At 40.5% G+C, this 72,089-nt stretch overlaps 2 protein-coding genes across 2 annotated transcripts; both read left to right on the top strand.

Moving 5' to 3' along the window:
* Positions 1 to 41,269: 41,269 nt before the first annotated feature.
* On the top strand, positions 41,270 to 47,887 carry LOC146625019 (uncharacterized). Its single transcript, XM_085362597.1, has 6 exons — positions 41,270 to 41,911; positions 42,014 to 42,062; positions 45,025 to 46,050; positions 46,210 to 46,365; positions 47,182 to 47,274; positions 47,547 to 47,887. The coding sequence occupies exons 1-6, from the start codon at positions 41,889 to 41,891 to the stop codon at positions 47,856 to 47,858; spliced, it is 1,659 nt and encodes a 552-aa protein (XP_085218723.1). The 5' UTR covers positions 41,270 to 41,888; the 3' UTR covers positions 47,859 to 47,887.
* Positions 47,888 to 54,752: 6,865 nt separating this feature from the next.
* LOC146625018 (uncharacterized) lies at positions 54,753 to 55,363 on the top strand. Its single transcript, XM_085361891.1, has one exon. It carries the CDS (start codon positions 54,753 to 54,755, stop codon positions 55,359 to 55,361), a length of 609 nt encoding a protein of 202 aa, XP_085218017.1. The 3' UTR covers positions 55,362 to 55,363.
* Positions 55,364 to 72,089: the final 16,726 nt, after the last annotated feature.

Here is a 72,089-nt window from a genome sequence, read left to right as displayed (position 1 = left end):
CTGGGTTTCCATCTGTACCAGGGGGCTGTGGGCCAAGTTTGCAGCTCTCAGGCTGAAGGAGGGGGTGTTGGAGCGTGCCTGGAAGGATCCTGCCACAGGGGAGGAGAGGTGGCAGATTGTAGTGCCAAGGTCGCTGAGGTCAGCTGTGCTGGAAGCCTGCCATGGGAGCACTGGCTCCGGCCACTTTGGGGTCTCCAAAACCCTCCGCCGCCTCCTCCAGGGCTACTACTGGGGTCAGCAGTGGAGGGATGTGGAGGACTTTTGCCGCAGCTGGTGATGCATGTTCCTCGCACAAAGGGCCACAGGACCAGTCCCGGGCTCAGCTTCAGCAGCAACCAGCAGGAGCTCCAATGGAGCGAGTAGCTGTGGACGTCATGGGCCCATTTCCTCGTACAGACAGAGGAAACCGCTATGTCCTTGTGGCCATGGACTATTTTACCAAGTGGCCGGAAGCATATGCCATCCCAGATCAGGAGGCTGAGACTGTCGCTGATGTATTAGTGGAGGGGATGTTCAGCCGCTTTGGAACAGCAGAGACCCTCCACAGTGACCAGGGGTGTAACTTTGAGTCCAAGGTATTTGCTGCCATGTGTGAACGCTTTGGGATTAAGAAGACCCGCACCACCCCACTTCACCCCCAAAGCGATAGACTGGTGGAAAGGTTTAACAGGACGCTGGCCCAACAGCTAGCCATCCTTACCTCAGAACACCAACGGGACTGGGACTACCATCTTCCCCTTATCCTCATGGCCTACAGGTCGGCAGTGCAAGACTCCACCCAATGTACGCCTGCCCTGCTCATGTTAGGGAGAGAGCTGAGAACTCCTGCAGAGTTGGCTTTTGGGAAGCCCCCGGACGCGCCAGAGGCGCCACCAGGCCGGAACTACGCAAGGAAGCTGCAGGACCGGCTGGATTCTGCACATTCCTACGCCCGGGAGCAGCTGGCGAAGGCAGGCCTGCGCCAAAAGAGGAATTATGACATCACCACTAAGGGGAGGCACTTCCGTGCTGGGGAGCTGGTGTGGGTCTACAGCCCAAAGAGAAAGAAAGGACGGTGTCCTAAACTGGATAGCAGCTGGGTGGGGCCCTGCAGCGTCCTGGAGCGAGTGGGGGAAGTTGTTTACAGGGTGCAGTTGCCTCCTAGAGGGAGGAAAGTGGCGCTGCACAGAGACCGGATGGCCCCCTACAGAGGGCAATCCCTCCCCTCCTTCCCTGAGGGATATGTACAGAGCTCCCATGACCCTGCACAGAGGGACCCCCGGCCGGAGCTGCGTTCCCCTCCCTCGGACTCTTCACCTCAAAGCCCCGAAGCTCCGTGTACACCCCAGAGGCTCAGGAGGTCAAGGAGGGAACGTAGGCGACCACCCTGCCTCAGAGACTGTGTTGTTCCCTCGGGGACGAGGAACTTATTGCTGGGGGGGCCGTGTAACGATGGTTAAATGTTATTTTACAGTGACATGTTGGTTATCTCTGCACACTGTTGTTATTTCTTTAAGATACATGTTTGGTTGTGCTGCAGGAAAAAGGGAGTTAATGTGTGCAGGAAGGGGAGGGGGATCCTTGTTGTTGTGTGACTGTGCGGGGCTGAAGTGAGGTGTTGTACGAGAGCACTCTCCCCGGAGTTAACGGCCCGTTTGCCTGTGTTGCCGAATAAACAGACAAACTGAGATCCAACCGCCTAGTTCTTGTGAACGTTACAATACTTTTATTTATTCACTCCACATAAAATGTAATAAATAAATCATATAGAGCTGGGCGATATAAGATTTTTTCATATCACGATATGTTTTTTTCATTTCAGGCGATAACGATATCTATCACGATATAAGCCAAATAACTATATTTGTAAGATTTAAATGTGCCGTTGCTCACAAGTAAAATGTGAAATAATCAGCAGCTTGTTTTTATTTAAATATTTATTTCCCATAATAAGTTCAACAGGGTAGATGTACTTAAGGAACATGAGACTTTTTCAGATAAATAAAGGCAAATATTGCAAACTACACAAAAGGCAGCCGCTAAAGCGTTTAAGTTTCAAAATAGAACAAACGAAACAGACTAAATTGTCAATTCCACTTAGAAACAAAATATTAATTCTAAAAATAAATCTTAGTTTGTTTTACAGAAGAACAGACAAAACTGACTAACTTGTCAATATCAAATAAACTGAGAACTAAAAGGAAATTCTCAATCTCTCCTTGTTGTATAGCTTAGCTTTTCAAACAGTTTTAACAGTTACTTTAGTCTGACAAAAGCCGAATGACGAATTAGCGCTTCCAGTCAGAGACTGAGGCTACGTCCACACGTACACGGGTATTTTTGAAAACGGAGATTTTCCGTTTTCGTTTTAAAAAATAATCCCGTCCACACATAAAGGCAGAAATGAAGGAAAACGCTGCTATGAACATGCCAAAGCAGCAGGTGGCGCTAGATTCCTAACCGTGCAGAAATGTTGGCCAATCAGAAGTCTAGAAGCCTCGGTGGGAAAAAGTAAACAAAGCTGGGGCATAGAAGCAGAACCGAGTCGTATGTGTGGACGGACAGTAACTGTGTGTATATGTAAGCATTTAAACACTGCAGAGAGTAGAATTAACAGTAACAGTATTGTAGAAATTCATTTCACCGAAACAATAACGTGGCGCACAGTGTGACGCATGCACCAGTTTATTGTATTTCCAGACTTGCTTTCGGCACAATTTACAGTGCACGCTACTCTGTTTTTTGTCAGACTTGAAATAGCCGAAATACCTTCACACTACGGAGCTTCTATGGCTCTTCCGTTCGACAATCTCTCCGGCATTGGAACCATCATCTGTTTTCTCTTCGGTCACGCTCGGTTGATTTTTCTAGTCGGCACACTCATTTCCTCCATTACGCGTTGGCTCCATTACCCGCTGGCTGCTTCCCAAACAAACACACGTGCGGCTTGGCACTTGTGCTGTACGTAACAAGTCACGCGACGTGACGCTGCGGCTGTGATTTGTTCGGCTCTGCGCTACTTAATTTGGATTGGCTGACCTTTTTTTTTTTTTTTTTTTTTAAGAGGACAAGAGCGGCGAGGTCTATCGCGATAGCTTAATTTCTCTATCGAGTAAAAGTTATATCGCGATACATATCGTTATCGTTCTATCGCCCAGCTCTAAAATCATATAACACAAAAAACAACTATTCACATTTCAACTTTTAACTATTTAAATTTTCAGCTTTTTCCTTTTAGACATACAGTATTTAAAGTGTAACAACACAAAACACTGCAAACCACAACACAATTAAATATAAACTAAAATATGAAAACAAAAAGAAGATGAACATCCTCTGTCATACAGGGAGTGCAGAATTATTAGGCAAGTTGTATTTTTGAGGAATAATTTTATTATTGAACAACAACCATGTTCTCAATGAACCCAAAAAACTCATTAACATTAAAGCTAAATGTTTTTGGAAGTAGTTTTTAGTTTGTTTTTAGTTTTAGCTATTTTAGGGGGATATCTGTGTGTGCAGGTGACTATTACTGTGCATAATTATTAGGCAACTTAACAAAAAACAAATATATACCCATTTCAATTATTTATTTTTACCAGTGAAACCAATATAACATCTCCACATTCACAAATATACATTTCTGACATTCAAAAACAAAACAAAAACAAATCAGCGACCAATATAGCCACCTTTCTTTGCAAGGACACTCAAAAGCCTACCATCCATGGATTCTGTCAGTGTTTTGATCTGTTCACCATCAACCTTGCGTGCAGCAGCAACCACAGCCTCCCAGACACTGTTCAGAGAGGTGTACTGTTTTCCCTCCTTGTAAATCTCACATTTGATGATGGACCACAGGTTCTCAATGGGGTTCAGATCAGGTGAACAAGGTGGCCATGTCATTAGTTTTTCTTCTTTTATACCCTTTCTTGCCAGCCACGCTGTGGAGTACTTGGACGCGTGTGATGGAGCATTGCCCTGCATGAAAATCATGTTTTTCTTGAAGGATGCAGACTTCTTCCTGTACCACTGCTTGAAGAAGGTGTGTTAAGATATGCATTGTGTGTACTCATGTTGTACAGTGTTTAACTGCATTATGGTTACTGCGGTTTAACAGAGACAGTATTTTAGTTGCCACCACAAGGAGGCACTGTTTCATTGTAAGAGCACGGATGCTGCGTCATCATGCCCCTAAGAAGAAGAAAAAAAAAAAGTATACCACAACGAAAATGGCACCCATGAGAAAAGTTTTGCCGCGTGTTGATGAGGAATAAAGTTCCCAAAATATTAAGGATATTTTTGCCTCCGTCGTCATTTTCCTTCGAGTTGATCGCTGTCGATGCTGCAATACTCAACAAGGTGTCTTCCAGAAACTGGCAGTAGGACTGGGAGTTGAGCTTGACTCCATCCTCAACCCGAAAAGGCCCCACAAGCTCATCTTTGATGATACCAGCCCAAACCAGTACTCCACCTCCACCTTGCTGGCGTCTGAGTCGGACTGGAGCTCTCTGCACTTTACCAATCCAGCCACGGGCCCATCCATCTGGCCCATCATGACTCACTCTCATTTCATCAGTCCATAAAACCTTAGAAAAATCAGTCTTGAGATATTTCTTGGCCCAGTCTTGACGTATCAGCTTGTGTGTCTTGTTCAGTGGTGGTCGTCTTTCAGCCTTTCTTACCTTGGCCATGTCTCTGAGTATTGCACACCTTGTGCTTTTGGGCACTCCAGTGATGTTGCAGCTCTGAAATATGGCCAAAATGGAAAAGTCAAGCAAAACGTCAAGTCCTTCTTTTGGGCTCGATGGGCCCAAAAGAAGGACTTGACGTTTTGCTTGACTTTTCCATTTTGCCAAAGGAAAGGACGTTGCCTAATAATTATGCACACCTGATATAGGGTGTTGATGTCATTAGACCACACCCCTTCTCATTACAGAGATGCACATCACCTAATATGCTTAATTGGTAGTAGGCTTTCGAGCCTATCCGGTTGTTCAGTGATGACGCGACGAATCCTACTTCCGGGTCTAAAGTAGTCTGCGTTTAATATGGCTTTTGTGTTGTTAACATGTTTAATGTTATGTATTTTCTTCTATTTGATCTCAAAAAGCTCCTAAAACAGTCAGTGATCACTGTTGACCTCCCTCGGCTTTTATTACCGCTAATCATTTATTTAAGCTCAGTTTTTAAAACCTTAGGATGTAACTACAGCCCAGCCCATGCAGCAGTATATGAATGACTAACCTCGTATTGTGGATGGATTATCTCAGTTGTTCTCCTGACTGAAGTTTGGTCCTTTTACAGCATCCTGCCATGCGATTACATTTGTTTCTGACCACCGAGAACACTCACGTTAACTTTTATCGAGTGGAAAAAAAGTTAGCTTGTTTATATTATGCTAACATAGCTGTGTCGCTAGCGGTCACGTAGCACATCATTATATACCAGCTAGCCCAACTTCAGTAACCCTACAAACGTCACTGCTGTTTAGTTTTCTGTCTTCATTTATGCTGGAAGTGATAGCAGAGCTGTACGTTTTCATTTGTTTCCAAAACCCCGCAGTCAGGACATGCTATATTGTATTTAGATAGAAGCTAGCGAGCTAACATCCTGCTAACTTCTAACTCCGTTAAATGTCATAAATTCCGTTTTCATGGATGCCTGGATGTTAAACTCAATTGTTACACCTGGTAGAGCAGAACGCTGATCATTTTATTAAAGATGAAAGACTTTAGACAGTTTTTCAACTCTCAGTAATGCCATAGTGATCGTTTGATATATGGACCCGCAGCGGAGTTTAGACCCAGACACTGCTAGTGACGTCAGACTGAACAACCGGATACAGCTTGGAGTAAGACAACATGCATGAAGAGGATGATGTGGACAAAATACTCATTTACCTAATAATTCTGCACTCCCTGTTTAGGCCTGCATGAATAAACTTTCTGAATCCTTTATCATCTGCAACTGAAAATAGTTGTGGATGATTACTATACCTTTCTAATGTGACGTTGTTGTCCCTGGCTCTTTTTCTCTGTCTCTCTCTCCCGCTCTGTTCCTGTGTTACTGAGTGTAACTACCGCCCCTCCCCCTTCTTCCCAGCACAAAGCACAAGGCTCAGTACTGAGTGAAGCGGAAAAAAAAGTGCAAGAGAGATTGTGAGAGAAAGAAAAAAAAAAAAAAACCCACGGCTCGCAATAAGGAGCCGGCTCGCGTCGTTCACATCAAAGATCTGGCTCTAAGAGCCATTTCCTTCACGACCGACACATCACTACTATAATTCATTCTTGTAAGGTTTCTGGATTCTCCTTTCACAGTACTTAAACTGTGTGATGCCTTTCACACATCAACTCAACAGCCTACTGATGGGTTTTGACATGCAGGTAGAGACGCTTTCAGTTAGTACACAAACAAAATGTCAGAATGCAAAGAGAAATCAGAAAAATGACAGCAGGGGACTGAGGTTCCAGCTAGATTTTTCTTCAGTGAATAAAAACTTTTTTATAAATAACAAAAAAGCTGTCTGTGCTGACATTTTAATTACATATTCAGCAACCAAGGAGACCTTTTGTTGAAGTAGTTGGTTTATTTCTTTATACAAGGTCTGTTTTGATTGCCTCTTCATTCTGTTTTATTCTTCTATGAACAGTCTTCAGTATCTAAAGCCTATCTAAGACCCACTTTACATAACTACTTCATGCATCCTACACAGATCAGACAACTCTGAAATTCTAAAAAAAAGTGTGAAGTAATTCAAGAGGACCCTGACTGTTCAAATCAACTTGGAAAGTGGTTTAAGGTGCAGTTGTGTAACCTCTTAACGTCCTCCAAGTCACTGGCAACCCATCTAGGGTCAGGTTTATGATTAGGTTCAGAATTTGGATTCTTTTTTTTTTTTATCACTTTTTATACATTTTTCATCTGTTTGGAACAGACAGAAAAATAACCTCTAGTAGTTTCTTCATTATTTCTGTTCAGCATGTTGCTTAAAAACTTGACCTGTTGGTTGCTGAACTGTGTAAATCTTCTCTCTGTTACATAGCACATATTCTCAGTATTCGCAAGTGTAACTATGTCAGTGTTCTGTAGAAACACTGACAGCACTTCAGTCTTGAGTCGTTACAGATCATCTCCTGCACCGCTCATTTATTCATCATGCACAGCAGTTGCTTACATCGATTACCTGCTTTGCTTTAGAGCCTTTGTTTGCATGTCAGTCAGTTAAAGTTACAAGCTCATTTAGCTTTTCTCAATTTGATCAAGCCATTCCCATGCTCAATCATCCAGGTAAGTAAATCCGATAAGGTTCATTATGTTCATCTGGACGTAGCGTTTCAATGGGAGAAAATTCTTCTGTCTCAGCTGACTGCAGGTTTCTCCAAACTTATAAACAGTACCTTTGCACAATCACTGAAACCAGCCCACTGTATGAGCAATAGAGTGTGGGCTCTGTTTCTTGATCACTAATATGCAAACTGTCATGACCATTGATCAACAACTACTGATCAAATACCATGATTACTATTCACAGATTTGGGGAATGGCTGCAATCACTCTTTGATCAGTGGTTGTTGGTCATTGGTTATGACAATTTGTGTACTCTGTGCAAAAAATTTGTTTCCATGCAAAATCACCATCTGATTTATAAAACGTGCATATTGGCCCATTTTGTTCTTACCGCCATGCATCATAAGTTAGTCAATCAGAATCATTTGGAACCAAAAGCCTACATAATATCTGCATACTGTCTTTTCCCAGTTTCTATCTCGTGATAAAGAGACAGCAATCTGCATCCTCCCACTGAGGTGGCTGTAGTTCAGGTAGTAGAGCAGGTCACCTACTATCCTTGGGCAAGATACACCCTAAAAAAATTTTCAGGGGCTTAGTAAATATCATTATAATTCTAAGTTAGATGACCTTGATTAAATCTTTGAAAATCACAAACGTGTTATCTTGAGTTGAAAATACTGAAAAGAATGCTTAAATTTTCTACACCAGTTTTTGAGTTGAACTGAGCTCTTTTGTTCAAGTTTATTTAAAAGAAAAAATTCTGTACTTGAAACACAGGGTGCATTATTTAAATCTACTCAATATATCTCATAGAAAGTACTCAAAATAACTGAGACACTGGTATTCATATTTATCATTGTCTTTAACTTTAATTATTAATGGTTCAAAATCAATATAATTTTGTCCCCCAATACTAACTTAAAACTTTGAGTAAGACTAATGACCTTTGGCATGTACCGCGCGCGAGGAGCATGGCCTCATGGGAGATTTTCTGCACGTTGAACGAGACAGACACACATCCACTGCAGACTTGGTAACGTTTTCAGGTAAGTGATCAATTCTTACATTAGCTGTCTTTATCCACACCGTTCTTTTATAACATGTTCTGAAGAAAGCGTTTGTCATGGTGGCTCACTTTTCGCAGCGTGTTTGTGCATGTTAATTTAAGTTTTCAACCCACTTCAGTTTGCCTACCAGCCTGGCATTGGAGCGGATGATGCCGTCATTCACCTCCTACATCGTTCCCTCGCTCACCTGGAGACCGCTGGAAGCACTGTGAGAATCATGTTCTTTGATTTCTCCAGTGCCTTCAACACCATTCTTCCCTCGGTTCTAAAGGACAAGCTGGTGAACTCTGGAGTGGACCATCACCTCACTACCTGGATCCTGGACTACCTCACCGACCGACCACAGTATGTGAGGACTCAGGGCTGTGTGTCGGACAGGGTCGTCTGCAGTACGGGGGCCCCACAGGGAACGGTTCTGGCTCCGTTCCTCTTCACCATCTACACTGCAGACTTCTCCCACAATTCCACCCAGTGCTTCCTGCAGAAGTTCTCTGATGACTCTGCAATAGTCGGCCTCATCACTGATGGGGACGACAAGGAGTACAGAGGTCTGACCCAAGACTTTGTGGACTGGTGCCAGCTGAACTACCTCCAGATCAACGCCAGTAAAACCAAGGAACTGGTGGTAGACTTCCGCAGGCACAAGCATTCTCCACTGCAACCACTGAACATCCAAGGTATCGACATTGAGGCTGTGGACAGCTACAGGTACCTTGGTGTTCATCTGAACAATAGACTGGACTGGACTCATAACTCAGACGCCCTCTACAGGAAAGGGCAGAGCAGGCTGTACCTGCTGCGGAGACTCAGGTCGTTTGGAGTGGAGGGCCCACTCCTGAAGAAATTCTATGACTCTGTTGTGGCTTCTGCTATCTTTTATGGTGTGGTCTGCTGGGGCGGCAGCATCTCTGCTGGGGACAGGAAGAGACTGAACAGGGTGATCCGAAGGGCCAGCTCTGTTCTAGGATGCCCTCTGGACCCAGTGGAGGTGGTGAGTGACAGGAGAACGGCGGCTAAGCTGTCATCCCTGATGGACAACATCTCCCACCCCATGCAGCAGACTGTGACAGCACTGAGCAGCTCCTTCAGTGGGAGACTGCGGCACCCACGGTGTGGGACGGAGAGATTTCGCAGGTCTTTCCTCCCCACTGCTGTCAGACTCCATAATAAAGACTTTAACTGATCAAGCACACACATCCATACATATGCAATAATACTAAGTGCAATAATCCTTTCTGTCGTCGTTGTATTTTTACTCAGTTGTATATAGTATTTGTATTTGTATTCTATTTTTATCTTATTGTATATTTATTTTATTTTATTCTACTGTATATAGTATTTTATTTTATTCTATTCTGTACAGTTGTGTACTGTATTTATTCTTATTGTATTCTAATTTTTGCGTCATAACTTTTGCACTGTCCACTTCCTGCTGTGACAAAACAAATTTCCCACGTGTGGGACTAATAAAGGTTATCTTATCTTATCTTATCTTATCTTATGTCTTCCAGTCAAGGCGGCGGGAAACCGCGCCCTTTTATCCTTTTACGTTCTGAGTCGCTATCTGGGTTCCGGGTAATTTGACCGGAATGTTCCGGTACCAGCGACCTGACCGTTTAATCTGGGGCTTTTTAGGAGCCACGTGAAAGCAGGTGTGCTCAGACATTTCTAGAAAATGGCCCTGTTGAGTCACGGTGCGGGAGCTGCGGTAGTCACGCGGCCTGACTCACTCTGTCAGGTTGTTCAGGAGGAGATGAACAGACGTCATCAATGGCTTTGGTAACTAAGAAGACCTGCCCGCGGAACAGTTCATAGCAGCAACCATGCTGCTTAGCTTTCTAGTTCTATGTGGGGTCTTTCAGAGCATATAAGACGCTGCTTTCAGCTTTGTCCCGAACAGGGCCAGTTTTTGAGAGAACGCTGAGAGGACCGCCCGGGTCAGCAGATTACCTCATCCAGGGCCGGTCCAAAGTACTATGGGGCCTTAAGTAAATTTAGACTCGGGGCCCTACTTCCTTTAAGATCCCAGAAAATAATGAAAAAAAAAAGCTTTGGTCCTTTGGGTCAAGCCAAAAGTACCATCATTTCCAGTATAGTTACTCCCAATTTACATAAATAAATGTTTATTTCAATCCAAGCTAAAATTTCTTATAAGAGATTGATGTTATGGCAGATTACTCAGTGACATGTTTTGTAATGATAAAGTTTTGATTTGTATTTTTTCAGCACCATCTTCACCACCAGGAAAAAAAAATCTGCATCAACTACAAAGTAAAGCAGGTAATTTTACTCAGAGGACTTGATGTGTTAAATTTTGGAATGATATGATATTGTTTTATACAAGCTGAGTAGTGGATGGTGATACCACCTAAATATTTATACTGGTTTTGTGGTGGGTTATTTTAGTCATACAAATGCCAAATCTAAATTTTGAGAATTTTTCCGTTCGGTAAATATATTGATGAGTTCATGGTCTGTCATCTAGTGTCACCATACTATCTTTTTATTTATACAGCATGGTGATGTGATTCAGATTATTTCAATGTGGTTAAGTATTGTACTTTGTTCCATGTTGACTTATTTGTAAGTTGTATCCTCCACCTGAATTGGTAGTGAGTATTGGTTATTCAATCAGTTAATCATACAAAAACTGCGTAAATATGGTTATACACCATTCTGTCATCTTCATACTGTGAGACATATTTTCTCACAATTTTTTAGGTCACAGGTGATGAGATGGCAGTGTAAACTCTGCAAACATGAGGAGTCATCAAAAGTGTCACTACTCAAACATTATCGAGTGAAACATGGTACATTTGGTCATGGCTATTCCATACCCTGTCTTCATTTGAATTGTCCTTGCTCTTTTAAGACATGGGGTGCCTTACGCTCACACTTGTCTAGGTCTCACAGTTCGCATGAAACGGAAGAGTGTGAGGTCCTTCCAACTATTAGATGTAAAATCTGTGACTCTTTTTACCCAAACACAAAAGACTATTTTCAACATATAAATTCCCATTTGAAAAGCCATGAAACCATAGAGTGTGTTTTTGATGGTTGTGAGTTTAAGACAAACATTTGTGGGACTTATGCGACTCACAGAAGTCGAAAGCACAGATTTTGTTCATGGAAGCTCTTTAAAACTAACTTGATTTCAAAGCAAACTGTCAGTACATCTAATGAAATCGTCTTACCAGCACTGGAATTAGAAGATCACGAGGACTTGGATGTCACCACTGAACTTGGTTGTGAAAGGGAAACAACAAATGAAATTTTGAAAAATATTGGTGTGCTCTTGTTAAAACTGGAAAGCATCTATAATGTTTCTGGTAAATGTGTGGATGACTTGGTGGAACAGCTCAGTTATATCTGCACATTATCACTTCAGTATATTTCAAAGTCAATAAGTGATATTCTTATTAAGAATAACTGTAATATTGATCAGTCTTTTGTCAGTGAATTGGCTGAAAAAATATGTCACTGTAGTCCTTTATGTTCAGCCCTTAGTCCCGATGGTCCCTTTGCTTCAAGATATAAGAGACAGAAATATTTCAAGGAAAACTTCTGTGTTATTGAACCAGTAGAATACTGTTTGGATCCAGAAAAGAATTCCACTTTTCAGTATGTGCCTATTCTTCAGTCCTTGCAGCTGTTACTGAGTAAAGAAGATGTTAACAGTATATTAACTAGACATTTGAACACTTCACAGTTATCCTCTTTCCACGATGGACAATATTTCAAGCAAAACCAACTTTGTGCTATTGAAGACTTAAGTATTTCCCTTGTTCTCTATGTGGATGACTTTGAAATTTGTAATCCACTTGGGACTTCAAGAAAAAAACACAAAGTCACAGCTGTGTACTGGGTACTTGCTGATATACCAACTGAACTGAGATCACAGCTAACATCAATTCAATTGGCTCTCCTGTGTAAGGCAAGTGATGTTAAAACTTTTGGCTATGAAACTGTTCTCGAGCCACTTTTAAAGGATCTCGTAACATTAGAGCAGGGGTGCTCAATACGTCGATCGCGATCGACCAGTCGATCGCAAAGGTAGTATTGGTAGATCGCATGGCATTAAAAAAATAGATGCCAGCCTATCATCCATCCCGTCACTTGATTGATACAGGGAAGCCAGTCAGATGACATCAGATTTTTTCTGACGCTTAGGTCGCTGCGCATGCGCAAACAGCGGCGCGAAGTGTAGTAAAACTGACAAGCTAGTCAGCGAGTTAACTCCAATTTTTAGCTCTCGGTTTTTTCTCTTAAACCTGGCCGTCAGCAGCTACTGTCCGGACTATGCATCCCAGGCTGATTCAATTCAGTGCAAGTCATCAGAGTAAACTCAGGTAATGACAAAAAATTTACATAGTTAATTGTGTTGTGAAATATTGGATATTGCGGTTATGCATGTATATACATTGTAGATATAAAGAATCCTCAATATATTTATAAATAAGTATATGTTTTGGATTTTTGTAGTGGGTAGATCATTTTGACTTGGTCATTTTATAAGTAGCTCACATGCGGAAAAAGTGTGAGCACCCCTGCATTAGAGAGAGACGGGATTTTTTGTTCACAGCTTGGTAGATATATCAGGGGCACTGTTTTTTGTGTTTGTGCTGACAATCTTGGCGCTCATTCTCTTAGTGGACTCGTGGAAAGCTTTTCTGGACATTACATCTGTAGATTTTGCCTTGGAGACCATTCAGACTTTCAGCAAAAAGAAGTTCGTTCAGGAGCTTTTCCACCAAGAACAAAAGAGAACTATGATCTACATGTCCAAACCATAAAGGAAAATTCCTCCTCGGTTCATTTTTGTGGTGTGAAGAAAGGTTGTCCATTAACAGGGAAATTAAAATATTTCCATTTTGTCACAGGGTATCCTCCAGATCTTTTGCACGACCTTTTTGAAGGCATAATTCCACTAGAATTAGCATTATGCCTTCATGTGTTTATCCGTAAACGTTACTTTTCCTTAACTGAACTCAATAACTTCATAACAGAATTTCCTTACAAATGGACCGATAAAACAGATCGCCCCCAAATCATCCCCCTAAATTTTTCCACTCGCAAAAGCATTGGTGGCAACGCACATGAAAATTGGACGTTATTGAGACTATTACCTTTTATTATTGGGGAAAAGATTCCCAAAAATGATGAAGCATGGCAAGTTCTTATGACTCTAAAAGATATAACTGAACTTGTGTCCCCTATTCACAGAGAGGAAAGTATTTGCTACTTGGACACACTTATATCTGAACATCGCAACAGGCTATTGGAGGTTTTCCCAGAGCAAAAACTAACTCCAAAACACCATTTTTTGGAGCATTATCCTGACTTGATCAGAGGATTTGGTCCATTAGTATGCCTCTGGACTATGCGCTTTGAGGGTAAACATAGTTTCTTTAAGAAGGTTGTTAAACACACAAACAGCTTCAGAAATGTACTATTGTCACTTGCCTCAAAGCACCAGATGATGATGGCATACTATTCAGATGGTAATGCATTGAAGCCATCAGTGTGTGTCACTAAAGTATCATCTCTTCCATTGGAACTGCTTGATGTAGAAATACAGCAGTGTCTCAAGGAACTTTATCCAACACAAGCCTATGTGAATTTGACCAACTCTCTGACTCATCATGGAACTAAATATGCCTCAGGAATGGTTTTGCCTCATGGATCTACTTGTGGCTTACCTGACTTTGTGGAGATTTTACAGATTGTTGTCTTAAGCAATGAATTTCTTTTCATTGTTTAGTTGCTCAACAGCTGGTATGATGAACATTTTAGGGCATTTATTCTGGATCCTTCTGGGAAAATGACCTTAATACATCCCAGAGTACTTGGTGACACTTACCCCTTAACACCATATCGTGTTGAAGGCAAGCAAATGGTGTCAATAAAACGTCACATTGTTTGTTAGTGTAAGGGGAAAGACTCAGATACCCCCTTTCTTTTTCTTTTTTCTTGTGGTTTTTATTCTGCAGATGGACTCCGTTGCCTTGAAAGTAATTTTTGGACAACAGAGTGAGAAGCTTGTGCTCTCTTCAGGAATACCCAGGACTGTTGAGGAGTGTCATGAGACAGTGAGAGAGACATTTGGGCTAGTTGAGGATTTCATATTGCACTATTATGATGACTCATTTGGAGATTTCTTTACACTTCATTCTCCCAACCAAATCAAAGATAGGGGTACAGTCAAAGCTGTGGTCATTCCATCAGTAGTGCTTACATTGATTCCTCAGTGTGAAAATCCCTCAGATGTAAGTTCACTGAATGAAAGTTCAAGCTCTTCAACCTATAAAACCACAGAGGACCAAACAGATGGATCATCTCTGTCTTCAGACAACACTGTCATACTCTCCCCTCTTCAAAGTCCTCTAAAGACTACATGGCCAGATGAAATTGTCATTCCACTTTTCTCTGTGGCAACAGAGACTGTACTGAAAAATGCCAATGAAGTCTTTGTTCAAAATGGCACTGTGCTGAACAATACTTCAGTCAAGTCAGATATAATGGAAAAATTAGCTGATTATATGTACAGCTACACAGCCTACCCTACTGGCCTTCAGATTGGAGAAGTGGCAGAGGCTCTGGTCAAAAAGCACCCATGTCTGACAGAGCCAGGCAGTCGTAATGGCTGGATGGGATGGATGTATAGTCTTAAATACAAGATGGGAAATTACAGGTCAAAGTTACGAAGTCTTGGAGTTCCAGAGGTTACTTGCAACTCACTGAAGAACAAGCACCCTGATGACAAGGCTCCAGCGAAGAACATAAAGAAGGCGCGGAAAGGAGAAGTGCTGTTTCTGCCACACTATCCAGGACAAGATGGTAAAGAACAGCAAGAGCTGGAGCGACAACAACTGATTGATGAGTGTAAGAAGAAAAACAGCACAGCCATCAAGGATTTAATGTGCAAAACCTTTGCACATAGAAGACATGATATTATCAGCCAACAGCTGAGTGTCAACGACATCAAGGACAGATGGCCGGCGTTGTTTGACGTCTCCCAAGTAAGTGTACATTTAAAGGGATATCCACTTGTAAATAAAATTTGGTCTGTTAGATCCCCCATCATAAGATAAGTGAGGAAAAACATGTTGCTACCATCCTAGTGATTTTGATGATCTTGCAGCAGCCAGGTTGCTTTAATTTGTCATAAGACTCTAGAATCGCTAGGAATTTGAATCAAAATGAGGAATCTGAATCAAAACCAGAATGGTTCTAATTGAAACCATTCCCAAGCCTATGGAACAATAAATAATTTCCGTTCACTTAACTTGTTTTAGGCTAAGCTAATGTAACCTGACTGAAGAATGATTGGGCTGATTGCAAAGTGCCTTTGTCTCACTTATCTAACTCTGGAGCACATAACGACAGACTAGATTTTACTGAAGAGTAAAGAGTGAAGAGTAATTTAATATTTTTATGAAACGTTGGTTACGTATTGTAACCCCAGATTCTATGAGTATAGGCGCAGCCCTTTAAGTGGGTATTCCCCTTGTGCGCGCAGCACTGAAGTATTTTAGTCCACGCCCACCTGCTGTGTGGGCCTCACCCTGGTCTAGTATAAGTTACGGTGAGACCAGGAAATCGACTCTGCCGTTTTTCTTCAGCCAGCCAGAAGATGTCCAGCGAGACCATCCGTCTGTGTCCATCCTGCCAGACCGGCTACATCATGTCGTATGACCGACATGCCGTCTGCGTGGGCTGCCTTGGTCCTCACCATGCAGACCTCGCCCTCACACCTTAATCCTATTGCCGCTCCTGTTAGCTCCTCCCGCCAGAGGAAAAGCAGCGGAGGTCAGCCTTTTTCAAGGCTGATGCTGAGGAGGCGTTCCCGCTAAGAGAGAGGTACTTGCTGGAAGAAGCCATCGAGTTCTTCGATGGTGGGCCGGAATTGGATGATTCCACCCACCGTGAGGAAAACGGCAGTGGTAGCAGCTCCACTGCCTCCCAGCTGGGCAGCCTGGCGACAGAAGGGAGGCGGATGAGCGGACGCTCATCCACCCCTGGCCTTCACATGTCGGCGAGGACGCCGCTCCCAGTTGTTGGTGCGCTGCTCCTGGATCTGCCTGGCATCATCCAGGAGGCAGCTGGTGAGAAGGGACTTTCCGTCCCTCAGCCTGCTCCACCCCCCATTGGATGATCTGGCGGGAAGGTATGGCTCCGCTCACTCTCGTTGCCCAGATCCCATCTGGCCCCAGTTCCCGGCGGTGATGACCTACCTCTCTGAGGCAGCAGCAGAGCCAGCGAAGATTAGAGCGCCGGTCTCTACCTAGGGCTACACAGAGGGCTTCACAGACCGGAGTTTTCCGCCTGTTCCCCCTCTAGAGCCGAGCCTCGCTTCAGTTTTCGGCACCAAAATGACCAAGGTCGTTGGACAGCAACCGGCCCATCCCGCCAAACTTGACCAGCTGATAGCAAGGCTCACTGATCGCGCACATCAATGCACTGTTCAGTCAGCTGCAGTGACTAACAACACTGCCTTGCTAGCGTTTGTCATCTCCAGGAAGGTGGAGGAAGCAGAGCTGCCAGAGGAGCTGAAAGGCTTTCTCTGTAAAGCCGCTGACACGATTCTGAATATTTGCGCCACTTCAGTGGAGGTGTGTTCCTCTTGCATCGCTGCCTGGCAGACGATGGTTCAGAGGGCAACCTGGCTCCGCCTCTTCCCTCCAAGATTATACAATCTCACAGGGAAATAGTGCAAGCAATTCATAACATAAAATTTAGAAGCTTAGTGGAAGATAATACTTTATGTTAAGGCTTTAGTCTGCATACTGAACAACTCCACTTATATGGATTTATGTCTGGATGAGTAAATTAATCTTTTGCATGTTAGAAAATAAGGTCCAGGTTGCAAAAAATGGTAGTTCCACTTAAAGATTTTTTTTTTTGATTGAATCAGAATTTTGGCCTTCAGATTTTTTGTCCTTGGTTTTTTGTCCTCTCCCATCCAGGCCAGTGCAGAGTTTCATAGGATCACGACCCTGAACCTTGAACCAAAGTTCATGTCATCGTTGGACTTGTATTCATCCAAACTCCTGTCCTTGTTTCAAGCCAAGAAAGGTGCTGCTGGACAACGCCACAGGGCACAGTTAAACCTTCTGCTTCAGGTAAGGAAGATTGCATTTTCTAACCACAAAAACGTTCCAACACAGCATTGAAGAGGCCCTTCCACTAAAAATGGCTTTTCTTAGGTTTCTGTTCAATATTTTAGCTCCACAGGTGTTCTTACCTTGATGGTGGGTGTGAAAACAGGTCAACAACAGAAAAAAAATAGTTATGTTTAAGCTAGAAATGGTAAGTCATGTTTTAAATGTGCAAATTTTGCCTCAGTTGAGACTTCCTGTTTTACAGAGTGGAAATTCCATCGAGAAAAAACAAGAAGTCATCATCAAATGTCTCATTGACCATCTGGGAGAGGATCCAAGTGCCTTAATCAAAACCTTTGAGGTTGGTGCAATAAATCTGTTTTAGGAATATTAGTAGTTTATTTTAGCTTGTGAGATCATAGAAAAGTTTTAAGATACTGTTCTAAAGGAAAAAAAAAACACTTCAAAGCATACAAAAGAATAGCATTTGCTCAAAGACTTTGGAGCACAGTGTCCACATATTATGAGTACCGGTGATGGCATACAAATGAAACTTTTTGTTTCAATGTTTGGAAATATGTGAGCTGAAAACAGTTCTTTCTCTTTTTAAAGGACGGTGCTGTTGCTGTCTTTGTTGAAGAGGCTTTGGCTGAGGAGGTGATGAAGATTTACCTGCTACAGAATCAAGACAGGTCAGGCGAATCTACTGATGTGGGTATTGTTATTGAAGGCGTTACTGTTCTGGGCAAACTTGGGAATCTGAGCAAAGCCTGTTGCTATCTTTTGGGACTGTGCTATGCTCTGGATCTGAAATACCCCAAGAATTTCAAATGCACATTCGAAGCATTTCAAAAAGTGTTCATGGAGCTGGATCCAGGAAACCTTTCTGTCAAGGTTCAAAGACTGAAAAATGACCTCTGTTCATTGTAGACAAAATTTCACAGGGCTGTTCTTAAAGTGTTAGACTTGTTAAGTGACATGTAATGCTCATCAAAAGGTTCAGTTGCGGCATTACATTGTGTTGACATTCCTGTTCATAAATAATGTTTGTACCATAAACTGTTTTTGTATTAACTTTCCAGATTCACATTAAGGTGTAAATGGGAGAGTATCTTCTGTATGGTTTTTTTTTGTTTTGTTTTTTTTGTTTTTTTTTAGCGCAATCCTTTTTGAAACCTTTTTATTTAAATTATGGATGTTTTTTGGTCACTCTTTAGTTATAATCTTCCCAATTTTTTGGAATCAAAATAAGATGTTCAAAAACTATGTCACAGTGCAAAAGTTTTTTTTTTTTTCAGGATTTATATTTTTTTGGGATCTTAATTTTATTTTTGTCATTTGACCTTTTCTGAAAAGGTAAAGCACTGCGTTCACTTGAGCCACTTTTATTCTTTGTATGGCAGGTACATTTTTCTTGTTGTTAGCATCAATATGCCAGTTTTACAGAGTTTTGTCAAGCATGCCAATTTGGATGCAATTTTATTATATAAGGCTGTTGTGACTGAAATTTTATCCAAGTTCTATCCACTGAATGTAGAACAGATTTCAGCTCACTGTGTTCAGAGAAGGAATCTGCTAAATGTGTGATTCACAAAAAAGCTGTTTAAAATAAATCATTGTGAACAATGATGAACTGACGTGGTTCTTTTTTCCTGTGTGTGTGTGTGTGTGTGTGTGTGTGTGTGTGTGTGTGTGTATATATATATATATATATAAATAAAAACACTTAATTGTAATTAACGTTTTTGCTTAAGTTAACTTAAAAATATTAAGTAAATTGAACCATTATTTAAAAACAAATAATTGTAATGGTGTTGGTTAAATGTGCCAAGCATTTCAGCATTTCCTAATTAATATTTTATGTATTTTGAACTTTTGGTTACTGTTGTTTTAACTTACATTTTCAATTGTATTTACTCAATTTTGTATGTTACTGTAACATCTTTAATTGTTCATAACAACTTATTCCATTTTAGTTGGATTTACTCAATTAATAAGGTGTATTTAAGAGATGTGATTGTTTTTGCATTTACTCATTATTTTTGAGTGTAAAAGTGTTGCACCAAAATATTTAAGTAATTATCAGTTTTAGTTCTTAGAGTGTACAAACCCCAAGTATGAATGTGTGTGAATGCTAGATAGAAGCACTAAGACAGAAAAAAGTTCTTGTGCAAATGGATGAATGAGGCAAGCTGTGTAAACCCCTTTGAGCGCTCAGAGTAGAAAAGTGCTATAGAAGAGCCAGGCTATTTACCATTACCATTTACCTATAGTTATGACCTTTGGTTGGTGGCCAAAATGAGACTGCGGAAACAAGCGGTCTAAATGAGCTCCTTCCCAGGAATGACTTCGTTGTCCCTTAGCGATAGTACTTTGCTTTCTTTAAAATCCTTTTCTGTAATTCTGAATACTTTGTGGCTTATGGTGTTTTGGAAAACTGTAACTTATGACAGACAGCAATAATAACACATTTACATCCTTCATATGGTCTTCGGGTCAAATTAACCCGCATACACAGAGACACACAAAAACATGCCCACACACACATACACAAACATACAAACAAATAATGTTGATAATTATAATTATTATAATCAAAGCAGAGCAAAGCTTTTTGCTCTTACTTTCCCACACTCTTTACTTTAATTATCTTTAATTATTCTGGATATAAGGGGGGATGTATTTTCAGTGACCATTAAAAGAATGTGGACATCACGGACCTGTATGCCTATTTTGCAATGCTCATCCTTGCTGGTGTCTACAGGTCAAGAGGGGCATTGACTGAATGTCTGTGGGATTCTGCGACAGAAAGAGAATTTTTAGAGCTATGATGTTTCTGAAGAGCTTTCATGTATTCTCAAGGATTATCAGATTTGATTACCGGGAATCAAGAGCTATTAGAGGGCAGGAGCAGTCTGCACTGTGTGGGACCAGTGGGTGGACAAGCTTCCCCATCTTTATGACACTGGGCACTGTGTAACTATAGAAAAATGGTTTGTGGGGTTCAGAAGCCGCTGCACTTACAGGCAGTATACGGCCGCATGTACATTTTTACAGTGAAGGAGAAGCTGCTGAAAGAAACCAGGGGACACAGGTAGTGCTAGATCAGCATCGCACTTGTGTTGTTACCAGTGTTGGGCAAGTTACTTTGAAAAAGTAATTAATTATAGTTACTAGTTACTTCTTCAAAAAAGTAACGGAGTTAGTAACTGAGTTACAAGAGTCTAAATTTTATTAATTACATGAAAAGTAACTATTGTATTTTAACCCTCTGGGGTCCAGGTCATAATTGGCCATTTTTGACCTCTTTTGATGTTTCCTCTACATTTCACCTTTAAAAACGTTTTACTTTGCCTTGCATCATCCTTTTCAGCACAACCTCACGTGTCTGAATTTACAGTTATGTTTTCATTTTGACATACTGTATTAACACAATTGATCTAAAATCAGACAAAAAACATAAAATCCGAGTAGAAAAAGTTCTATTTTTTACTGTAACAACCACAAACATGTTTATTGAATCATATTTCACAACTTTAAATGCAAATATAAATTGTCAATTTTAAAAATCCTATGCACAAGTTTTGCAAACAAGTAAAGTAAAATTTTATTTATATAGCACCTATTAATTGTCAATTTTAAAATCATATGCACAACTTTTGCAAACAACAAAGTTATTTGCAGCCATTTACCTTTTACCCTCTTTTAATAACCATTTCAAACTGTTTACATAACAATCAGGTGTTTTGCATTCAATAAGATGCCACACAAATTATTTGTGCCACTCCAAAATAATAATTTCTGTGCACAGTAAAGGAGAACATCACAGCCTGATACCTGCAGGTCTGACAGCAGCCGGTGTATCACTGCTCCTGTTTTTTACCTGGAGACAGCAACCGCTTCATTGTTCTAACACACAACACAAAAATATCCACAACAATACACACTAACTACACACTCCAAACATGCTAAACACAGATCACAGATCTCTCACATCTCAAAACTCGCTGTCTCTCTTTTTTTGCTGTCTTTCTTTCTCTGTCTCGCTCTCTCTCTATCTCTCGTGGTCACTCCTAAAACTTCCCCTCTTCCTAAACATCCAAATTTCATGTTGCCATATGATTTTTGATTGGTCGACATGGTGCATTTTTCCACCAACACGAACGGGCTGTTTTTTTTTTTATTTTTTGGTCATAAGCAGAGAGCCCTCGCTGCGCTGTCCTTAGACAGTAAACGTGACGAAGCTGTTGAGGGAAAAAAACGCCGCGTATATATTGTTTATCATGACTCTGGTTTTACGTGGCCTACCAACACAATTTCAAAAACTGGTATATATCACCTTGTTGCTTTGTCATCTTGAAGTGGTCATGTGATTGGCTTACCATGACTACTTTATTCTTCCTCAGTCAAACAGCAGCACTCATGCGATTGTTTTGCTCCCTTAGCTCCAGGTGTTGTGCCAAAAAGTGATCGTCAGGCAGAAAGTGACTGCCGTCCGCAGGAGCGCCCGCAGCTGCTTAAAGCTGTAGCGTCCAGATTACTTACAGCTACGTCTGTGCAGCTTACTTGTAACGCCGTTATTCCCATCACTGGTTGTTGCTTGTGTTCTGGTAGAGACTGAACACAATCATTAAACATACAAGTTTTCTCTACTGTTTGAAACTGACATAAATACAATACGTGTTGAGAGCTTATGAACTAAAATTTTAGTTCGGACTTGTTTTAAAACCCCAAATATGTCCCAGGTCAATATGACCCAAATCTTTACATGAGCCAAGGTGTTTGTATGTGACGATTTTCTCCTGCCTCCTCCAAAAGTCCACAGGCATGAATGCACAGAAGAACATGTAAACAGTTTTTACATTTCTGACCTGACACATCTGTAGGGTATGCAGGTTGTCATAATATTCCAACTCTAATAAATATAGGCTGTAGCAATGGACTGAGCAGTCTTCGGTTTGTTTGTTTGTTTTTTATGTGCTAATGTCTTTTTTAAAATTCTGTTACAGTCTGCCTATAGTCCCCTGGCTGCACTTTAAGAACACTAGCTGTAAAGCTATTAGCTTATTAGCTGACCCAAACAATCCCAGCAAAATGTCCAAAACATCCTTGTCCAAAGACATTAAATACTGGCATTTCAATGAACAAAAAGCAAAAGGCTTCCAATTAATTCCACAAGACTCCTTTTCTTATTGTCTTGTCTGCTGCTCTTGCTTGCTTGGTGACCTGTGGAGCCTCTGACAAGCAACTACAAAATCTACCTTGATACGATCAGTTCTATTCAGACAACACCCTGTCTGATGGCCTCAGCTGACTCCCACTTCTGCAATATTTATCTCAGTGGAACCTATTTGCCATTCATTTTGATCTTGAAAGACATAGTAATAAATAAATATATGCAGTGGAACAGTGCGTAATGCAAAAAGAGCGGGTGGCATGGAGCCTGAACCCCACTCAAAGGGTACTTGAAGCAGATGAGATAATAGAGTGAGCAGAGACTGCATGCATGCGCACGCGCACACACACACACACACACACACACACACACACACACACACACACACACACACACACACACACATTAATGCAGAGTTTTGGTGGCCTGTAGCATCTTTAGTGGCTTATGCAGCACAGGATCGACCACATGCTGTGTGTTAGAGCCCTTTTAATGGAGGAAGATCAAAAGATCAAAGACACAAACCCACAGATACACACACACAAACACACACACACACACAGAGAAATCTGCTTCACATTCTCCTAACTAAGCTCCACATGAGAGAAATTAAGAAAAAGTTAATTTTCCATGCCATTTAACATGCATTGTATTTGAAGCTGCATGATCTTAAGGTCACAGACTATTTGGAGTAAGTACTTGAATAGGATTTTATATCACGATCTTTACATTTCTGCGTACTTTAAATGTCTATTCCAGCAGTTATTTACTGTGTGAGATTGCTACATGATTAATGCTCACTTTTTTCTGTCACAGCCATAGAGAGGTCTTTATCCAGTCACAGCTTTGTAACCCAAAATACTGGGGTTCATGTTTTCACCTCACGTTTATGCAGGACTTAAAGTTCTGTAATTCTGACCTGTGGCTCTTTTATTTTTGACCTTACTTAATAATATTGTAAATAATGATCCCACGGCTAGACTATAGGTGTATGATAATCAATTACACATTCAAGCTATGTACACATCCAAGAAGGCTATTTTTTTAATAAGGGAGAAAAAACTAAACTAAAAACCAAAACAAAATATTTGAAAACAATAAGCAAGCCTGGCTTCATTTTTATCTCTGTTTTGTATTTTTCTTGACACAAATAAAGACTGTGCAATGTTAAATTTCCTACCTAATATTACACAAATACTTTAACTTGATTGATCGTTGTTGTGGGAATTTCTGAATGAAGACATGAGCAACATTAATATAGAAGTGACCAATATCTAAATGACAGAATGCATCCATCCATCCATTCTCTCACACTTATGCTTTTCAGAGTGGCTGGGGGAGGGCTCTGGAGCCTAATCTAGCTACCACAGTGTGATAGGCGGGGTGACCCTGGACAGGTCACCAGCCTGTCACTGTCTGAATGCAACTACTTTAAAACAGGGGCCACATTTGTTAGGGAGGATTTATTTACTGTTGAGTGCAATGTTTAAATAAGTTCTTTAAAAAGCAAAATATTATATATTTAATATGAAGGCAAAATGAGCAGACAGTAAAAACATGTTGGCTGTGTTAGTTCAGTGAGAGAGTTATTTGTAATATATATATATATATAAAAAACACCCAGCACGCCCCTGCGGGCGGTTTATCCTTCAAGCTCGGGTCCTCTACCAGAGGCCTGGGAGCTTGAGGGTCCTGCGCAGTATCTTAGCTGTTCCCAGGACTGCGCTCTTCTGGACAGAGATCTCCGATGTTATTCCCGGGATCTGCTGGAGCCACTCGCCTAGCTTGGGAGTCACCGCACCTAGTGCTCCGATTACCACGGGGACCACCGTTACCTTCACCCTCCACATCCTCTCGAGCTCTTCTCTGAGCCCTTGGTATTTCTCCAGCTTCTCGTGTTCCTTCTTCCTGATATTGCTGTCATTCGGAACCGCTACATCGATCACTACGGCCGTCTTCTTCTGTTTGTCTACCACCACTATGTCCGGTTGGTTAGCCACCACCATTTTGTCCGTCTGTATCTGGAAGTCCCACAGGATCTTAGCTCGGTCATTCTCCACCACCCTTGGGGGCATCTCCCATTTTGACCTCGGGACTTCTAGGTTATACTCGGCACAGATGTTCCTGTACACTATGCCGGCCACTTGGTTATGGCGTTCCATGTATGCCTTGCCTGCTAGCATCTTGCACCCTGCTGTTATGTGCTGGATTGTCTCTGGGGCATCTTTACACAGCCTGCACCTGGGGTCTTGCCTGGTGTGATAGACCCCAGCCTCTATGGATCTTGTACTCAGAGCTTGTTCTTGTGCTGCCATGATTAGTGCCTCTGTGCTGTCTTTCAGTCCAGCTTTGTCCAGCCACTGGTAGGATTTCTGGATATCAGCCACCTCCTCTATCTGCCGGTGGTACATACCGTGCAGGGGCCTGTCCTTCCATGATGGTTCCTCGTCTCCCTCCTCTTTCTTGGGTTTCTGCTGCCTGAGGTATTCACTGAGCACTCGGTCAGTTGGGGCCATCTTCCCAATGTATTCTTGGATGTTCCTTGTCTCATCCTGGACTGTGGTGCTGACACTCACCAGTCCCCGGCCCCCTTCCTTCCGCTTAGCGTACAGCCTCAGGGTGCTGGACTTGGGGTGAAACCCTCCATGCATGGTCAGGAGCTTTCTTGTCTTTATGTCAGTGGCTTCTATCTCCTCCTTTGGCCAGCCTATTACCCCAGCAGGGTACCTGATCACGGGCAGGGCGTATGTGTTGATGGCCCGGATCTTGTTCTTACCATTCAGCTGACTCCTCAGGACTTGCCTGACCCTCTGCAGGTACTTGGTGGTTGCAGCCTTTCTAGCGGCCTCTTCATGGTTCCCATTTGCCTGCGGGATCCCCAGGTACTTGTAACTGTCCTCTATGTCTGCAATGTTGCCTTCTGGTAGTTCAATCCCCTCAGTTCTGACTACCTTCCCTCTCTTTGATACCATCCGACTGCACTTCTCCAGTCCGAATGACATTCCAATGTCATTGCTGTATAGCCTGGTAGTGTGGATCAGTGAATCGATGTCTCGTTCACTCTTGGCATACAGCTTGATGTCATCCATGTACAGGAGGTGGCTGACAACTGCTCCGTTCCGTAGTCGGTATCCGTAGCCAGTCTTGTTAATGATCTCACTGAGGGGGTTCAGGCCTATGCAGAACAGCAGTGGGGACAGAGCATCTCCTTGGTAGATCCCGCACTTGATGGTAACTTGTGCTATGGGCTTGGAGTTGGCCTCTAGTGTTGTACGCCACATCCCCATTGAGTTCCTGATGAAGGCTCTTAGGGTCCCATTGATCTTGTACAATTCTAGGCATTCCAGTATCCAGCTGTGGGGCATTGAGTCATAGGCCTTCTTGTAATCAATCCAGGCAGTGCACAGGTTGGTCAGTCTGGTCTTGCAGTCTCGGCTGATTGTTCTGTCTACCAGTAGCTGGTGTTTTGCACCTCTGGTATTCTTGCCAATTCCTTTCTGTGTCCCGCTCATGTATTGACCCATGTGCCTGTTCATCTTAGCCGATATGATGCCTGACAGGAGCTTCCATGTAGTACTGAGGCAGGTTATTGGTCGGTAGTTGGAGGGGACCGGTCCCTTCTTGGGGTCCTTGGGGATCAGGACCGTCCGGCCTTCAGTTAGCCATTCCGGGTGTCTCTCGTTAACTAGCAGCTGGTTCATTTGTGCTGCCAGACGCTCGTGGAGTGCAGTCAGCTTCTTCAGCCAGTAGGCGTGAACCATGTCGGGCCCTGGTGCTGTCCAACTCTTCATACTGGAGACCCTTTCTTGGATATCTGCCACTGTGATGGTTACTGGACCCTGTTCAGGGAGGTCGCTGTGGTCAGCCCTCAGATCCTCTAGCCACTGAGCATTGCCGTTATGGGTTGCATCCTTCTCCCATATGCTCTTCCAGTATTGCTCCGTCTCCAGCCTTGGTGGTGCTGTTCTCTTATTGTTCCCTTGCCACTGAGAGTACACCTTTGCTGGTTCTGTGGAGAACAGCTGGTTTATTCTCCTGCCTTCTATCTCTCTGGTGTACCTCCTCAAGCGGCTGGCCAAGGCTGTGAGTCTTTGCTTGGCAGTTTCCAAGGCCTCAGGTATGGACAGCTTGCTGTATTTCTTAGGCACCTTATTTGTCGCACCTTTCTGCAACTCTGTTAGTTGGCTAACCTCCCTCCGTGCTACTTTGATCTTGCCCTCTAGCCTCCTTCTCCATGGAGGGTACTGCCCCTTGTGGCTGTTCAACTTGTAGCCAAGCATCTCACTGATCACTGCTGCCGTATTGTAGATCAGCTTGTTAGTGTCGGTAATCGTGGTTGTAGATATTGCCCGTAGTGCTGCATTAACATCATCTAGCAGACCTTCTGAGGGTACTTCACGTAATCTTGGTAACCGGCTACGGGGGATCCAGGTTTCAAGCTTGGCCATGATCCTATTTTTCAGGTCAGTTCCTCTCGCACTCAACGATCCTTCTCCTATCGCACTTGGGGCTATGTACCCAATCTCGGGTGGGGGTGATGATATCTCCCCCCTGACTCCTCCTTGCCGTAGCATTTGTGTTGTACCTTGTCAATCTCTAGCTGTGAGAGCAGTCCCTTCTTTCGAATGTTGGAACACTGAGCTACTAGTTGTTTCGCCGTCATTGTGGATGTTGGGTATCGAAGAATCCATAGGTCCCTCATCCTATTCATGTAGCCCCTTCCGCCGGGGTTACTTGCGTAGTAGCATTCCAACAACGCCCTGTTTTCGTCCCTTGCCCACCGATGCCTTCTTGTTCCAGTAGCCCACTTTTCGTCAGGGTGCCCTGGTTCCTCAACACCTGACGCGGACCTTGTTGATCCGGGCGACGTCCGAGCCGGCATGCCTTCATATTTATCTGTCTCGCTCATGTCTGCGGTAGGCTTGCTTAGCATAGGGGGTCTAGCCTTAGGACCCTTACTGGATACAGACGCCCCAGGCAGGAATCGAACTTGCGATCCTCTGTTCCAAAGGCGTGTAGTTTAACCACTACGCTATCCAGCTGCTTGTCTTTGTTCATATATATATATATATATATATATATATATATATATATATATATATATATATATATATATATATATATATATATATATATCGGTTCACAGGTTTATTGACACAGGGAAAGGTGAAACTGTAACAAACAGTACGAGGCATAATCACTGTACTTATTCACCATGTACATATATAACGATGAAAATATATTAACCCAGTTTTTTAATATGTCAACATGCAATGTTCATATGAATTACTTCCCTTTTTAAGTCAAATACAAACATCAAATTATGATTTTAACAAGTCTTACTATAATGAATGCCTCCAATTCGTTTGTCATTCCCCTTTAACTAGCTCCATAAGCGATTGCTAGCTTAAACTGCATAAGATTGTTTTCATCATTAAACTTACAGAAAAATGAACTTACTTGAAAGAAAGTGGTCTATACATGCACATAAAATATAAAACAAGTCTATACATACCCACAATGCTACCAAAGGCATAGGATGTATGTGGATGCCACTGGATTTATCTGGCTAAGGCCACCATGCTGCACATGCCTTCTCCTTAATTCACAGACTTACTTCCTGTTTACCAACGACATCATGTCCTATTACAGACTACAGGTTTTAAGGTGGCACCAGAGAGTTACAATTGCATATTTAAACATTTACCAAATCCATGAAAACAGTCTACCTTAAAAACTTTTGATATCAGAACAATATATATATATATATATATATATATATATATATATATATATATCACTAGTAGTTTAGAACTAACATGTACACTTATATCTGCATTTTTATTTTGTTAAATATGAACAAAATGGTAGCAGTAGTGTGGCCACAAAGAGCAGACCAGTTTGTTTATCTGGTAGTTCAATGAAAGGCTTCAGTTAGTTAAGAGTGAGAAAAAAAACTGTGTTCACATTTACAGTTTTGTCTTGTTAGGCAATATTTGAAATTTTTAAAAACAAAACATTTTCAGAAATATTTGAGGGTGTTTTCTTGCTTGTTTTTTTGGACTACTTGAACACTAAAGTGGTCCTCACAGAGATGACAGTGCCAGCAGTGACCCACAGCTCAATTAAGTTTGAGACCCCTGCTTTAAAATGTATTATTATCAATGTCTGAAATGGGCTTATACCTTTTAATATCTACCAGCTCACCAGCGACCCACTTTGGGTAAGGTGTTTACCTCTTTATATAATTGGTGCCTATGTATGGAAAAGCTTTTAACACAGAAACAGCATAATGCAACAAAGAAAGTATATGAAATGCAAAATGGTGTAGTTTTGGAAAACCCCTGGAAATCTTGCCCCTACTTCTAACCTCACATGGATCACCACCAACACAGTGGATGTTAATAGGTTTCTGCCTTCATTTCTGATTCTGCCAGAAGAAGCAGGGGAAGAAACATGGTTCCCATGTTCTCCTTCAAAGAGACTTTAAAGAAGGTGATCAACGGGACTCAACAGAGCTTCTCTCCTTGGCTGCTACCTGACAGGTACTATTAGGCTTAGTCTGGCTGCATGCTTCCTTCTGTTATCCACCCATGTTGTCATCTGAAAGTGTTGAATACACACTCCAATTAGCTGCAAACCTTAAACTCTGTACCGAGTGGCTCTTTTTGGTAAAATGATGGAGTTTAATGCCCGCTCTGTTGCTAACAAGTCATTCTTTTTAATGTTCTGCCGTAGGAAATGTGATTCTCTGTTTATCTCTAAGACGTGGCAGTATGAGAAGGAAGTCTCACATTTTTTAGAATCATATCGCTGTTCATTTTTTCTCTGCACCATGGATTTCTGGCCAAGGAGGTGGGACTGCCTTTATTTCCAAGTCATTTTTATGCCAGATGATCTCTTCAGGGTCTTATAGCTCCTTTGAGATGACTATGACCAAAATTGCAAGAGCTCACCCCTTGTATTATATTTTAATATACTGCCAGCCTGGCTCTGCTGCATCTCTTCTCTCTGACTTTGTAGCCTTTTTATCTTCTATTATTAAGCTAATCAGGATTATCATAGTTAGGGTCTTAAACATTCATGCTGATGACTCATCAGACAGTACTACTGAGGAGTGCATGAGCATTATGGACTCTTTTAACTTTGTTCAACATGTATCTGGCCCTACTCATATGGCAGGACGTGCCAGGGCTACCAATAAATGACCCTGGCATGTTTTGGTAACGGTAACTATGATTATGTATACGATGTAACAGGACATGTGTGCACGTTGTATGATATCAAAAATAAAATAAATTAAAATAAAGCACAGCAGCCTACCAGCGTTGACCACAATAAGTCAGCCATTTCCATTTTCAGGTCATGTCGTTCGTTCTAGTGAATGACAGGGTTTGTGAAATCCAGCTGTGGGTGAAACCTAAAGAGCCCCTGCCTCTTTGTGGAATGAGGGCTAAAATAGTCTAGAAATATGTGATCTCCCTGTGACTCCTCCACTCCTATTTTAACAGAAAAAGAGAGAGAGAGACTCTGGACTGTTAATTTCACCAGTGTTATTTCTCTGGTTACCAATCAATGATAAATCATCCACTTCAGCAACGTTTTACTAATGATAATTAGATGATAATAATAACTGTGGGCTGTACCACCTGCAACTGTAACTTCATGTCAAGCTAAGGTTGGACCCCAAATCTACTCAAAGCATTATTTACAGTGGGGCAAAAAAGTATTTAGTCAGCCACCAATTGTGCAAGTTCCCCCACTTAAAATGATGACAGAGGTCAGTAATTTGCACCAGAGGTACACTTCAACTGTGAGAGACAGAATGTGAAAAAAAAATCCATGAATCCACATGGTAGGATTTGTAAAGAATTTATTCGTAAATCAGGGTGGAAAATAAGTATTTGGTCACCTCAAACAAGGAAAATCTCTGGCTCTCACAGACCTGTAACGCCTTCTGTAAGAAGCTTTTCTGTCCCCCACTCGTTACCTGTATGAATGGCACCTGTTTGAACTCATCATCTGTATAAAAGACACCTGTCCACAGCCTCAAACAGTCAGACTCCAAACTCCGCCATGGCCAAGACCAAAGAGCTTTCGAAGGACACCAGGAAAAGTATTGTAGACCTGCACCAGACTGGGAAGAGTGAATCTACAATAGGCAAGCAGCTTGGTGTGAAAAAATCAACTGTGGGAGCAATCATCAGAAAATGGAAGACATACAAGACCACTGATAATCTCCCTGGATCTAGGGCTCCACGCAAGATCTCATCCCGTGGGGTCAAAATGATCATGAGAACGGTGAGCAAAGATCCCAGAACCACACGGGGGGACCTGGTGAATGACCTGCAGAGAGCTGGGACCAAAGTAACAAAGGTCACCATCAGTAACACACTACAACGGCAGGGAATCAAATCCCGCAGTGCCAGACGTGTTCCGCTGCTGAAGCCAGTGCATGTCCAGGCCCGTCTGAAGTTTGCCAGAGAGCACATGGATGATACAGCAGAGGATTGGGAGAATGTCATGAGGTCAGATGAAACCAAAGTAGAACTTTTTGGTATAAACTCAACTCGTCGTGTTTGGAGGAAGAAGAATACTGAGTTGCATCCCAAGAACACCATACCTACTGTGAAGCATGGGGGTGGAAACATCATGCTATGGGGCTGTTTTTCTGCCAAGGGGACAGGACGACTGATCCGTGTTAAGGACAGAATGAATGGGGCCATGTATCGTGAGATTTTGAGCCAAAACCTCCTTCCATCAGTGAGAACTTTGAAGATGAAACGAGGCTGGGTCTTCCAACATGACAATGATCCAAAACACACCGCCCGGGCAACAAAGGAGTGGCTCCGTAAGAAGCATTTGAAAGTCCTGGAGTGGCATAGCCAGTCTCCAGACCTCAACCCCATAGAAAATCTGTGGCGGGAGTTGAAAGTCCGTGTTGCTCGGCGACAGCCCCAAAACATCACTGCTCTCAAGAAGATCTGCATGGAGGAATGGGCCAAAATACCAGCTACTGTGTGTGCAAACCTGGTAAAGACCTATAGTAAACGTTTGACCTCTGTTATTGCCAACAAAGGTTATGTTACAAAGTATTGAGTTGTATTTTTGTTATTGACCAAATACTTATTTTCCACCCTGGTTTACGGATAAATTCTTTACAAATCCTACCATGTGGATTCATGGATTTTTTTTTTCACATTCTGTCTCTCACAGTTGAAGTGTACCTCTGGTGCAAATTACTGACCTCTGTCATCATTTTAGGTGGGGGAACTTGCACAATCGGTGGCTGACTAAATACTTTTTTGCCCCACTGTAAAAATGAATCTACTAATAAAGGCAGTTCTCTCTCAAACACACAGTTTGTGCACAAGACTGTAGTTTTGCACACAAATGACACGTAACTATATTTGTAGTATTGTGCATGTCTTAAGTCTGACTGAATAAAATAACTCTTGCAATAATTTCCTGTGTTGAGTGTTTGCACATTTTGGGCCCAGATACTGATTAATCATTTCGTATCATTTTAAAATTGAACGAATTCTAACTTTTTTTTTTACATTTTCAGTTTTAACTCACAATTATTATTATTATTATTATTATTATTATTATTATTATTATTATTATTATTATTATCATAATTATAATTATTATTGATAAACACATCCCAAAACATTTTCATTGTTAACTCTCTGTGCACGCTTACATGTGGGCACCATCATTCATAATTTTTTATTTGCTTCTGATGCAAGGAAATCATTTTTATTCGTATTATCTTACAGTTCAATTCAATTCAACTTTATTTGTATAGCTCCAAATAACAACAACAGTTGCCTCAAGGTGTTTTATATTGTAAGATAAAGACCTCACAATAATACAATACAATAATACAATGGAGTACAGGATTATCGGAGAACACAGGAGTCCAGCCTTTGGTACTGTTGCCCATAATCTTTCACTTAATAGGTTTAAGGTTTTGGCTGGTATCTCCGGCTCATTGTTGGAATGGTTTTCTTCCAATTTATCTGATTGAACATTTTCTGTTTGGCAACCAAGCTCTCCTGTAACACTGTTTCTCCAACCTGTGGGTTTCTGCAAGATTCAGTCCTTCCACACCTGGACTATTTCCTTTTTATGTTCTTCCATTAGTACATATCTTTCAGTTTTTTTAATTACATTTAATGACATGCTGATAACATCCAGCTTTCTTTTAAACCTCACTTACTTTACTGGCTATCAAAAATAGGTGAGTGACTCTATTGTACATCTGAGTGATTGCTCCTTTTTGCTCAGTTGCTAAATCCAGCATGTGTTATGTTGGTGTAATACTCCACTCTGGACTTTTACTCACATGTAAAATTAATGTCATATTGCTATTTCTTTCATTTAACAGGCATTACTCAACTACAAGCTAAAAGTTCTACAGTTTAACTGAAAAAAATAAGTCAAGCATGCAAGTCATGCCTTTGTCTCTCTGTGCTCAGACTATTGTAATGCCTTGTTTAAATGTGTATAGAGCACTAAATGGACAAGCACCATTCTATTCTTATCTTATCCTTAAACACACTGTGATTTGCTCTTTCTAATCGCAGGGAGAAAATTTGTTAGTTTCTCCTCACTTGAGATTAAAAACAAGGACATTCACTAGGTTTACAGATGAGGTCCTGTAGGAGTCTCTTTTCACTATAATGACTTAGAATAATTACTGACCCCTAAAAGGAAAAGCTGGAAGAAGAAGAAGAAGATTAAAGCTTTTTTAAAATGTTAAACTTTTACTTGATAGGGGCTTGCGCGATGGTGCAGTAGTTGGCACCATTACCACACAAGAAGGTGGCCTTAGTGACATGCAGATGCCAGGCCCTCTGTGTAGTGTTTGCATGTTCTCCTGTGTCTGGGTGGGCTCTTTCTGGGTGCACTGGTTTCCTCCCACAGTCCAAAGACATGCAGTTGGTGTTAACTGGTGAGTATGAAAGTGAATTGTTGTCTGTCTCTCTGTGTTGGCTTTGCAAATGAAGAAAATGGATGGATTAACTAAAGCTAACCAGTAATTGTCTTTTTATGTTTTTCCTTGAAAATGATCTTTGATGTTAGAAATTTAACAGTTTATCTCTTATACAGTGTAAAAACTAAGAGCTAAGCATGCCTCCTTTGTGTGTTTGTGCACATTTTAATAAAGCATGAATAATAATAATAAAGTAGCATTATTAGTATTTATATACAGTCCCGATCAAAAGACCACTTGAAAAATGGCAAAAAATCATATTTTGCTTTTTCGCATCTTAACAAGGTTCCAAGTAGAACTTCAACATGCAACAAGAAGAAATTTGAAAAATATTTTGAGCACGCAATGTATTGAAAACAACGCCTAAACTGAAACAGGCTGTTTTTAAAGAATATACACTATGTCAACAACTGGATATTTTACTTTTTCAATAGTTTTTTTTCTGGCAAAAAAGGAACTTTTTAGAAGAATGAAATTACTTCACTAATGTGTCTTTGTGCTCACACTCTGCTAGCAGCTTGTTACGTTCATTAGGTACCTTGGAGCAATTTCTTCTTTTTTGTCTGTGTAATTTTGACAAGTACAGGTCATGAGGTCATTTTCACAATCTAAGGATGAAAATTATCTGTCTAAAAAGAAGTTGAAATAAAATAACTCTGACGGTTTTGGTTTCTAGGCTCTACGTTCGTTCAGTGAATGGTTTCTTGTGATGTAATCAGTGTTTATTTATTTATTAACAGCCCAGAACCTAAGGCAACACAATTTGAAATACCACATATGGAATTATGGAGTAAATAAGTGTGAAACACAAATATTTTACATTTAGACTCTTTGTGTTATGCACATTTTAGATAGATCTGCAAACTCACTTTAAATTAGTATCCAGGAATCCTTATAAGAGGCTCTACATATGCTTGCAACCTAATTTCCATTTGTACTTCATCTCAACTCATCCCATGCCAAATCAGCAGGGTAATTATGGAGCCCAGGTCTCCAGCACTCCAACATGCTGCTTCTTTGTGAACAAAACTCACAGATGCTCATGGTCCTGGCATGCTGAGGAAGTGACGAACCTCTAAGTTCAGCCCAGACATGTCAGAAGACATTGCGGTACCTCATGCTGTTATAAATGGTACGCACTGAAACTCTTTGATAGAGCACTGAATTCTGAGAAAACACACACAAGACATTATAAAAGACCAGGTGCACTTACATCCCTAAAGTTATTATTTGTAGACATCCTTGCTGCACACTGAACACATTGTTCTCTGTGTCTTTCACATACAAACATGCACAGTTGCATATTCAGGCTGACATGGTGTATCACCGCTTCTTTGTTTGCCTGTGATTATCAAACCCACTCATGTTCTATTTCTGCCATGCATTAACCTTTAGAAATCATAGCGTGTCCCTCAGACACGCACAGCTTTCACTGACATCAGTGAGTAATGCAGACGACATAGGTGCCTCCTGCAAAAATATGGGAGAAATTGGTGTGTCACACATTGAGCTTCTCAAGAGCATGCTGACATGTTTTGTGGCTATTCTAGTGGTACTCACATTGACTCTTGTTACAGTGCATACACACATCTGTGTGCAAATTGTGCATATGAACATTTCATGCCCGGACGCCATGTCAATGGTTTAAAATCATTATTCTATATTTTGGGGGGTTAAATTAGTTTTTCCTTTAAAAACAAACATTATTATTAATATTATTATTATTATTATTATTTACAAAATGACATAAGTCACAAAAGTGCTCATAATCATAATTACATTAAAAATAAAATAAAAACAATAATTTACATATTTAAAAAAGTATTGTTACATCTTATGTATGTAAGAATAAAATATGGTAAACAATACTTTTAGACTGAAATGAAGATTTATGGGGCAGACGGAGGAATAATAAAAGCAAGAACATAAAACCACACAGTGCAAGAGAAGGCAGTGTTTCCTAGAGGCTGTGACATTAACTACACCACAAATAAACAGTGATTATGCAACCTACCATCACAGTTTGCCTTACAGATGATAAGATGGCTTTTGTGAAAAAGTGATATTCAGTCCTTTAGTTAGCAGCACATGAGAAACACTGATTTATTATCCAGTAATGGATGGTTTCATCATTAGAAGTACATTTGTGTGCTTTCTAAATAGTGTAGGCCATTAGAATTCTCTGCCTTTAGAATATTTACACGGAAGCTTCTGTTTGGCTCATAAATATACAAAATCCATTTGCATGTTGGTCCTTGTGTCCACAGCAATAGTATTTAAAAGTATTCCGGTATGCTTTAAAATGTGATCATATATTTGCATTAGCAAACCCATTCAGTTGCAAAACTACTACAGTCCACAGATGCTGCACTGACAGAGACAGAAGCAACGGCAAGAATAAATAGTGACATGCTGACAGTGTGACAAGGGGACGTCACGATGTAATGTGATGTTATTTTTTATTATTTAGGCAACAAAAGCAGAGACCTTCTAAGAAACATCGTCAGACAAGTTTGTTAAGCCTTTAAAACATTGGTTGTTTTTGCTGACATTCATATGAGACCATATATTTATATCACTTTGCTTGTGACCTTGTAAAAGTGCAACATTATTGCATGGATTTTGTGGCTACATATATGACCAGATGAGTGTTTTCCAATTCTTTTGTGTTTTTTTTGAGTCTTTCAAGCCAACTTATTTCAAGTTTTTAGAGCATCCATCAGTTAATAACATGCAGTGGTACATCCTTCTTTGCTCTAGCTGTTGTTTGAAATTTGTCATGGGAAACTCACAACATTTCTAACAGTACAAGCTCATCTCATCATCGGTAACCTTGGCTACTTGTTCATTTGCAGAGCTGCTTTTATCCTAATCCAAATAAAACAGGTTTTTCATTATTGTGCAAGTATTTATTGATTGGTTTTAAGAACCAGAAAAATAGTGCCCAATTCATAGACACCTTTCTATCTCATAGTGACCATTGGTTTCCCAGTTACCTAAGTCACCAATGCCCATGTCCTCAAAATCATAGGTGTAGATTATAGTCTGCTGTAGACACTGGCATGGATAGCTGGAGACACAACAACTGAGTAATCATTCCTTTTACACTTTAAGGTTGGCTTGGAATTTGCTGTATGAGGCTCATGTGTAATCTGTGCAACGTAACATAAACTCTCTTTAAGTATGACAGAGGTTTTTGTGCTGGGTCATTTTAATACTGGAAAGAATTCTGACATCCTTCGTCTTATATGTGTCCCAGTACACAGTCTCTCAGCCTTAAGAGGTTACCATCAACTGGAAGACCACCAGTATAGTAGATGCATTTCAAGGACAACTGATAGAAGTAGGTTACACAGCAGCTCAAAGTGTAATGGTAATGGTTGTACCAATATCTTACAGTTAAAAGCATTTTCAACTACATTCACATTTATATAGCGGTTTATTCTTATTATTTAAACCAAATTATCAACCTCAAACTGGTGTGTGCGAGTGTGTGGTAAAGTATCTTGCCCAAGGACATTTGATTATCAGACTGGATGAGCCAAGGATTGAACCACTGACCTTCTGACAACAGTTCTCAATACTTTACTTTACTACTTTAGTGTGAAACGTAAAGGTATAAGTCTGAATATACTGACTGAACTGCAAATATATAGAATAAACCTTCAATATACTGAATGAAAATATCTTGTGTTTTAGAAGTGTACTATTATAGCATGTTATGTCGCCAGCAGCATTCCTATGAGGAATAAAGACATTATTCCATGGAAATGTTTAGACTGTATAAACCAGTCACAGTATTCATTGTTGTACTACAAATGACAAAATTTGGGTAGTACTTCAACATACAAGTACACACTATTTAGTGACCTTTAGCAGTGCTAAAGGAGGAATATGTGGAATGAAATTTGCATTTCCTTTCCTGTCAGTCTGTGGGACCAAGACCCCAATACAGCAAGTCTAGATCAGGTTATGTTTAACAAGTCCAGACTTTAATCCTGTGAGTCTTATCCAGTAAGTTTAGATGGAGCTTATGGGTGAGGGGACTCGCCCAGTTCTAACTGTCTCCTCTAATAAAAGCCTTGCAGGCCTGGTACTCATCAGCTACACCCGTCACGAGCAGCTCCCCTCAAGATCAGTGCTCTTGGAATATGACTGGGTTTAGTTTAGTGGTTTGGTAAACTAAGCCACAGGGGTTAGAAATGATGGGGAGAGAGGGCAAGAGTACAGTTAGTGTGTAGTGTTGTGTAGTTAGTGTGTAGGCTAGTATTTATTTATTTATTTTTTGCTTTATGTGTTAAAACAATGAGGTAACTATTGAATGTCAGAAATGCTAGCCCTCGGCCCTCGTCTCGTGTGTGTTTTTAGTTTGTTTGCCCTTCCTGACCTGCTTATCTTTGTATATTAATTAGAACTTCCTATAAAGCTGTTTAAAGTTTTACTTACCTGCTGGTGATGTTACTGCTGACCAGTGTTGGGTAAGTTACTTTAAAATAGTAACTTAGTTACATTACTAGTTACTTCTCTCAAAAGTAACTCAGTTACTTCAAGTTACTCGTTACTTTCAAAGTAACTAGTTACTAGGGAAAGTAACTTTGGTTTTACTCAGAATTCTCTTGTTAATGTGTTGCTTCCATAACTTTGCCAGTCTTCTAGCTTGCTTACTTGCCACAAGTGCACTGTGCCACCTACCAATAGAAAGAAAAAGATAATGTGCATATTTCCACGAGAGAAATCCCACGCCTGGACCGTCATTGACCGCTGCCATGATTCTAGCCTACGTCACAGTGTCATCTGCGCCTTTTACATCCAACACAAAAACTGCAGTCGTGGTGCTTTCGATTGTACTCAGAACTCGGAAATTCTGCCTTCTGAATAGGAAGATGTAGGCAACACCAGACTGCAGATGAGCTGCATACAGAGCTGGACTGGGACAAAAAAATCATCCCGGGCATTTTGACTAGAGACTGGCCCACCATTATAGGAAAAATCATAAAGCCTTTGAATGAAAACAAACACTGTTGTGACAGTGATGTACACTGTTTTGATGGTATATATGCATCAATCTATCAATCGTTTGTTGTAAGACTCAGATAATTATTTTTTAAAAGCTAGACATTTTAAATGAGAATAAGAAAGAAAAGTATTTCTTTGTGCCCCCCTTTCCCTGTTAATGCCCTACCTGCCCCCCTGGCAACACTTTGCTAGACCCGCCCCTGCACAGTTACCAGCTGTCAGCTACTTAGAAAAGGATCCTGGGGTTATTTGTCTCTCAGAAACAGTTCATAACTTCCCTTCAACTCATTCATGTCACCTAAAAGGTAAACCTGTTTCTCCATCACCTGTTCAGCTCTGATGATCCAGTAAGGACATCTCCTGGTTTCATCTTCATGTTTCCCTCTCACCACATAACCAAACCATATCATGACCAGCAGCTTTTTTGCAGCTGTGGCTCCAGCAAACATCAGCTGATACTAGAAATTAATATTAAATAAATTCTAACAACAGCTGATCAAGCTTAAACGTGCTGCTGTTGTTTAGCGCGACATCCGCTGGTTTCCTCTTTCTGCGCAAAGTGGGCGATAAACACACAAGAGAGAAAAGACGATCAGCTGATCACTGATCAGTTTTCATGATTGAAGTAGAAACGGGAGAGGGAGGGGGGAGAATGAGAGAAGAGGCAGCTGTGCAGCGTAAAGACACAGAGTAACTCCAGCTTTGTGCCTTTTTCATTGTAGCTGAATTACGGGACAAACTGTTCCTTTTCACCTCAATAAGAAACGCGTAATATTTTCTCTGAATACCAGACGGGACGGTTGGCAACTCTAATAACTTATGAACAAAATAAAGTTAAACATCATTAACTTCATAGCACCACCCAGCTGTATAGAAACTCCGTCATGCTAGCTAGCACGCAGTACGGAAAAAGTCAGAATAACGAAAATAAACTCCACCTAAACTTGGTTCATATCTGACCCAGAGAGACTGCAGGTCATAACTTCTTACCTGAAGTTCAGTTCACACTTGGACCGGCGGCCGCCTGGGGTCTCTTTTCCTTCTGCGTCCCTTTTCCTTCATCCACCTGCTGGCCTCCACCACTTGCTAATGTTACTGAATCTGTGGAAGCTCCGCGATAGCCACCACACGAAGTAACGAGTAACGACCCTATCTAAATCCCAGTAACGAGTAACGCGTTCCTGATTTTGGCATAATAACTAGTTACCGTGCTCGTTACCACAATAATAACGTAGTTACTGTAACGCGTTACTTAATAACGCGTTAGTCCCAACACTGCTGCTGACAGAATTCCAATAGAGCAGCCACACTGATAGTAATACAAATACTTTTTAGAAGAAGAATAAAAACTCTATGGAGCAGCAAACATCCCAAACAAACGACCTTAAAATAGGTTTCCTTTATGTTGTGGCAGCAAAAAAGCTTGTACTACACTCAAAAAAATCAACTAGGGCATGTGTTTGATTAACAAAGTAGTAATATGTTTACATCACATGAAGAAATCATTTTTATGCTCATTAAATGATTCATTCTTTTTTGTTGAATATAAATCAAAGAAAACTTTGATGAGTTAAATTCGTTCATGGCAATCCAATGAGAATGAGGTCCATCAAACCAAAGGCTCTGATAGCGTCATGTATTGCGCATGCTCCACGCCCACCGGATGCGGAAAGGTCCGTTGAGAAGTTAACGAGCGCACGTGGAGTTACTTCTTTGGCATACCTGATAGTGAGGTAAGTAATATTTCTTGATATATTTATTTAGGTTAGTGGAGTGAGAGATAAATACTATTAGTTAAAATTTTTTACCTGTGTAGTGTGGAGATTTATATATAGCAGGGAGGTTGTAGACCCAAACATTTTTCAAATGTAAGTCGGTGAATTTAATGTTTTTTTTTTAAACTTAACCGGAGTCGCTAATTGTTGCAACAGAGCAAAAACTGATGAGGTTATTTTGGTAAGTTCGTTTTTTTGTTTTTGTTTCTGTCGACTTTGAATGAGGTGTGTTTCATGGTTATCTGCGTTGGTAGGACTGTTTTTCTTCTCTGGAGTTAGCTAACTTTGAAGAGCGGGAAAGCCGCGTAGAGCCGTAACGTCTTCGCATATAGCTCCATGAATGAAGGGTTACTTTCTGCTTAACCGGAGTTGGTGATTGTTGGTAGTAGTGGTAAGACTGACCGACATGGTTTTGGTGATTTTATGAGTGTTTTATGATGCTCTATCTAAAATTCCTGTTTTTGTCAGTGGAGTTTAGTCGCGGGCAACCGCATTAACTGGATTGATGAAAGGTTTAATTCAACTAAACCAGCGTTTAGGGGAGTTAATAACAAGGAGTAAGATAAAATCTGTCACAATAATTGCATGTGCATTTTCTTTTTTTGTAATATATTCACTTAATTTTTGAATTCAGAATGATTTAGGTGGATAATTGTTTGGGTTATAGTTTCTCTGGTGCTCTGCATTAGGCTGACTAACGGTGCGTTCACACCGAACGCGATAGATGCCCCTAGCTGATCTCGTGCACATTTGCACCTCGAAGCGCGTCCAGCATGAACTGGTCGAGGTTTATATGCAATTTTCACGCGTATGAAGAAGAGATCTGGGAGGAAGTAGTGGCAGACGGTATGTTATTAAAATGGCAGCTGTCAATCTAGCGTTTGAAGAAAGAGTCTCCCTTCTCTATTTGCTGTGGAGAGCAGAGCAGTGCCTAAAGGACGTCCTCACTGTACCTGGGTCCATCAGGTCTTCCACAAGCGTGAGCAGTTTGGTGAGTTTCACCACTTGCTCCAGAAGCTCCGTCTGGATGACGGCCGCTTTCAGCTGTACCACCTTCTGTCCCTTGCCGAGTTTGAGAAGCTGCTGTCCCGCAGATTTTACCAACTCGAGCGGTAGACGTGATAAGCGCGAATGCACAAAATGCACCACACAAACTGCAGCGCGTATTTTACTTCGCGCTTCAAAGGCGTCAGTCGTGTGAAGTAGGCAGAAAAGCGTTTTCTCAATGCAAATCTGCTTCCGAAGTTTAGCTGGACCCCCAGTCGCGCTTCATCGTGCTCCTCCATTGACTTTACATGTAAACCTGAAGCTCTGGTCGCGTCTATCGCGTTCGGTGTGTACGCACCGTAACAGTCTTCACATTTCACAGTATGTAGATATTAACACAAATTTGTCAGAGTAATAACTTTGTTTTAATTAATTTCTCTCCCCAGAAATACATCACAAAATAAAGCCACATTCCCATGCTCTGAGATTCTTATGCACCTCCTCAACAATACATGGTAAGTTCATGTTTGCCTTATTATTATTATGTTATTTATTTATTTTTTTTGGATGATGCAATCTCCTTGACGTTTTCTAATGCATATTTCATTTTTTATCAGTGACGTGTATGTGGCAGTGCAAGCATTGTGTTACCAGAGAGAGCAGCAGGTACAAATTACTTCAACATTATAAACTACATCATCATTATGGAATAGGTCAACATTATCTGTGCATATATGTTAATTGTCCGTGCACATTTAAGACTTGGAGTGGACTGAACACTCATGTCTATAAAGCTCATTCATCTCAGTTTACACAGACAGCTTCAAGTTCAGTAACTTTTAAATGTGAGTTATGTGACTGCAGTGACGTCTTCTCTGAGAGAGATTTTTTTGTCCATATTGGAACACATCTGCGAAGTAACGAGACAGTTAGTTGTGTGTTTCTTGGTTGCCCTTTCAAGACAAATATTTACAATACATTTTATACACACAAAAAGAGGAAGCATCATCCACACACACTTAAAGATTTTAAAGCCAGTGTAGTTACACGTGTGGACCCAGTTCAAGTGATAGAGTCCTCTGATAACGTAAGGGCTAGCTGTTCTGAAGATGTATCCTATGGTGAATTTGAAAGTGAGTCAGTGACAGAATGTGATAATAGTGCTGTTGAAAATCAGCCCGAACTAATTGAACGGAAATTAGCAGTAATATTGTTGAAATTGGAACACATATTTCATGTTCCAGCAAAAGGATTAGATGAGTTCTTAGAGGAGTTAGTTTTTCTGTTGAGTTCAGCTAGTGTACCTCTGACAAAACGTACAATTACAGAAATTTTTAAGAGCCATAACCTCCATATTAGTCAGGCTGTTATTGAAGAGCTTGCAAATTCTGTATGTGTTTCTAACCCTGTGGCTAAAATATTGGGAAAGTGTGGCCCTCTTGCCACTCCTTATAAAAGAAAACTATACTACATACAAAATTTTAGGGTTGTAGAGCCTGTTGAGTATTTTTTATCGATAGACCAAAGGAAGTCATTTCAGTACATCCCTTTATTACAGTTATTGCAGGAAATATTGAGTCACAATAAATTGCTGGATAGAGTGATTGAAGAACAAATAGCTCAAGAAGATAGAGAGAATCTGAATGGTGATCAGAGGGTTTACAGATCTTTTCGAGATGGGGAGCATTATAAAAGAAATAGCTTTCTAGATGGTGAGAAGTTGAGAATTTCTATTAACCTTTATATTGATGATTTTGAGGTTTGTAATCCTCTTGGGACCTCACGGAAAAAGCACAAGCTTTGTGGTGTATATTGGGTCTTGGTTCTCATTCAGCCCTTTCATCCATTTATTTGGCAATCCTTTGCAAGAGTGAAGATTTGAGGACATTTGGGTTTGAAAAAGTCTTTGATCCACTTTTGAGAGATCTGGTAACTTTGGAGCAACATGGTGTGTTCATCAGTCAGTTGAACGAGTGTATTAAAGGAACTGTGAGCTGCGTCATAGCTGACAACCTAGGAGCCCATGGGCTGGCAGGTTTTGTGGAAAGTTTTTCTGCTGAATACATATGCAGATTCTGTACAGCTAAAAAATCTGAAATAAAGTCAGTGACTGCTGGTGATTTTGAGCATAGAACACCGGAACTTCATGAATTCCATTTGAAGCGTGCACAAGAAACAGCAAGTGCTTGTTGTGGAGTTAAGCGAGATTGTATTTTGAGTAAGAATCTGAGCCATTTTCATGTCACTGCAGGCTACCCTCCAGATGTAGCACATGATCTGCTAGAGGGCATAATACCAGTGGAGCTTGCGCATTGTTTTTCTTTTTTAATCTCTAAAAAGTATTTCACCTTAGAAAAACTTAACAACTTGATCCAAAATTTTGAGTATAAATGGGCAGATAAAACCAACCGGCCTCATGCAATTCCCCAGACTTTCTCATTAAAAAAAAATATTGGTGGAAATGCACATGAAAATTGGTCTCTGCTTCGTTTGTTGCCTCTAATTATTGGTCCACTTGTTCCAGAGGATGAACCTGCATGGCATATTGTTTTGGATCTGAAGGACATTGTGGAGCTTGTTGTAGCCCCTGTCCAGTCTGATGAGTCGATTTCCTACCTTGAGTGTAAAATCAGTGAACATCGCCAGAGATACCAAGAACTTTTTCCAAACAACAGTCTTCTCCCTAAACATCATTATTTGGAGCACTACCCTGCTCTGATTCGGCATTTTGGGCCTCTTGTCCACAAATGGACAATGAGATTTGAGGCGAAACATAGTTTTTTTAAACAAATTGCTCGCCATACAAACTGTTTTAAGAACATACCTGTTACACTTGCCAAAAAACATCAGCTCGTGATTGCCTCTGACTTGCACTCTTCTGACCATAAGACACCTTTAATGGTAAATGTTGGCTCATCAGTACCAATTGATGTTCTGAAAAGTGATATCGCAGTAGCTATAAAGCAAAGATTACCAGATGAAACTGATGTCCATATTACAAAAAGCGTGTCATACAATGGCATGAACTACAGCACAGGAATGATAGTTGTTCATGGGCAAATATTTGGTTTGCCAGAGTTTGCAGAAATTCTGCAGATTTTTATTTTGCATGGCAGAATATACTTTTTTGTAAAAAAGTTCTCTGCTTGGTATCGAGAGCACTTCAGAGCTTTTGAGCTTGACATGTCACATGCGAGAGAGGTGTCTCTGATTGAGCATGGGGAACTACTCGATGACTACCCGTTAGCTGCCTATTCAGTGGGAGGCCTGCGTCTGGTTACTCTGAAGAGACACACTAACTTGCAGGGTAAACAGGAGTGATGTTTGTAAGTATTTTCCCCCTATATCACCTGGCACAGTAAATAATACATCATACTTTGCAGACCAATTGCTACTTAATTTATTGAGAGTAGATTTCTTTTAAGCATCTTATGCAAGAATTGTCATTAATTAGAAGAATGCAAGACAAATCTGGAAAATGCACTATTCACTTCTCCAGTAAAAAAATTCCTCGAGGCCAAGGTGACATCATCAAATTATCGTTGACATTAGAATTTGTTACACACACTCGCACAATAGTCAATGAGTACATCTTTATTTATTTTTTAAATATTTGATATTTGTCCAGGTCAGCATGATGCCCCAGCCCATAAGACTGAGGATCATTCTCGGAGAAGATGATGCCAGGAAACTAATTTTACCAGCTGGGATATCAGACTCCATTGAGGAATTGTGTCAGGAAATAAAGACAAATTTTGGAGTGCAACAGGATTTTCGTCTTCAATATCAAGATCCTGATTTCGGAAATGATTTTGTAAATCTGACTGCGATCTCTGAAATTAATGATAAAGCAACTTTAAAGGTTGTATACTTGGATAGTGTGCAGTTGCAAAGTTTTACAGAAGATGGAGTGACATGTCAACCAGTGCGAAGTCCAACACATTCCTTTTCAAGCTCTTCAGACACAGACAATACAAGGCCCGTTTCATCGTCAGGTTCATCACCGTCTACAAGACTGTCAGTGTGGCCAAGTGTCTTCACAGTCCCTCGTTTCAGCTATGAGGCTGAACTGCAACTTGAAAAGGCCAATGCTGAGTTCATTGCTGGTGGAACTCATTTGACCCCCTCACCAAAACTGAAATCCCACCTTTTAGAAAGGCTGGCTGAAGAAATAATAAAATTTAAAGTCTATCCAACTGACAATGACCTGAATGAAGTTGCAGAAGCCCTTGTCAAACAGCATCCTTGTCTGAGGGAGCAGGGATCCTTTAATGGCTGTTATGGTTGGAAAATTAGCCTCAAGTATAAAATGGCCAATGTCCGGACCAAACTGAGAGGCCTGGGCTGTGCTGAGGTGTTGGTAAATTCACTAAAGAACAAGGCCCAAGACAAAAGTAAGGCAGCATTGAATGTGAAAAAGCCTAGAAGAGCAGAAGTCAATTACTGTCCGCAGTATCCAAAAGGAGAAACCACTGACAGCCTGGAAAAAGAGAGAATTGCACTGCTTTCAGAGGTTCAGAAGAGAAACAATGACAATATAGTGACAATGAAAATGCAGAAGACTTTTTCGTACAGAAGGCAAGAAGTTATTCAAGGACAGCCCTTTATTGCAGATTTTAAAAGCAGATGGCCAGCTCTGTTCACCGAGAAAGAGGTGCATGTCCTATATGTCTAACTTTTAGAGTGTGTTTATGGTTGACCAGTTATTTCTTGCTTCACTAATATTGACATAACATAGTGATAAAACAGCTAATAATTCCTGGTATGTCCTTCCTCTGGTGCATATTATAAGTGCATTGTTCATGTTTTTCAGATTGACAAGGAATTCCTGCGCATATCGACAGTACCGCTGCTATCTAGATTCTTTTATGAGCTAGACTTGTACACTCCACGCATGATGGAGCTCTTTCGAGGCAAAGGTGGGGTGGCTGGCAGAAAAATGAGACACATCATGGTGGCCATCTCTAAGGTGGGTTAGATCTGTGCTTAAGAAGTTTTTATGCCCATAATCTGGCAATTTTATGAGCAAAGATATCTATACATATGGTAGGCAAAAGTCCTAAGAGGTTTTCATATTTTATACAAATTATATAAGCATCAGTCTTATATTAATAAGTAATTGATAAAATCGTATGGTTAATTTTGATCAAAATGGGGAAAAAAACCCCAAAAAAAACATTAGTGTTGCCTCATTTTGTGTCTGATTTGGTTTAGACAGATGTTTTGAGGTGGCTGTAGCTCAGGTGGTAGAGCAGGTCAGCTACTAATCAGAAGCTTGGCGGGTTGGTCCCAAGCTCCTCCAGTGTGCATGCCAAATATCCTTGGGTAAGATACTAACCCCAAGTTGCTCACCGATGCATTCATCGGAGTGTGAATGTGTATGAATGTTAGACAGTAAGCACTAAACCCGGTGGCGCCAGTGTTCGACAGCCTCGACCTCTGTCAGTGCGCCCCAGGGTGGCTGTGGCTACAATGTAGCTTACCATCACCAGTGTGTGAATGTGTGTGTGAATGGGTGGATGACTGGATATGTAAAGCGCTTTGGGGTCCTTAGGGACTAGTAAAGTGCTATATAAATACAGGCCATTTAAACAGTTTAGAAAAAGTGATTGGGTGAATGAATTGTTGTATAAAGGCAGCTTTGAGTGCTCTGAGTAGAAAAACGCTATATAAGAACCAGTCTATTTACCATGTGGCCTTTTGGACTCTTCCAAACTAAGTATTCCTTTTTCAAACTGCTGCCTAAAAGTTAAATATTGTCATTATGGATTCCCTTTTTTCTTAGGATGACACAATACATACAAGACGAGCATGCATCCTGAAGTCCTTGTGTGTCTACCTGAATGAAGACTATGAGAAACTTGTGAAGGAATATACGGTCAGTTATATTCACAAGTTGTTCTGTGTTATGTAATTTGCTCCAGGAGTTATGGGTAATTTCGATATATGAAATGGTAAAATGTGACACCACGTGTGAATAAAAGATATTGCAATTGGTCCTTGTTTTGTTTCATGTCAAATTTCTGAGGTGTGAAACCAGAGACATAGAATTTAGTAAATATATCAGCATATTCACGCTGATTGCTGAATTCCTTTTTTTTTTTTCATATGTAGACTCAAACAAATGTATTATTATATTTTACGTCACAGAACACTGAGGCCAACACTGAAGCCATGGAACAAACTGTGATGGGAGTGTATGTCATACATCAGGAGGGTGCGGAGCCTGGAGATGACCCAGAGAACATCGGTGTCCTGATTGAAGGCGTGGAGGTTCTCACTGGTTTGAGGAGCATTGCAATTGCTTGTGCTCTGTTATTTGGACTGATATACTGTCTGAACCTAAGCTACCCACCGGAGCTCAAATGCACTTTTGAAGTCTTGCAAAAGATTATCATGAAGCTGGATGGACAGAGGTTGTCATCCAAGGCACAGTTCCTAAAAAACAAGCTAATGGGGTGAATGAGCTTGAAACGGACTCATGCAAGCCAGATATTTTTTTTTCAAGGTTTCTGCAATGCAAATATGTGTTTACTGTTTTAAAGTTTAAAATTGTAAGTTATAAAATGTTCATATAAACTATGTGGTTTGCTCTGTGGCTATTACACAAAGATTGTTCGTCCATAACTTAAAGTCTTATACACTTGAAGTGTAAACACTGATTTTTGCCAGATGGCAATTGTTACAAAGGCAAATGCACACTGGTTTTCACAAATTGTTTGAGTGGAGCAGTTATGCTCAAAATTGAATGTTTTCTCCACACGTTAAATAGCATAAAGTCACTATTAATGGATACAGCCTGATTAAATGGAGGACTAATGTATGCAAGCAACATAGTAATGTTGTAATATTATAGTAATGTTGAATGTTATGTCTGAGCTTTAAATTGTGTTAAAATTCATATTGTTGTTTGCAATGCATATTTTACTACATTTTACGAAAGTTGCTTTGGGGATAATATTTTTTGTCTGCAAACTATTCAACAGACTTATTTCATTTTTATTATTAGGGTTAGGGTTATTTTATTGTATTTTTTCTTTCAGTCAGCATGTCTTGATCTGGAAGTTCTGTGGTCTTGGTATGAGATCGTTAAAGGGGAGAAAGCTAGGCTGAACTGGGATCCTGCCAACTGTTTTAAGAATGTTCAAGCAAAATAAAAGATGGTTTTGCAAGTTATCATTTATGTATGTTTCATTAATTTAATTAAAAGTAATGTTTACATAAGCAATACAAACACTAACTGAAACATGATTGGTGTAAGTACTACAGACATAAATTACATTTGTTCATTCAACAAGATTAACATTGGTGTAACAAACAAATATTTTACTAGTTCATGTAACAAGACTGACTTTTGATGTGCCAAAGTGTTTAAACAATATAACATGAATTTAAATTAATTTAATTAGACTAACTTGGTACAAACATGTTAACTGAATAAAAATCAAATTAACTGAATGTTAATGTTTAAATTATGTTACACTTACAAACATATTTAGTGTTGAAACAACACAATCAAGATGGATTGATTTAACATGATTTGTTTAGATGGAATATAGGTGGCAAGATGAAATTAAGTTCATCCAATGAATTATTTTTTTGAGTGTAGCCAGTTTTATTCCCACATTATATTAACTTGTGTAATTGTTCCACCACTTACTGCAGATATTGATGGAAGTTTGTAATGGTCTGTTAATTTAGGTTTAAAAATATGCAAATAATCTTAACTCATATTACATTGGATTATTATTAATTTCATTATTAAATCATTTGTTGTCAGTTAACATTAGCTAGTTGGAGCCTTACATGTGTCTTTCATGTTGCTCGATAACCAGTCCACATACCAGTAAAAAATCTTTACCCTTTTTTGTTTTTTAAAGAAAAAATATTGTGATGCCAATTCTTTCTAGCCTATAGCACGTTTAAACAACAGAAGTCCTTTAAAAACAGGCACATTTACATCTCAGGTCTCTATAACCTGTGTTAACTAATTAATGTAGGTAGTTAAAATCACAACAGTGGAAAATGCATGAAGATTCATGACTCATTGCTTTCCCTACATAAGCTCACTTTATAGGTTACAAGTATTAGTATCAGCAATGTTGCTCTTAATTTACTTGAGATTGATGCCAAAATTTGCACACCACTCATTTCCAAATGAGACATGAAATGTTGGACGGCGCAGCCATTTCTTCCTTCAGGGCTTCCAGAGAAAACATGACTACCTTGTTTCATTTGAACATAATTGATTGTAATGGACTGAACATCATTAAACAATATATAGAAAAATGTAAGACCAATTGAGAAAGTTAAGCTGGTTATGTTGGATATATGAGGTCCTTATTTACAACTTTAACAACCGACCTGCTTTTTTTCTTTAGTGTGCTGCTACTGCATTTTCTGATTTGATCTGCCCAGTGTAGAAAATCACACATTGAAAGTGCAGCTGACTCTCACTGACTTGAAATGACTGTCTCTGCAGTACAGAATGGATGGGTGGGCTCTGCAAACAAAGATGACAAGCTTCTTTTAACACTCAAACATCAGGATGGGAAAAAAGCCCGAAATGAACATTTACTCTTCTGAGGTTTGATGACAACAAAAAACTGTAATCTGTGATATGGGCTGGAGGACTGAATTATGAGAATCTAGGGGGTAGCTATCACAATGCTGATGTTCCCATTGTCATCGTAAAATATAGCAAACACTGAGAGGAAATAGAGTGCATAGGAAAATAAAAAGAGAGCAATTTCACTTGTGATCAGGCACTTGTATTAGCGCACATCCTTCGTCCTTATGTATGGCAGCTGAAATAACCTTCACTCAAAGCTGTGTCTTTCTACTGGCTCAATTTTCCTGAAACAGTAACTGAAAATCATTAACTAAAAAGGCAGTATTGTGCAGAAGTCATTTATAGCTGCATTTTGTTGAGTAAATGCACCATAGCGATAGAATGGCTTACTCCATCTGCACAGCAGGTTAAAAGCAACCACTGAAAATATACTGCATTTAATTTAGCTTGGTGCTATGAGTGATTTATTTTGAAAGTCCCATTAAAAGAGGGGAAAAAGCCTTTTTTCCTAAAGTGTAGAGGTTACAGGCAATTTTTTTGCATTAGTCCAATTCAAGTGTGGACAAAAGGAGATTAATTTGAGTGTTGTAATGAAACTACAGCCTACTGATAGACACATTTATTTGGAGCTTTTGAACAGCTTTTGAGAAAGATAGATTGTTTACTATGTGTGAAATAATTGCCTGTATCATTAAAGTTCATTAACTTAAAGCACTCTGTGTTTCTAACCATCACACTTGGCCCTTAGTTGTTGCTCCTTCAAACGCTGGTAATTTCGGTGACAGATATCCAGAACAGAACAAAAACTAATCTCAGGTAATCATAGCCTAGCACTGTATCTATATAATTAAAACTACAATGTAAAACCAACAATATGGTTACAAAATGCTGCTGCAAAGGCTGAATGTTTACAGCAGTACCCTTAAACAGTGAGTAACAATAAGTGAGACTCATCATGTGCAATCAGAATTCAAAGGCAAAAAGAAAAATTGTACAGTTTCAGTTTCAGCATGATAGAGTGAACGTTGGTGACGTCTTTAAGGACTTTGGGTGTTCAACCTGTTGCTTGCAGATCATCAGCTCATTCTTGCTTCATTAGCATCTGTCTAAGAAGGTTCTCAGTCATCCAGGTCATCATAGTCGAAAGAGCTTGGAAAGAAAAGTGTCTGGACTTCTTTAAATTTCCTTGAAGACATTTGGCACCATGGCATGTGACTAGGTAGAGGATCAACAAGGGGTTCATGACCCCCTTGGGGGACACTCCCATAGGGCTTAAAATCTATCTGGGACTCTCCATCAATTGCTCTTAGAACTGAAGAAGCTTCTTGGATGAGAGGTGAAACGTCTCCAAGGAAACTTGAAAAAGTCCAGATGCTTTTTTTCCAAGCTCCTTAAATCCCATTACCATCATTATTTCAACCTATGCTGCTATCAAAGAATGTGCAAAAACACATTGTGCTTTGTGGACACAACAACAGTTGCCTTGTGTCAGTTAAATTATTTGAATTTGTGCAGTAATGCAATAAAGAATGTTTTCCGGATAGTATCATTAAAATCTCGATCACTTCTCTAACAAAGTAACAAAGTTCGTGAATATATTCAGTAAAGACAAATCCACAGCTTTGGCCATTCTAATGCAGTTTTGGATATTTTGGCAGCAAAAACATTTAAGGACATATTCAGAGGCTTGCAAATATATATTAATGAACAGTATTTTCTAGTGTAGCTGTATATCAGTACATACAATTTGAAAGAACTTTCTTTTATAAACAAATCACACAATTAATGTGCTCTTACAAACAGAGAATAAGTCAAGGCTCAGAGTCCCAAGAAAGATTAAAGGTCTTTCAGTGTGAAAGAGAAGGACAACAGTGGCTTTTGACTAAAAAGCTTTGGCACTTGGTTAAAACACAGCATGAAAATTAAAATGGTATTGTGAACATCTATCAGGCTAATCAGACAATTTAACAGAAGAATACGATGATGATATAATACCAAAGCAAATCAATTTTCACATAAAAAATCAATTTGGTCAAACCCGTATGGGTCACCTCTTCAACACCTGAAAGCAACCTTTCTTCCCCAGGCATGAACTCCAAATGACCTCACTTTTAAGTGCTTTGGGAGTGTCATGGTTATTGCCATGTGCAGTTACTCTATATTACATCTACTGAATGATGTCCTATTGACAGCTTTTAAAGAATATGTATAGCTGCAATTTTCCCTCAAAGTGCTGCTTGTGTGATAAGGTTTGATTTATGATCTTGATCCTAAAATCTGAACAGATTGGAAGTAATAATCACAGTGTTGGACGCATATACCTCCTATTCTCCAAAAGATGGCTTGCACTATTGCTCACAGTTCAGACTTATTTTTTCATAGCAAAATGTAAATTAGGTAACCCTCTAGCAGTCCTAACCTGTATTTGAACTGGTCCTATTTTGGCATTGAAAGCTATTCTCTCAGTGTTTTTCCCCACAACAATAATCAGTCACTGCCTCTGTGCAATCAAAATGCAATGATTTTGAAACACGTTGACTTGAAAAATGAATAATGTCTCAACTTCAAGTTGTTTGATCAAGAGCATGTGAACAAGGATGATGTTTCATGGCCATAAGCAACATTTGCAAGTACCAGAACATGATTACATTATTAATTGTTTTGACACAGGCAGAATGAAGGCTAAAAAATGAACTCAGGATCAAAATTTATACAAAAAGGAGAACTTGTCTTTAACTATAGTTAAATCAGGAATAGGGTTGCTTCTCATCGATGATAATTTAGACCTCACATTTTACCTGTAGACACCTTAAACATAGCTTTTACAGTAAGTGTAGACACTAAGCTGACACATTTCATGCAAGTAAGAAGAATGTAATTTTCCATTAACTGTGCTTAAATTCTTTCTGAATTCTCTCAGTGATATAAAATTGGTCTTTAAGACATTTCAAACAGCTGATCATCTTACTATTTACGACTGAAAAGTGGGGAGAAAAAAAAATAAGAGCCTGAATTGGGCAATATGTCGCCCAAAGAACTAAAGTAAAGTTTAAGTTTAATACCCCCAGGATAGAGCTTGGGCTTTGCAGTAGAGGCAATTTTGTGAGCCTTTTTGTCACGTCAGCTTCCACAGTCCTGAATGAAATTAAGATTTTGAGAAGGCACTCATGGCCTGCAAGATGCTGCTACTGAAGCCATGCAGTAACCCCTTAACAAAGAGAATAAATCTCTCATGTGCATTAAGTGTCTGCATGAAGAATGGCAGTGATCTGAGGCTGGGGAATCTTCTGCCCTCCACCCATTCCACCATCACCCACATTGCTACAACAGGAAAATAGGGAGGAATTCATGTGTTCCCAAAACCTAATAAGTTCAAATGTGGTGGTATATGATAATATTTCACTGAATATATACACCATGTTATAATACAACCCATGGTGAGTATTATTTCCATCTCCTGTGGCTGCGTGTTTCAAATAGCTGTACAGCACTTTGTTTGAAAGCGCTTTATAAATAAAGTTATTATTATTATTATTATTATTATTATTATTATCATTATTATTATTATTATTATTATTATTATTATCCGATTGTTAAGTGATGACGTGACGAATCCTACTTCCGGGCCTAAAGTAGTCTGCGTTTAATATGGCTTTTGTGTTGTTAACATGTTTAATGTTTTGCATTTTCTTCTATTTAATCTCAAAAAGCTCCTAAAACAGTCAGTGATCCCTGTTGACCTCCCTCAGCTTTTATTACCACTAATCATTTATTTAAGCTCAGTTTTTAAACCCTTAGGATGTAACTGCAGCCCAGCCCATGCAGCAGTATATGAATGACTAACCTCGTATTGTGGAGGGATTATCTCAGTTGTTCTCCTGGCTGAAGTTTGGTCCTTTTACAGCATCCTGCCATGCGATTACATTTGTTCCTGACCACCGAGAACACTCACGTTAACTTTTATCGAGTGGAAAAAAAGTTAGCTTGTTTATATTATGCTAACATAGCTGTGTCGCTAGCGGTCACGTAGCACATCGTTATATACCAGCTAGCCCAACTTCAGTAACCCTACAAACGTCACTGCTTTTTAGTTTTCTGTCTTCATTTATGCTGGAAGTGATAACAGAGCTGTACGTTTTAATTTGTTTCCAAAACCCCGCAGTCAGGACATGCTATATTGCTTGGGGGAGCTCGCGACGAGGCTGCCATACTCGGCGCCATCTTGAATCCAAATCCCTGGTCAGGGACTTCATCCGCTCTGCACTACCCGACTCACTGGACCCTCTACAGTTCGCTTTCCTCCCTCCAAGACATCTACAGGAAGCGCTGCCCGAGGAAAGCGGGGAGGATCATCAAGGACTCCAGTCACCCCAGCCAGAAACTGTTCAGACTACTTCCATCAGGAAGGAGGTTCTGCAGCATCCGATCCCCAACCAGCAGACTGAGAGACAGCTTCTTCCATCAGGCCATCAGACTGCTGAACACGTCATAGACACCTCAGCTTCACTACTGGAACTTTAACATTATGCACTCCATACTGTACAGTAATGCCACTGTTCTGCACATGTCTCAACTCTGTATATTTTTATATATTTTATTTATTGTTGATTCTATTTAATTTGTAAAATATGTGTATATACACACACACACACACACACACACACATAGAAAAACATTTAGTATACACATCCAGAAATTTTTTTTTGCATATACTATTATATATTGTACTTACTTTTCCCTCGAACAGTCTCTCACTGTCGTTCTCTAAAACCTAAAAGAGAATTATGGATTTGATCAACTGGTCTCTGAATGCTATTGACACCCTTTTCTCAACGAGAAGCCTGGGCTCGGGAGAGCCTGAGTGCCCTGGAGGGACTTTCCCTGCCGGATACACGATGGACGGGTGGCAGACCTGGAGGATCTTGTGCCTGGCGGGACTGTCTATCGAGGACGCTGAAGATATCTACCTATTCGGAACCATGATAACAGGGTTCTTGCTGATCGGAGCTGGCTTGGCCCTGACTTATCGGAGAAATAAGAGAGCGGAACCAGCTGTTCAAACCCCCCCAAAGCTGACCGCTGGAATTGAAGCGATGGGTCGAGGCGCGACCTCTCACACCGAACGCAGTATGGTTAACACCTTGGAGACGCTTACAGCTGCCGTGAAGGCTCAAACTAACACCACTGAGCGTATGATGGGATACATCAGAGAGGGGCCTGCTCATAATGACACCCTTGAGCGAAAGTTGGATCACATCGCAGAACGGCTCACTGCAGTTGTGGGGTCTCAGAATCAAAAGAATGACAACACCACGGAACAGAAGTTTGATACCATCATGGGGAGGCTCGCGGCTCTCCAACGGGAGATCGAGAGACCAGTGTCAGAGTGCTAAATTCGGAGCTGCTCGCATAAAGGAGAAATCAACAATATTCAACATTTGGACACCACGGCGCCAGCTGCTAGGCCCAAGGCTGGAGCCCACCAAAACAACTCCCTGATAACGACTGTGTAATGACTATTCTTCCCATCCCATGCAAGGACACCTGGATTGGCTGGAGGACTGTTTACTTAGCCTGATAGGCCGAAGGACACTGTCTCAGCTGAACTATGGACACACACACACATACACTTACACTGATAGGCACTCACTCATCCCCCCTCCCTTTCCAACGCCTTCGATGCTTGTTTCCTGCGAGGGAACACGGCGGGTCTGTGTGCCGCGCTGGAATGGTAGCGCTGTGCAGGGGGGCTGCTGTGTTCGCTTCGGATTACTCCTCACCCCCCACCCACCCCTGTAGCTTGTCATGTCTTCATAATGTTGTGCTGTGGACATTTATGTGCTCTTTGTGCAGAGGAGTTTTTTTGTTTCCTGTTCTCATGCTGTCCTACCATGGAAGCACAGCATGAGTAGGGGTCTCTTTTTTTCCTCTTGTACTTTCCCCATTGTAGTGTACATTTCAATGTTTTTTTCTCTGATTCTACCAATCTCCGACCTGTATCCCCATGTAATGTTTGTGCTATATGTGTAAGGTCAGGGGGTCCCATTTCACTGCAGGGCAACCTGCATGTGACGAATAAAGCTTTGATTGATTGATTTGATTGATTGATATATTTATTAGTTTCAGATTTAGCCATTCGTATATTTGCCTGTTTATGTTATTGTATTTTGCACAACTCTGTTGCTTGTGAAGCTCGCACACAAGAATTTCACTCACATGTACTGTACCAATGTACCTGCACATGTGATGTGACAATAAAAGTGATTTGATTTGATTTGATTTGATATTGTATTTAGATAGAAGCTAGCGAGCTAACTCCCTGCTAACTTCTAACTCTGTTAAATGTCATGAATTCCATTTTCATGGATGCCTGGATGTTAAACTCAATTGTTACACCTGGTAGAGCAGAACGCTGATCATTTTATTAAAGATGAAAGACTAGACAGTTTTTCAACTCTCAGTAATGCCATAGTGATCGTTTGATATATGGACCTGCAGCGGAGTTTAGGTCCAGACACGGCTAGTGATGTCAGACTTAACGCCCGGATAGCAAAATGTGTTTGAAGAGACATCTAGTGATTCAGGGACCTATTGTGTGTTCCCTTGCAAATGTGGCATGTGGTCCAGCCAGTGAGCAAAGATTTTCCTTTTTTTTTTTCATGTGCTCTGAGACAGCACAAGATGGTAAAGTGACATGCACCACCGTTCAGATTGTTTGCTTTGGACAGTCTCCCTCAGATGCCTTGTTACATTTGAACGCTACACTGATAGTATCATCTTGGAGGTGAATTCATGGTTTACATTTTAATGAATGCTAAAAAAATTTCAACTGGTCTCATTGCCCACCTAATATACCACCTCTTATTACCAGTGATACTCATTACCAGCATACAGCATTCAGGTCAGTTTGAAATAGAATTTGATGTTGGCTATCTCCACAAGTTTGTAGTCCCCAGGGAAATCACAGAGCACACAGTGCAAGATTGCAAGATTTAAATCTTGTTTCTTTCTGATCACACTGTGTATATCTGAGTGTGCTGGAGTTTTCCTTCTTTGCATCTCAAGATCTTCTGAAGTGGGAATAACAGTTGTGGTGAGTACTTTGGCAACTTATTTGATACCTTTGGACATTCTAGTGCCATGAAGTTGACAAAATCTATATGTCATCATGGCAAAACAATACTATCTGGTCTGTAAGTCTGATGTCATTAGCCGTTTCTGGGCCCAAACTCCGCTTCAGGTCCCAAAGTCAAACGAACACTGCAGCATCACTGAGAGTTGAAAAACTGATCATCTTTAATAAAATGATCAGTGTTGCTGCTTTACCAGGTGTAACAATTAAGTTTAATACCCAGGCATCCATGAAAACAGAATTTATGAAATTTAACGGAGTTAGAAGTTAGCAGGAGGTTAGCTCACTAGCTTCCACCTAAATATGATATAGCATGTTCTGACTGAGATTTCTGAAACAATTCAAGTGTACAGCTCTGTTATCACTTCCAGCATAAATGAAGACAGAAAACTAAACAGCAGTGACGTTTGTAGGGTTTCTGAAGTTTGGCTAGCTGGTATATAATGATGTGCTACGTGATCGCTAGCGACACAGCTATGTTAGCATAATATAAACAGTGAAGCTGGAGGATGAACGCTAATGCTTTTTTTCCATTTGATAAGTTAATGTGAGGGTTCCTAATGGTTAGTAGGGTTGCCAACCGTCCCTTAAAATACGGAATCGTCCCGTATTTCGAAACAAAAGTACACGTCCCGTATTGAGCTAATAAGCGACGCACTTTGTCCCATAATACAGTGAGAATCAAAAGTAGTCTATAAATGTTAATGGAATTAACGCTTTATTTGAAAACATAATTCCCAGCCCCTCTCCTGCTTTGTGACCAATGAGCTGACAGCACACTTATGACAATTCGAGTATGACAATTCAGATTATATCATTGGTCGAGGAAAGGTCGTTTACAGAGAAAATACCGGAAGACAACAGATGACCACAACAAGAAGCATGGCCAACAGGGAAACAAACGCCGACACTACGGTGCAAGTCTCGGATGACAGTACACCTAAAGCTGGGCAGACACTGTGTGATTTTCAAACTGCACGATTGACTCGCAGGGGTTAGAAGTTGGTAGGTCACGATGCAGGGTCTCACACTATACCGCCCGATGCTCTGATGCGACCTGAGAGCTCACACTGTGCGTCCATAAAATGAAGGTTATAACAGACAATCTGTCGCTCTCGCTTTCTCTGTCTTTCACTCACACAGACACACCACCACCATCAACTTTGCTAAATTGCTAATGAAAAACATTGATCAGGCAGCTGTGATTGAGCAGCAGTGTAAATCCAACTGTTTTCACGGTTGTTGTGGTCGTGATAATTTTGTGATGCCACATCGAAAAGGCTCGGATGAGCTTTCCAAAGTTCTACAAGTTGTGCCTCCATGGCTTGTGTCCAGATCACACGCTGCACAGCCGTGCTGCTCCGTCTTTTTCACCGACGTTTACGTGTTTGCGCGTGAGCAGTGTGAGCGGCTGCGGTGACACCCTCACGAGCGATTGATGATCGGGAGCTGGTCGTGAGGTGTTAATCACTTCTCGTTACCCCACGTATACTACACGACGCACGATGAAGGCCAAAATCGGTCTGATCACCAAATCAGTCGCACGACTCAGAAATCGTCTCAAAATGGGCCAAAAATCGCACAGTGTGAGCCCAGCATTAGAGCAGCAATGTTTGTTCGCTCAGAGAAAGAAAAATAGGCTGCAAAAGCACAGGGAGGAATGGGAAAAGGAAAACACCTGGCTGGAAAAAGTTAATATGGGCATGTGCAGTGAATATCAGCGCTATGTGGCCAGAAGTGTGATAATATAACTTATTTTGTGTAATAAACAACTGCAAGGATAGATGATTACAACAAATACATCACTAATACATAAAAGTAATACATAGATGAATAATGATGATGAGTTAAGATGCGTAATCATGGGAACAAGCGGGTTTACAAACAGGAGCAGCTGATTAGCATTAGAAAAGCTGAAATAATACCTCAACTGAAGCCAATTGTACTAAATGCACTATATGTGCACTGTTACAAGAATATTTTTCTTTCTATTGTTTTCTATTAATTTATATAATTTTAAGTTAAGCAGGACAGAGTTCTTTTAAAGAAAGATTTACTTATATTCTCAAAAGTTAAGCATGACAGGCTTCTGTTTAAGAAAGAGACCTGTTTTACTGTGTTAATGTTGTCATTTTGAGCTAAAAATAAATGGCTAAATGATCATTTGTTTCCCATGTGTTCATATCACAAAGAATATGCATCTGCTTAAATCAACTTCAAGTCAAATGGTTAAAAAAATAATTTCACACACAAAAAAAAGAGCTACCACAGTGGGAAGGGTGAAGACAACTGGGTTGCCCGGCCCTGGCCACGAGGTGTCCCTTATTTATTTTTCAGGGAGTTGGCAACCCTAATGGTTAGGGACAAATGCAATCACATGGCAGGATGAACTTCATTCACAAGAACAACTGAGATAATCCATCCACAATACAAGGTTAGTCATTAATATACTGCTGCATGGGCTGGGCTGTAGTTTCATCATAAGGGTTTAAAAATTGAGCTTTAAAATGATTAGCGGTGATAAAAAACGAGACAGTGATCACTGACTGTTTTTGGGGGCTTGTTGAGATTAAATAGAACAAGATACAAAGCATTAAAACATGTTAAAAACACAACAGCCTTAATAAACGCAGAGTAGTTTGGGCCTGGAAGCAGGATTCATTACGTCATCACTTAAAGACCGGATAACAGAAACTACCACAAAGACTATCCTGATTACTTTGAAAGATACAGTTACAGAATGTCGCAAATCCATCTTTAAGCTTGAAATGAAAATAAAACAAACAAAAGAAAAACAAAAAATAAATAGTAAACGCATAGTCAAACACTTAGCTCTGTTACAGCTGTGTTATCCCATACAGCATAGTCTCCTCTAAACTGACAATTTGTTTAATAAAATTAAAGTATTTTTTAATTTAATTTTAATTTTACTTCCTCAGATCTTCTGTATGATACAGCAATATCTTAGAGAGAACACAGGTAAACACAGAAAAAATTGGATGCATTAACAGAGATGACAACCTCCAGGAGAGGATGACCTGCAGGATGAAAAACAGCCAAATGGAAACCGCTTTACTAAACATCAGTTATTGTTCGCTTCATTGCTGTGGGTTGATTTAGGTCTTGCTTACAGATGAAGGCAAAAAGAGAGGGTGGAGACAAAACATCAACATTTTAAATGCATTTTCAAAACCAAGCCTTCAATCTCACCTCTAGCCCACGGGGACATGAAACAAAGTCTCATCTCCATATCTGGCGGCTGCTTTGCTCAGCTTTGCCTCATTTACCTGCACAAATTGCAGCAACCCAGGATGGCATCTCATAAAATTGTGAGATGGAAAAGAAAGGTCAAATGCTAGACATACTCTGGGCGCCAAATCGTAAAATGTTTTCTACAATTGTTCTCAGAAAGAGAAATAGATATGGTATTACCAACCGCCATTCTCACGAAACTTAAATTGTATGCCTTTGGGAATTTGTATTCATAGCCTTCCTGCCAAGCACACACATGAAACAGTGCACATAATGGAATATTTTTGGTATCTACCTTTCAAACCGATGGAATAAAACACTGAGAAAAGGCGCTAAGATGGTTGAATTCAATACTGGGATTTTAATCTCTGAGAGAAAAATACCAAACCTGAAACGTTACCAGAGTTGACAGTCTGTGTAATAAAAATGTATTTAATATGCCACTTAAAACGAGCATTATTATGATTTATCATTATTATCATTAACTGACTTTATATGGAAAACACCAACAGCCTCCTTAAAATGAATTAAAGAATGTGGTGATAATGTTACACAGCGAAGGAAGACATGTTCATCCATATGTACTTTGAGGTTTATTACTCTGAAGCACATAAAAATAGCAGTTCTGACAACTTCCATTGCCATGACTGGCCTGCATTACTTTTGTAAAAGATTACTTGTAATGGACCCTTTTAGCAATCAGCCGTTAATAAACAGAGTAACTCTCATGGTTCTGAGTCATTTGACCCAGCTCTCTGAGTTTATTGTACATTTGTGATTCCTGAGTTGTTATAATTGAGTTTTTTATAATTTAGTATTGAGTTTAGTCCTTCCATGCCACTGAGTTTACTGGTAATATCTGGTTTATGTTCTCTTGTTTGTTATGTCCCTTTTGTGAAAGAATACAGCTGGCAAAATTTTGGTACAGGATATGCATTGAGGAGCAGTTCAACAACAGCCATGGAACATGTGGAGAGGACTCAGGACCATGGCAGACTGCAGGAGCACCAGCCAGCAGGCATCTCTCACTTACTGATACCTTGAACAGTTTCTTCTCCAGATTTTACACCACTAGTGGCAGCATAACCGTTTCTCCCCTCCAACTAGAGGAACAGTATCAGCCCCTGATCCTGCAGCTCCAAGTGACTTCTTCTCTCAAGAGGATTAACAGTAACAAAGCCGCAGGACCGGACAAGGTGTTGGGGAGGACTCTGAGGACATGTGCTGAATGGCAGGGGTCTTTTTGGACATTTTCAATCTGTCCATGCAACTTTCCACTGTCCTCGTCTGCCTTAAGTCCTCCATCATTGTGCCAAAACAATCAGCTGTGACCTGACTGAGTGCTTTGAGAGGATCCTCCTAAGACACATCAAGAACAGACCTTCCTGCTGGTGTGGACCGGCATCAGTTTGCCTACAGGGGGAACTGGTCCACAGCAGACGCTGTCTCCATTGCACTGCACATAGCCCTGACACACCTGTATCATCCTGACTCTTATGTTAGGGTGCTATTTTTGGACTTCAGTTCAGCATTTGCTACCATCATCCCAGACAAGCTGATAGTGAAGCTCCATGACCTGGGACTTTCAACACCAATGTGCCTATGGATCAGAGACTTTCTCACCAACCAGTCTCAGGTGGTGAGAATAGAAGACAGAACATCATCCTGAATACAGGCACACCGCAGGGCGTTGGGCTCAGTCCAGCTCTTTTATACTTTTCACCTATAACTACACAGCTATCTACTCCTCAAACATGGTGGTGAAGTGAAGACAACAACACCATAGTGGGTCTTATAACAAACAATGATGAGACCAGGGGCAATTTTAGCCGAAGCACCCCCAAGATGAATCAAAGCACCCCCAAAGATTTCTTATTTTTTGACAATATTTGCTGTTTTTGTGACACACTACTAAAAATATAAAAAGCATACAGTACTTGGTTGAGACGTAACATTTCTACAGCAAAAGTATAGATATCCCCCCCCCTCCCAAAATGGTTTGTTCCAGCTCGCCTCTCTCCTACTCTGAGACACAGCAGAGCGGAGGTGGAAGTGCCTGGCTGGAAACAGGACATGTTAGCTACATTTAACCTTCAGTTACTCTTTCTATAGTTAGGTAGGAGTCAGACCATGTTTCTTTTTAGCTGAAAAACATTACACCAGGTAACCTGCAGTGTTGAAAACGTGTTTTCCGACGATGTTTGCTGCCCTACAATCCGTCCTGCTCTGTAGTAAAATCAGCGACATTTGACCGTCCTGTTGCGCCCATTGAAATGTATACAGCCTATTTTAAATCTAAAACTTATAATTGTCCATAGCCTGTTGTTACCACTGTCCTGTTTGAAATGGATACTAACTGACTGAATGTCCATTAACCTTATAATTCCTGACAACAATCACCTGTCATCACCGGGAGCACTATTTGAGGCTGGAACACAGATCCTCTCGTCGCTGGATGATTGTACTACTGAAGTTTATTGTTCTCACAGCTCCTGTGGACTTGTGCTTCGTGATTTGTTTGTGACTTCCCTTCTCTTCTGCTTCAGACCTTCCCCCCCGGACCTGCGACCTCCCTGCCGTGTGAACGTGTGTGAGTGTGGGCAAGAAGACGTGAGCGAGTGTGAGAGAGCTACCCTGTGATTCCTTGGAGTTTTGGATTCCCTTCACTGTATATATATTGTGCACTGGAACTGTAAATAAACTGCATTTTGGAGACATCTAACTGCTCTGCGTTTGAGTCCCTATAACCAGATCGTGACAAGGTCAGGAAGAACCAGGTAAGAAAACAGACAGGGAACAGTGACAGGCAAAACAGAAACTGTTAAACTGACAAAGAGGAAAAACCTGATTTTACTCACAATCTGGAAGTTGTGTCCTCCCTATATTAAAGCTGCTAAACAGAATCTGCTAAACAAACTGGGTTGAAACATTTTGACCCTCTTTAACAACATTCCAACATAACATTATCATTGATCGGGGAGACTGAAATTCATGATATATTTTTCTGTGGTTCAGCCACAACTTTACTAAAACCTCAGCCAGTAATAGGTAGGCCAACTTTTGGACCGTCCAGTTGTCTGTATGACTGCTGCAGTACCTACATCACATTTGCTCACTATCAGAAAGAGCCAAACAGCCCTGGTGGAGTGAGGAGCTGCAAAGAGAAGCAGATGCTCTGTTTCTAAAAATGTTTTAAGCTTGTTTCAAAGATTCTGTACAGCAGCTTTAAATGTTTTCCAAAAGCACACAGACACTTCTCAGTGTTTCTCACACTTTTTACAGTGTGGACCACCTGATAACAATGTCAAGCTCTCCCAAGGACCACTATGAAAGCATGAAACTCATAAATCTTACAACACAAAATTATTATTATTAAATTAGTAAAATTAGTATCTGCAGTAAAGATTTTTTCATACATTGTATACATTCTACCACAGGCAAAGTTGCCTCCATTTTTATAGTTTTTATTAATATTTTGTAATAATTTATTCTGTTTTGGGAGTATTTTTTATGTATCTGCATTATATTATACACACACATTAAAAGTGAATCTCTGTCCAAAAAATGCACTCAGTTTACTTCTTACTCACTATGAGCATCACTCATTATTCTCCCCCAGTAATTAAGGTTAGGATATGTATTTTTTTTTTTTATTCCAATCCATTCTTCTTTTGCAGCATTTAAATAACCTTTATCAGATTTGATGGTTTTGTTACAGACTTTTCAAAATTTGGGGATTAAATTGTGTTAAAATGTACAAAACAGTGATGTCATGTTTTGGACCCAGGCACAGAGAGACGTGATGAATTTAAGAATCTTATGATTTGATAATACTATGATTTAATAAAGAAATTTGCAGACTTGCACAGAGATGGTAAAATTCTGATGACTGATAACGGAGACAAAGACAACAGATGATGAGGGCAGGGAGGAACGGGGGTTTAAATGCACCAAGGAGACAGTCATAGACAACTTGGGACAACTGGAGACATTTAAGGATGCAGGGACTGACAGAGACAGGGAAGAAGTCTCATCGAGATTTATTTTGCCTGGCTGGGCAGCTCTCTGGGTGCTCAGCATCCCCAAAGCTCTTATCCTAGAATCGCCCCTGGATGAGACCCTCTACAGAGAGGAGAACCAGCATCTGTCCAAGTGGTGTTTATTGAACAATTTGGTGCTTAACACCAGCAAAACCAAGGAGGTCATTGTAGATGACAGAAGGCCCAGGAGGACTTTGCAAGCACCCACCTCTCCTCGTCCAAGGGGAGATGGTGGAGTGTGTGACCAGCATCACATTCCTGGGACTCCACAACACCTCAGATCTGACTTAGTCACTGAACACCTCCTTTCTGGTGAGGAAAACGAAGACTCCAGTATGGCACAGTCCAGGACAAAAAAGACTTGGCCCGGGTGCTGAAAACTGCCCAGCAGATTGTAGGGGAACAGCTAACAGACCTCAATTCAGTTTACGCTGGCAGACTGCAGAGGAAGGCCAGTCTTGCTGCCCCCAGTCACCGGGGATACAAACTGTTCATACTGCTGCCATCTAGGAAACAGTATAGACACATAAAGACAGCACCACCCGGCTGAGGGACAGCTTTTTTCCAAGAGCTGTGAAAGCTTTCCACCCACCTGCCCTTTGGCTCTGCTCCCCTGCAGACACAGTCACATAGACTCATGGACCCACATACTCACATTCAGTCACTGTACTCTAAAGACTGCTAAAGACTTTTGCATTTATCTTTTAAATCTTATTTATTTATCTTTTTGTATTTTCTTTATCACTGAGCGCAGCACTATGTTTTTAATTATGTTCTAGCAACATAATTAAGCTATGGTGAGCTCTTGTGAATAAGGGCACAAGGAGCTTCCTACACATGGCTAGCTTCATGTTTAGTTTAATATTTTTGTGAGGGTTTTGTGAGTGACCTAGCTCAGTGAATCTTGCACTGAATTACATGACATTTTCTATTCACATTCACATTAATAGACCAAATAATCTTTTTCATCACTCCTAAGAAACTGTATTTCTTTTTTTCCTCTCAGACAAAGTCACCCTGACCTCCTTTTGACCTCAGCTCAGCAAAACAAAGAGAAGCGCAACACTTGAAATAACGGCAGCATTTCACACGTCTGATTAAAAATTTAGACTGATCAAATCAGCCTTATTTATTCACAGCACCAGAGGCTACGCATGATTGGCTGAAATCTAGCATCAAGCTGTACTTGATTAGTGATGTCTGATGAGCTTCTTTCCGCTTGTGGGGTACGGGTGAGCTGGGGGTGGGGGGTGCTGTTGATTTGGGCTGATGATACTTAATCATACTAATCAATGAGCTCAAGGGAAGTGGGGGTTGGAGACAAGGAGTTGAAAGAGGAATTTAAAAAAACATCAGCGGATGGATGACTGTGGGAATGTGCTCCATTCAAATTATATAAATTACGTAATGTGTTGATACTGCAAGTTTTGGATACACTTAGATTAATATTAATACACTTACAGTAATATTGCTTATTTAATTCTAATCAGGAGTAGAGATGGCACGATACCACTTTTTTATGTCCGATACCGATACCGATATCATAAATTTGGATATCTGCCGATACCGATATGAATCCGATATAGTGTTTTTTAATCAACAAAACTGTTTTTTAAATATCTTGCTGCATTTTGTATAAGTTCATACTCAAGTTTAAAACAACAACTACACTAAAGCTATTCTGTTATACCTGTATGCAAAAAAAAAATATTTCATAGTTCAGCAATACTGATCAATCTAATAAACTTAAACCTACACCATCCTCCCTATTCTGGTATTTTAAAGAGTACTTAGCATAAATATTAAGCAACCTAACTAATAGGGTTCCAACTCCCAGCAACAACAAAAATAAATAAATAAAAAATAGGGAACCACCCCTCACGCTCCACCTCATGATGCTTAATCGCCGTAATCAACCTTAATTTGATGCAGTGTGAAAAAAAATGCACAGAAATCAATTATTTTTCAAGAAATATTAAATAGATTCAACATCTTTCTTCAACAGAATTGCAGACTGCACAGATGGTACCTTCCCAAAGGAAAAAGTACTATAGCTTACTAGGGTATATATATTAGACTTAATAGTTACTATATACAATAATGGACTTCTATTCATTTTGCATCAAATTAAAACTTTGGGTGTCAGATAATTATTTATTAAAAGCTAGACATTTTAAATGAGAATAAGAAAGAAAAGTATGTCTTTGTGCCCCCTTTTCCCTGTTAATGCCCTATCGGCCCCCCTGGCTAAACTTTGCTAGATCCGCCCCTGCACAGTTACCAGCCGTCAGCTAGTAGAAAAAGATCCTGGAGTAGAAAGTAAGATTAAATACATTCTAACAACAGCTGATCAAGCTTAAACGTGCTGCTGTTGTTCAGCCGCTGGTTTCCTCTTTCTGGTGCAAAGTGGGCCAAAAGCAAACTAGAGTCACGGACTCGCGACAGAAAAGCCGATCAGCTGATCGTTAAGCAGTTTCATGATTGAAGTAGCAGCAAGAAGAGGTTTGTTAAGCTTAACGCAGGAATGCTTTACAAACATTCAGAGATGGACTTACACACTTGCTTTACTTCTCTCGGGATAACTTTGTCGGAGATGAAATGCCGGGTTGCTAGCGAAGCTCCAAATGCTATCCAGACCACCAACAGGTCCTGCATGCCACAGCCGCTCTATCACGTGATGCATACTGCTCCGACGTGCTAACGTTCTGAGGTGAGTTACGGCGTGTTGCAAGTTTTGTGAGGTGCTTTCGTGATATTTAATGGATCGGATTACATTTTTTATTTTTCTCCGATATCCGATCCAGTAATTTAGGTCAGTATCGGACCGATACCGATACGTAATATCGGATCGGTCCATCTCTAATCAGGAGTACTTAATCAATTGTTGCAGATGATTTGAGGAACATTCAGCAGTTTTCTATTGGATTTTCTCATGAGCTGCTAAAGCTTCACTGAAGGTCACACTGAATGCTGACTGCCGTCTTTCACCCAGTATTGTCCTCAGTTGCATCCTTTTTAGAGTTGGCACAGAGGATATATACCATAATTGTCGGGCTAAAAGCCGCTACTTTTTGCACAAGCTTTGAACCCTGCTGGTTTTAGTCAGGTGCGGCTTTTCTATGGATTGTCCATGATTTTTGTGATCTCGTGATATCGTAAGACGATTTGTTTTGTTTGTTCCACTGTTGTACGGCACTACGTTGCCTGGCGGAAGGATCGGGGTTCAAGAGTGGTATGTTGGTCACATGTCCGTCTGCCAGGCAACGTAGTGCTGTACGAAGTAGCGCGAAAAACAAACTTCAAAGTAGCGCTACGCGTTCAGCGGGAGGCGTGGATGATGAGCGGCGATAAACTTGCGAAAAGCAAGTTATGCCCAACTCCACCAGTGGATTCTGACAGCGTGGAAAAGGGTGAAAACATCCATGATCACCAACGGATTTCGAAGGGCTGGACTGCTGCATGATGGAGAGGAGGACACCGCCACGGCCCTTCTGAGGGTGTTCGACTCTGACACTGACAACGAGGATTTGTTTGGTTTTGAAAGTGACAACGAAGGAGAGAAGCTGAGAGTGGATGACGAAGCCATCCTGAGCCTGTTTGTATCCGACACTGGAGGAGAGGACTTTGGTGGTTTTAGTGCGCAGGAAGAAGAGGAAGATGGTGGTGAATGACTGACTTTTCTTCTTGTTAAAGCCGTGTCGCTGCACCTGAGCCTAAAAGGTAGGCCGAATCTATTTTTCTGGTGTGCTGCAGGTTACTGTTATGTACTACATTTGTTACTCATTTATGAAGCACAGTACATGTTTTGTACTTGTAATTACCGGTACTTGTACATATACCTAAAAAGTTATGCAAATATGTACCCATAACTTGTTTTTCAAAATATTAATAAAAGGGGTGTGTCTCCAAACAGCCATCTCTTTCCTGGCAATTCCCTTTGTGCATATTCTCTTACATATGATAAGTCAACATTGAAACACCTGCGGCTTTTAGTCAGGTGCTGCTAATGTATGTACAAAACAGGATTTTCCCCTGATTTTAGCTTGTGCGGCTAATAATCGGGTGCGCTTTGTAGTCCGGGAAATACGGTACTTAAGATCTGTTCCATGCACTAGGAGGAACTTCGTTCTATAAAGGTCAGTGACTAGACCAGAAATGTCTTGGATAGGCATGCATGCTTGGATGACTGCATATAAGAGATAGAAGTAGCCACTGTCCTATCACCGGTTGCAGAACCTCAAGCTGAGCTGTTGCAAGTAGCTCCTCGTGGCTCTGAATGAGAAGTATTTGAAAGGACATTTCATGTTGAGGTAGTGTTCACCCATGTTATTAATATTATCATCATGCAAATTACTGTGTGCATTTGATGTGTAAGGGATGTTGATGAAACAACTTGCAACACTGTTGTAGTTTGCTTATTTGCATAACTGAGTTGTTATATGTGAGCTGTGAAAACACCTTCCTTTGTATACTTCAAAGCATTTCTTCTATCATGTCAACTGTGGATGGTATAGGATCCTCAGCATGTCCCATGGAGCTCTCTACCTGAAACAGAATATTGAGGACTGTTATAATGAGGGGAGGTATCCTTCATGTGCCAGTCAAAGGGGAAGGGAAGAGAAAAAATGCTTGAATGAAGAGGTGAAGCTGTTCAGGAATCTGATCGTTTTAAGCTTTTTTGTTTATTGCTTCTTTTTTTTTAAAAAAAATCTGTGTTTGTATGTGTGGTGTTAGCAGAAATATTCAGCAGGTATTTTTACGTTATCTAATGATGTATCATGGCCAGAAAGACCAACTGACTGCTTTAAGTGAATCATCGGCTCTTACATAATTCTACAAATAAGGATGAAATTCAGTGAGAGCTGCTGAAGTTTGATTACTAATTCAGAAGATCAAGGTGGAGCAGTGAGAACACTCAGTGTCTTTGCTGTTCTGGCAGATGAATGCCAAAATCAATCCTGAAGTGAACTCTGAAATATTTCCTTCATGGTGGCATGATTAAAGAAACTCTGTGCTGCTCTGTGGTCTGCATAAGTAGTGTTAGGGAAAATACCTGTCTTACTGCTGATTGCTGATCTATTGCTTCATAAGGCTTTGTTTTTCACCATGCTTCTGTAATGAGGAAAAAGGTTTGTGCATATTGTTATAAAATAACCCGTGCATGATCAGATGTGATGTTATTCATGGTAGTTAGCGGAAACACAACGGACCTACCAAGACAAACTATTGTTTGCTTTTGAATAAGCACCGTGAACACAGGAACTTTCTGTTTTACAAACAAAAATAGCTTATTTTATGACTAGGGAAAAGGAGCATTCCCAATCAGTAATGTGCACAATGGTACACATGTACAACAAGGGCGTAGATTTGGCATGGACGGAAGGGACATGTCCCCACCAATTTTTGATCTCTACGAGTAAAGAAAAACAAACCCGATAGAAAGAAAAAAAATGATCTGTCAACATCTCATTCACCTAGCAGTGCAGAAAGAGTTAAATTACATTCTCTACTGGAGTCCTACCTCATGTGACAAATATGGCCAATATGATTGGCTGTGCCTTTCAGGGAGCTCTGTTTAGTTTTTGTAGCGGCGAGCCTGCGCTGCGAGGACCTGCAAGGAGGAGAGGAGGATGGCAGCAAAAAGGAAGACCATGGATAAAAGAAAGTATTTTTCAAAGAAACCTGTAAGTCACTTAAAGTCAAGTTAACTCATAAAATGTGTCCGTCATAACGTTACAGGCTATGCTAGGCTTTGGCCCACATCAGTCTAAAATTGTATGCAACCATGAATAACGTGTTTTGGAAACTAACTGCACAACATGCAGCACTATTAGTTCTCTCAGTCTCAGAGCAGCATTTCTAATTTTGATTATTACTGTTATTTATCAGGTGACAGAGGCAGCTCTGCCATGTTGTAGCTCAGACAGAAGTGAAGAGGCGAGGTCACAGGTGACTGACTGATGATTTGGTGCTATAGATTAACAAGAGGAGCAGGCTCCTTCACATAGTGGATGTTGAGTTGTTGTGTGGGACACCAGTACTCCATGTCTGTTGCTGTAACAGTAGTTCATGTTTAAAATAAAAAAAAAATCCCAGCTCACTGAGTTGATCGGGGCAATAGTGCCTAAAATCTTGCATAATTTTGCTGAGAGATCTTTTACTCTGTGGTAATCTTAGATGAGTAGTTTTATGGACAAAACCCACCAGGTCATTCAGTGTTCCCTTAGTGCTAACGTATAACAGATTTTGGTGTACTATAACTGAGGTAATGTTGTTAAGTCCTTAAAGTCTTATTTTTGTATTGTCATGACTGTATTTGAAGCTATTTTTATTTTTGTATGATACCTGATTTATATGGAATATGGCTGAAGTAAACTAAAGTCTAAAATACTTAGTCAGTTATTTGTTTAATAGTAATTTAGCATTATATAATTCACATATAAAATTATGAATTATAATTTTAAATGGTTTAAAAGCAGGTAGAATAGCATATGTAAGCAAGTATGTTTCTCCTCTTTTTATTAAGAAGCAAAAACAAAAGGGAAAAAAAAACAGGGCAGGGTTCGGTGGTTGAATCATCCGTCCCCACCAATGCCAAAACCAAATCTACGCCTTTGAGGCACACACATCTGCAAGTATACCAAAGTCAAGATCAGCAGCATTTTCTTGCTATTACACCAATGAGTTAAACTGCAGGAATGTCTTAAAGACATAAAGACCTGGATGGCCGCTAACTTTCTGCTTCTTAATTCAGATAAAACTGAGGTTATTGTACTCGGCCCTGAAAAGCCTAGAAATATGGTATCTAACCAGATTCTTACTCTGGATGGCATTACCTTGGCCTCCAGTAATGCTGTGAGGAACCTTGGAGTCATTTTTGACCAGGATATGTCCTTCAACGCACATATTAAACAAATATGTAAGACTTCGTTTTTCCATTTGTGCAACATCTCTAAAGTTAGAAATATCCTGTCTCAGAGTGACGCTGAAAAACTAGTTCATGCATTTATTACTTCCAGGCTGGACGACTGTAATTCATTATTATCAGGATGTCCAAAAAACTCACTGAAAAGCCTTCAGCTAATCCAAAATGCTGCAGCAAGAGTCCTGACAGGGACTAGAAAGAGAGAGCATATTTCTCCTGTATTGGCTTCCCTTCATTGGCTTCCTGTTAAATCCAGAATTCAAAATCCTGCTCCTCACATACAAGGTCTTAAATAATCAGGCCCCATCTTATCTTAATGACCTTGTAGTACCATATCACCCTATTAGAGCACTTCGCTCTCGCTCTGCAGGCCTACTTGTTGTTCCTAGAGTATTTAAAAGTAGAATGGGAGGGAGAGCCTTCAGTTTTCAGGCCCCTCTTCTGTGGAACCAGCTTCCAGTTTGGATTCAGGAGACAGACACTATCTCTACTTTCAAGATTAGGCTTCAAACTTTCCTTTTTGCTAAAGCATATAGTTAGGGCTGGACCAGGTGACCCTGAATCCTCCCTTAGTTATGCTGCAATAGACGTAGGCTGCCGGGGATTCCCATGAGTTTTTCCTTTCCAGTCACCTTTCTCGCTCACTATGTGTTAACAGACCTCTCTGCATTGAATCATATCTGTTATTAACCTCTGTCTCTCTTCCACAGCATGTCTTTATCCTGTCTTCCTTCTCTCACCCCAACTGGTCGCAGCAGATGGCCCCGCCCCT

This window comes from Diplotaxodon limnothrissa, linkage group LG9 (genome assembly GCF_057381915.1).
Source record: "Diplotaxodon limnothrissa isolate DT_005_m linkage group LG9, D_limnothrissa_male_GT1.1, whole genome shotgun sequence".
Classification (NCBI taxonomy): Eukaryota; Metazoa; Chordata; class Actinopteri; order Cichliformes; family Cichlidae; genus Diplotaxodon; species Diplotaxodon limnothrissa.
Note: the sequence above shows the minus strand (reverse complement) of the source record. Positions and strands in the feature narration are given on the sequence as shown.

Coding starts and splice junctions, on each gene's coding strand:
- LOC146625019 (XM_085362597.1), top strand. CDS start 41,889: ATGCACCTCCTCAACAATACATG. Junction 46,051..46,209: donor CTCTGTTCACCGAGAAAGAG/GTGCATGTCCTA, acceptor CATGTTTTTCAG/ATTGACAAGGAATTCCTGCG. Junction 47,275..47,546: donor AACTTGTGAAGGAATATACG/GTCAGTTATATT, acceptor TTTACGTCACAG/AACACTGAGGCCAACACTGA.
- LOC146625018 (XM_085361891.1), top strand. CDS start 54,753: ATGGATTTGATCAACTGGTCTCTGAATGCTATTGACACCCTTTTCTCA.